Source organism: Lampetra planeri, chromosome 4, assembly GCF_965212315.1.
Source record: "Lampetra planeri chromosome 4, kcLamPlan1.2.h2, whole genome shotgun sequence".
In the NCBI taxonomy this organism is placed as follows: Eukaryota; Metazoa; Chordata; class Hyperoartia; order Petromyzontiformes; family Petromyzontidae; genus Lampetra; species Lampetra planeri.
Window position 1 is genome coordinate 6,991,487 of NC_136110.1, and position 60,948 is coordinate 7,052,434.

Consider the following 60,948-nt stretch of genomic DNA (forward strand, 5'->3'; position numbering starts at 1 on the left):
CCTCAGCAGCGCTGCGTGTCAGCCGCAACGTCGCGGTACGCTCTGTCGCCTTGTTCTGTCCTCGCGATAACGCCACGGCTGTGTGCAAACAACAATGACAACAACAACAAAAACCACGTGCGCGAACAGCGCTCAGTCGTCTTCTTGGTTCTTTCTGTAAAGTCACGTAGAAGGCAAATAATAAAATAATAAAAAATAAAACATAATGAAATAATTCTCACGACGTTTCGGCCACAACGCAAGCAGCCATCCTCAGGTGAAGAACAGGTCTGTCAGAAAGACAGCGTCGTGAGAATAATTTTATTATGTTTTATTTTTATTATTTTATTATTTCCATTCTACGTGACTTTACCGAAGGAACCAAGAAGATGAATTCCTGCAGTCACGAAAGCTTTAAATCGAAAGATAACCCACAGATTTCTCATTCCCCTCTCACTTCTTCTCGATCTGCGGTCGAGTCAAGATGGATGTGATCGCTCCCTATCTCACAGAGTCGAGTGTTAACATTTAACAAGCGCATTGATGTCGGTGGGAGACGAGGCTTGTAATCCTTTCTCGTTCATAACCGTCGCAAAACACCGACGAATTAAAATGCGATTCCATCATGGACATCGAACCAAATTGTGTTACTCGCTGGTCTCTCACGATAATTTAGCCTTACATTTCATGCATGTGCAGATTGATGGTGATGATGTTTTATTTATATTGATGATTAAAAGACTTGCCTGTGGAAGCAGTGTCGAGTCTCATTTATGTTACACCCACCAACATTTTTATCGTAATGCTGATAACTATCGATTGATTGATAATAGTGGTTAAGGAGAAATTCCACCCCAGTGGGAAATTCAACTCTCATCGAGTACAAATGTAATTGTTATTGTTTCCAAAAGCATTGATGATGTCTGTTGGGAATGATGATGATTATGGCGATGGTTCAAAAATTCCACTCCAATGACCCTGAAACTGGGGTTCAATGTATGCCTAATTTAATTTCCACCGAATATTTTCAAATTCTGGTTGAGCATTTTGATCAATAATGATCGATTATGATCAATTGAGCATGGTGATCAATCGATAATCATCTTGATGATGATGGTAACCGCGCTGATAATGAATCTCATGCGTTGTCTCACCCGCCAAGTTGCAGCAGCACTGTTCGCTCGACAACAACAACAACAGCAGCCACCATTCGCCACTAACCGCCACTCGGCAAGATGCACTGTGAGGCCACGTGAAGTGTCGAAGGCTTCCTGGCTGCATGAGGTCAGAGCCAGGTGCCATGGGTTGTGTGACCGAGGCGATCGGCAGCGGCATCAACTGCGCTCCCCGCTTTGCCAACTTTCTAAGTTCTAATCCGCCAGGCGCTCCTCTGACCATCGTTGGACGGTGGCTGCCTCCAACTGCCCAGGAGCGTCCTTCGCGAGCCTTATCGCCACACAAGCCAACAGACTGCCCGACAGAGCCTTGACACAACTGCCCCAATAAGTGCTGTTTTTGCGAGCACCTGTGAAGGCCGGCACGGCACACGAGGGGGTGGGTGGCCAGCGCCACGCTCGGCCGCCTTTGTCTCCCCAGTGGAAATGTTTACACCCCGCACCAGGTACTCATTTGAGGCTGAGTCGACCTAGGGGAGGCTCAGGATCGGTTCAGATAATAATCGTGACTGCTGTTGGTGGTGGCCGTGAGCAGGAATCGAACTCGGGTCGCCGGGTTAGCAGTGCAGCACGCTAACCGCTGCGCCACCGCTCCCCTATACAAAGACACACAGACACACATAATCACATGTCAACAAAACAATCAACATTTCTTGCAAACGAACAACAACAGCACTTGTGTTAAATAACTCACTCAACTCGATAGATTAATGATCAAGTAACTTATTCATTTCCTCTTCAAATCTACAACAGAATGTCTTGGTGGGTACAAGAGCCGTCTGGTATGATCCTCATTGTCGTTAAAAACCAACACCTCCCTCGCAATAGCACCCTCTACAAACCGCTCCAGCAAACAAACACCCTACCTGGCGTCTCAGCCCTGGGTTTAGGGTGGTCGCTCCTTCTCCTCTGCTTCTCCCGCTGCTTCTCGTACGGACCGACACGGTTCAGCCGCATGCTGATTTTATCTGTGGCAAGAAAACAAATGAGTCGTATATATATGTTTTAAATAACTCGACTAGCGCGATAAACTATAATCGTCAGGTCTGTTCTCATCTTCCTTTTGCACAATCGAAAGAGAACAAAAAACCTCCCACGTTCTAGATCTAAGTAACCCTCTCTCTTCGTTGTAAAAAAAATATATTGCGTTTGCTGGAAAAAAATATTGCGTTTTCTCTGTATTGCTTGTCGCAACACGCTGTTGCGTGCATCGCAAACACAAGTAATATATTTAATTATTATCATTATTATTAATTTCTCCACATCACGTGTTCTATAATAGATGTTATCCATAACCAAGGTCAAGAGGTCAATATTATTTTGATGCCACCACAAAATATATTTCTGCCAGATCGCGTTATTGCTGTTATTGCTGTTGTTGCTGTTGTTGCTGTTGTTGCTGTTGTTTCCAATTCGACACTCGACCTTCAAGGACCGCTCCTACAATGCCATCTTCACCATCGCCACCACCGCGACCAGCAGTGCCACTCTTCTGGCGTGAGCTCTTCCCCGTGGTCCCAGACCTCTGGGTGACACTCCAATACCAGTCTCGGTGACCTGGCCTCCTCCTCCTCCACCTCCTTCACCACGCACACGTGCCCCACCCATCACAACCGTGTTCAGCTTGTTGTCCAATTTGCACTGTTGGCTACGTGCGGTGCAAAATAAGTTTAACACACATACGTGCAACCTCCTCGCCCTGGTTGCAACAACAACAACAACGCTTTCCTAACCCACGTTCCATTCACAACTTCCAAGTTAACTACCTATATACTTGCTTGATACCACAAGCAGTGCCGGATTATCTTAGCAGCACAAGTAGCTAAACGGCACTGCACTTTCAAGGGCCCCGCGCTAAATGCTTTCAAGCAATCAGTTCCGGTTAAGTTATTCTGCACTTGCTCTATTACTATAGTACTATACCGCCTTCAACTTTTATGAACGACTGGGTGTTTAAGGTTCGCGATTTGTCGTATTATCTGGCTGTATAGCAAATAAAAAATACAATTACTTTATTATGCAAGTTAGAAATTTGTGTTTTAATATGTATGTGTTTTTTAGGGCCCCTTTATAACATATGCTACATGCCCCGTACTAGCTTAAACCGGCATTGACCACAAGCACCCTGTGCTGTATGCATGAATGACCGAAATATATTTAACACGGCTACCCACATCTAAAACCACCTGTTAATGCACCCAATCTCGCCAGATGTCAAAGTAAACCAAATCGACGAAGGTTTGAGCCTGATTAGTACCGGGATGGGAGACTTTCTGGGGCCACCACTTCTTGCCATGTGAAATTGAGAACTTCTCAGACGCTGACCGTGCAAACCGTCAACACACGAAGCAGAGGCCTCAGCAATGACACAACGACAAAAAGCGCCGTGTACTGCCGTGCATAAACAGACGTGAATAACGACGGGTATACACGCATTCTGTACACACTCTCCCCGAAAAATATACATATATAGAGTCTCAAATATAAGTCTCGACAACAGAGAATTCCGCGGATTGGCACCAAAAGGGAAGGAACGCGTCGCTGGAGGTCTCCCGCCGAGGAGACGGAGCGGTGGAATCAGCACGTGTGCAGCGGGTGCCTGTGGTGATTAACAACGTCGCAGGCTAAGGAAGAGATGGATTGAACAAAGCAGAAGCAAGATGACGAGTGCGATAATCACATACAATTAACAACTAGACTTGAACATGACGTTGACTGCACACATAACCAGGTAATGGGTACTTCGAAGGCTCGAGTCAAGGTACAAACAACGCAAACAGAACGGCTCCCGATACCGGCGGCCTGCAATTGAACAGGTCCCTTTAACGCTTATCCAGGAGAGAGAGAGAGAAACAGAGAGAGGGAGACACGCGTCTGTTTTCGTTCTCCCTTCGTTGTTTTTTTTGTATTCCCGCAAAAGGAGCAGTCAATCTCCCCTTCACGCCAGCCCCTAATGTGACGCCGAGCGCTTGTAAATAATATAATGGCGAGCTAATGACATAGGACCCCTCCTCTCCACCTTATACCATCCCTCTGCAGCCCCCCCCCCCTCCTCCACGTTCTACTGCCCCCCCCCCCCCTGCTCCCCCGCCCCCCAATCCAACTCGCCTGCCCGTGGCTCCTGTGGCAGCACGTCATCAATAACTCATGCGCGGAGCGCACGCGGCAGACGTGAATTATTGAAAGAGTGCGCGTGTCAGCGCCGCACACGAGAAACTACGCCCGCCCTTACCCACCCACCATCACCGCCTTCGTCACCAACATCAGCACCATCAGCACCACGAGCTATCATCATCACCACCGCCATCATCGTCACCAGCGTCATCATCACTACCACCACCAAAACCACCATACTTCTTGGATGTTCGCGTCCTACGTTTGTCTTTCTCTGTGCCTGCTTGTCTTCGCGTTTCTCTGTCTCTTCATGGGTTTGTAATTATTTCTGTCTGTCTCTTGTCTCCGTGCCTCTCTCTCTCTCTCTTCGTGTCTTTGTATCTCTGTGTCTCTGTGTGTGTCTCTCTCTGTGGCTGGATCTCTGTGGCTCCATGTCTGTCTGCTTGTTTACATTTCTCTCGCTGTCTCTCTTTTGGTCTCTCTATCCCCGTGTCTCTGTCTCTTTCCGCGTCCTGTTTATGTCGCTATGATCCTTCTCCCCGAGTTTAGTACGGGACCCAGGGTAGTATTGATACAATTCCGGTGGCTCGGTGTGCATGAGTGGTGTCTGGTTGATTGTTCTGTGTGGGTCCTTGTCGCTGGTTTGCTGAATGGACGAATGGTCGAGATGGATTGCTGGTAGGGGGTGGTTGTCGCAGCATAGCTGGTTGGTTTTCGGGTGGCCGAGTAGCTAGGTGGGGAACGTCCGGCCCGCGGGCCGTATAAGGCCCGCGAAATCATTTGGTCTGGCCCTGCCAAGGCAACCGCAGGCGGGACTCGAAATTCAATAAATCTAGGAGCAAACCTGGCAAAGCAGTTGCGAGTAGCAACATCATCAATACCAGCTAACATCACACGCCTCGCCAAAGAGAAGCAGTTCCAGCCATCACATTAGGGGTGAGTTAATGAAACGTTTGACCAAATATAACAGGCAAATTTTTAAGGTGATTATTTTGTATGGCCCGCGAATGATGTTATAAATATCCAAATGGCCCTAGGCAGAAGAAAGGTTCCCCACCACTGAGCTCGGCAGTTTGGGTTGCCTGGGTGCTTGAGTGGCTCGGTACTTCTATTCGCTGAGCGGTTGTGACTGGCCTGATGAAATTTTGGGGTAACTACACGGATTTGTGGTTGGGTTGCCCAGGTGGTTGGGTTTTTTTTATTTTCTGGATGATGAGTGCGGCTGAGTGGCTGAGTAGCTGCGTGATTGTTGGCCGGGCGCTTGGGATGGCTGAGTGGCTGTGTGGTTCTTGTGGCTGAGTGGCTGTGTGGTTCTTGTGGCGGAGTGGCTGTGTGGTCGGGGTAGGAGCTGATGGGTTGGTTTGGCTGGATGGTGGATGCGAGTGAGTATCGGGTGTATATTGGCTGGGTGGCTGGGGCAGGAGCTGGGTGGTTGGAACGGCTAAGTGGCTGGGTGGTTGGAGTGGGAGATGGATGGTTAGCTTGGCTAGATGGTGGATGTAACTGGGTAGCCTGGTGTATATTGGCTGTGGTAGGAGCTGGGTGGTTAGGATGGTTTGGGTGGTTGGTTTAGATCGGTGGTTGTGGTGGTAGCTGGGTAGCTGGGTGGGGTTAGGGTTTCCTGCGATGATGAACGAGCTCTCACGCACGCGCTCGGGTTTCGCCGATGTCGGGGTGTCGCGCGCACGGGTCGAGCGCGCGGGGGACATCCATTATTAACCATCCCCCCCCCACCATCTCCATCTTCTTAACCTCCATGCACCTCCCCTATCACCACCCCCTAGACCCCCGGCCCTACCACGAACCTCGCCACCACCGCCGCCGCAGCCGTCCCCATTCACCCCTCCTCCACCACACGTGACGACTTCATCTTGCGATATCAATGGCATGCGCAATGCGCTTCAATTAATCCACTCAACACGACACTCACTGTGATCAGACGCATTGTGGTTGCAGGGGCAGGCTGGGGGAGGGGGGCTCCTCAGCAGACGGATCTGTGTAAGCTTATTTCACATTATATAACTCACGCTGTGTGCGCATCTATGGCTCGTTTCGATTCAAAACTCCTCCTCCCCCCCCAACATCACCAGCATCATCATCGTCGTCAATCAACCTCGGTTAATCCACTGCTGGATGAAGGCCTTCCGGCCGCTACCTCCTCCGAACCTGCGATGTTACTGATCCACCCAGCGCCTGCACGCGAACTGATTCCATCGCTCCGTCTCTGTGGGCCACGTGCTCTCGGGCGCGTTCCATTCCTGCGCTGCCGCTCCGTTATTATTCTTCATCGGTGGCCACCATCATCATCATCATCATCCCTTCTGGCCTGCCCAAGCCCACATGGATTTTCCTTAACAATCAGGATGACACCAATCAGGATGACACCAATGAGGATGCTACGTTCTCCAATCCGCGTGCTCCTCTTTCTTTCTTTCAATTTCATTCCCTGCGTGTCTCTCTCGGTACCCAATTTTAAGATTCGAGAATCGATCGTTTATCATCGCCCGGCTCTTCTTAGTTACCCCCTCGTTTGTGCTGTTTGTCATATTCAGATTTTTTTGCTGGAGGAATCCGATGAGCTATAAAGCTATTTTGTCACAGACGTCCAGCAGTCTCGACGAATACAAACACAGAGACTCGTGTCCTTCCCATACCCGTGCACGCTGTCGGGGCAAGGGCTACTCGTGGGCACTCATGAAGGCCAGCACGGCATTACTACGTCTCCCCCAGTAACAATGACACATCATCCATCCAGATGCTCATTAAAGGCTGAGTCGACCTAAGAGAGGCTTTGGACCGGATCAGATATTCGCCACTGATAGCGGCTGTGGCTGAACATCGTAGTGGCGCAATGAGCTAACCACTGATCAACCGCCCACTCTTCATAGACAAAGACAAAGATGCCCCGTATAGCCCTGAACAGACAGTTTGGACAAGTGCTGTTAGCGATCACCAATGGCTCGAACAGCATACGAGTGGTGGGTGGCCAGCACCACGCTCGACCGCCTTTGTCTCGCCAGTGAGAATGTTGACACATCGCACCAGATACTCGCTCGGGGCTGAGCCGACCTAGAGGAGCCCCGTTTGCAGCGCTTCATTTTACCCGGACCAGTCCGGAACTATGAGGACCACGCTATGTCGATCTCGCTTCGTTTCATTCTCATGATACTGCGATGATGTGCGCCGTGGCGTAAATATGAGAGGACGCACTTTGCACTCTCGTGGTAGTGCCTTACGCCGATGATGATGATCCCTTCTGCGACACTCACGCGTGTCCACCCTCGCCGCGCTCTCAAACCACGCAGCAGCTGGATGTCAAACTCAAGGACACATCTATCCGTCCGCACATAGCTGCTGCTCGATTCATATCGACACGACAGACGCGAGGAGGAGGAGGTGGAGAGGCGTAATAATTCCGAGTGGGAAATGAAGCCGTGCGTGGCTTTGTAGCGGCGGTGGGGGGGAGGGGGGGGTCTGCGGAGTTGACTGTGATTAATAATTAAAGGGAGAAGGGGACACCTCTTTAAATGCCTAATGCACCGCCACACGAAGCTGACACCTCGCAGGACAATAGAGAAAATGAGCGTGTCTCTTTGTCCACGTAAGGCCTCTTTGCCACTGAACCCGCCGATGATTTTGACGATCGCGCGAGCGTACACACCCGAGAGGTTGTGCGCACGGATGAAACACCACGTTGGCGCTGCGTTCAGACGACGCGTGCGTTTCGAGAGCGGACGTTCCTTTGAGCTCGCGTAAAAAAAGAAAAAGTGCGGCACAATTTCGTCGACTGTTCAACGCCAGTCCGAGAGCACGTGGTTCGTTGCTTCATTTCGTCCTTAGTATTTGTGTCTAAGTAGCACTCAGAGGAAATTGCAAACCCCCGTCAATGATAATAATGATGCTTAACAATGAATGGCATCATATTTTGCCAGTCCACTGCTGGTTATTAAAGCCCTGCCATGCATGCCCTGTTGGTTATCGATGTTGTTCGGCCGTACTTCACCACGCTGGTCAGTGCGGGTTGTTGCGGGTGGGAAATAAATATGACCCGGTTTGGATGTCCACTCGCCACTGATGTTCGATATGGCCTGGAATCGAACTCGGGGATTGGGGGCTCTTGCAGTTCGTAGAACGCGCCACCCCTCAGCCTTACCCGCACGGCCTTGTCCCGGGGGCATTGAACGTCGACCCGAAATTCGTGAACCTTCCGCGCAGCGTTTTGGGGGGACCTACGGCCCGCGACTTTCTTTAAAACGGCGTTTTTGTGGTTAGTTTGTTCGTCCTTGCCCCGCACCTCCGATTGGCACGGTTGCCTGCGTACGGTGCGAACGAAGTTCAACGTACACACATTCATTCCACAAGGTCCGTGGCCGCGCGAGGCCCATCGCTTCCACTCGAGCCGAGAACAATATTCGTATCGGTCACTGCAAGCAGCTGAGCAGCACTAATCGGGTACTAGAGAGGAACAAAAAATAGTTGACCCGGACAAACAAAAAAAAACACTCCAATGTGTTTCTAATTGTATCGCGCCCGTCGCTTCTGTTGCCGCAAGTGCCCTCTAAAATTATTAAACAATTTTTTTTTACCAGGTAAGGCCCACCACTGACCTATGTAGTTCTTTTTCAGAAGCAACCTGGCCAATGACAGCTCAACGAAGTGGTGCATCGTGTGGAAATGTAGAGCAGCAAAGTGCTCGAAACGCGTGATGTTGATTCTAAACGTGGAGTGAAAAACCAGGATGACCCGGAGAAAAATCCACGCGACCGCGGGGAGAGAGACTCGCACACTCCACATTTACAGCAGGCAGGCGCCAGGGTTAGGAATCGAACCCACGAACCTCCTGCATACCAGGCGAGGTAGTTACCATCTCGCCACCGTGGCGCCCACCTACTCTGTCGACACGCACGTGTTGTGTTGATGCGTGGCCTTGCTTGGTATTTATTCATTTTATCCTCCGAAAAAAATACTAAATACATTCGGAAAAAGGTGCAGCTGTGCAATTTCTTGCTCACGTTACTGCTGGCAGAAGGAGATCCACTCGAGAAGGGAGCTCTATACGGTCCTTGTAGAGGGTACTTGGCCTACTCTTTCACTCTGGCCACTGCGGTGTACACATATAGACTTGGCCACTTGTTTCAACTGCTGCACAGGGGAGATACAATATAACGGGCGACCTCTGAATTGCCAACCATTGAGTCCAATGCGCCACAATTGTGGCAACATTCCGAATGCACGGATAGATAGATAGAGGGAAACACGAGGACACATATCCCCGTTATCGTCTTAACAGACTGCTGGGGCAAGTGCTGTGAGCGAGCGAGCAACCTATGAAAGCCGGCACGGCACACGAGCGTGTGGGTTCGCCGAGAACCACACCCGGTCGCCTTTGTCTCCCTCGTGGCAATGCTTACACATGTGTGGCTGAGTCGACCTAGGCGAGGAGCCGCACCGGCTCAAATAATCGTCGACTCGTGTCAACGGCCTTGAGCGGGAATGGAACTCGAGTCGCCGTGTTCATAGCGCAGCGCGCTCGCCGCTGCGCGCCATCCCGCACACACACACACAGAGGCGCGGGCACCCACCACTCGACCCAACCCCATCGTCCTCCTCCTCCTCCTGCGTTTTAATTTGCTAATGACGGGGAACCAGGCAGAGGCAGCGCGCCGGGGCGCACGGTCGCTTCTAATCCTTCGGCGGAATGTATTATTCATGGGGGCGGGTGGGCTAATGGGCCGCTGAAAGTATGGTAATTACTCATTAAGGCTCCAAATGATCGCGTCTCTCTTTTTTTTCTTCCCCGTGTAAGTGCAACTGCCCCCCCCCCCCCGCCCGCCCAGCCCGCTTGCGGTGTCGTCTCATTACCGCGATCATCCCCGGAAACGGAGCGAGTCGTGTCGGCGTCACGAGGGCCAGGGCCCCCGCGTGCCCCGTGCGCGTGCACGCGCTCGGGTTGCGTTACCGCGCCGCTCGCGGTGGGGGCGAGGCTGGGTGGCGGGGAGGGGGTGGGGTGGGCAGGCAGGCAGGCAGGTAGGCAGGTAGGGGTGTGTGTGTGGGCAGGTAGCGGTGTCTGTGTGGGTAGGTGTGGGGAGCGGTAGTGCAGTGGTTAGCGCGCTGCGCTACGAACCTGGCCACCCGGGTTAGATTCCCGCTCACGGCCAACACCAGTGACGATTATCTGAACCGGTCCTGGGCCTCCCCCTAGGTCGACTCAGCCTCAAATGAGTACCTGGTGCGGTGTGTAAACATCGCCACTAGGGAGACAAAGGCGGTCGGGCGTGGTGCTGGCCACCCACCCCCTCGTGTACCGTTCTGGCCTTCATAGGTGCTCGCTAACCGCACTTGCCCCTACAGTCTGTTAAGGCTATACGGGGGATTTTTGTCTTTGTCTTGTGTGTGTCGTGGGGAGCGGTAGTGCAACGGTTAGCGCGCTGAGCTAGGAACCTCGCGACCCGAGTTCGATTCCCGCTCACGGCCACCAGTGACGATTATCTGAACCGGTCCTGGGCCTCCTCCTAGGTCGACTCAGCCTCAAATGAGTACCTGGTGCGGTGTATAAACATCGCCTCTCGTGAGACAAAGGCGGCCGGGAGTGGTGTTGGCTACCCACCCCCTCGTGTGCCCTGCCAGACTTCATCGGTGCTCGCTAACAGCACTTTGTCCATGTGTGAGCGGGATATGCTTATATGCGAATGTAGGTGGAGGAGTGGTGCAATGGTTAGCGCACTGCGCTACGATCCCGGCAACCCGAGTTCGATTCCCGCTTCCGGTTAACACCTGTGACGATTATCTGAACAGCTTCTGTGCTTCCCCTAGGTCGATTCAGCATCAAACGAGTGCCTGTTGGAATGTGTAAAACTTCTCCGCTTGGGAGACATGGCCGGCCGGGAGTGGAGCTGGCCATGCACCCATCACATGTGAATCGCTAACGGCACTTGTCCCAAAGGTCTGTCGAGGCTATACGGTGTGTCTTTAACTTTGTGTCTGGGTGGAGGGGGCGGGTGGCTCTTGCCTGGTCGATGCGCCTATAAAGAGATCGTTCTTTGGCTGGCTGTCATTCCTGCAGGAGTCGAGCAAGACTCAGTCTCTCCGTCGTGGATCTTCTGAATGAATGTTGGACTTTAGCAGTTTTGTGCTGCTGTTGTTGTTATTGTCAACCTGCAACTTCCAACTGGTCACCAAAGTCCTCTCCCTCCATTCTCTTCGAGATTCTTCCCCCCAGTTGCCCCTTTCCCCACGAGTGACCTCCGAGCTGCTGCCAACTCTTCTGCTGTTGTCTTCTGCTACTTTTTTTTCCGCACTGCTCTTTCAGATTCCCGGCGACCTGAGTTCAAATCCCGGGGCCAAATTGGATGCGTAAACATAGTGGCGGCTGCAAGCGTCGTCCGAAGCTGTGCTGGGTATCGGTGTAGGTCGACTCGGCGTTAAACACGTGCAGCTTGCGCGGCTGTGGAAGCATCAGCACTGGGGAAAACAAAGACGACCCGGCGTGTTGCTGGCCACATCATTCTTGTTGTGCGACGGAGAAGCATCTCGCTAACATTTCGATTTAAAGCTTTAGTGACTGCAGGGATTCGTATTCTTGGTTCTTTCGGTAAAGTCACGTAGAAGGGAAATAAAAAAAATTAAAAATATTTTTTCTTTTTCGATTTAAAGCTTTCGTGATTGCAGGGATTCATCTTCTTGGTTCTTTCGGTAAAGTCACGTAGAAGGGAAATAAAAAAAATAAAACATAATAAAATCTTATATCATGTAATTATGTTTTATTTTTTATTATGATAACAAAATATTATATTTTTTTATGATGTTTTCTTTTTATTATTTTATTATTTCCCTTCTACGTGACTTTACCGAATATGTTTTATGTTTAATTTTTAATTATTATTATTTTTCCCTTCTACGTGACTTTACCGAAAGAACCAATAACATATATCTCGCTAGCAGTCTGTTTCCATCCAGACTACATGGATTATACCGAGATATTTTTGTCTCTGTTTTTGTTTATAACTGCGCTAACGCTGAGTAATTAAATACTAAGGAGTTAGCACAGTGTGTTTACCCGTGAATGGTTCTGAATATTATGAGAGTTTAAACAATGCAGCGATCTCTAATTAATGTTTTAAGAATATAATTTAACGTGTTTTATGTATCTAAAACTTTTGTCTAATTGTATACAAACAACGAGGCAATTAAATTCAACAATTACACCAATTGTGTCAGTTCGCAAGTGCAGGCGTTTCACCGTCAGTCGATCGTTACGGCTAAACGCATTCAAGTATATTATAGCACGCCGTTTTTAATTAGGTAACACATTGGCTACTGTTGCATTTGTTTCATTTCATTTTGTTTGGCGATGGGAAGAAAATCGACACCTTTGTTTGTTTATGAATTGCAGCATTGTGATTGCATAACATCTTGCAATGCAATGTGTATACACATGCAGCGCTAAACGGGACTAGTACGGTTGTGGTGGTGGGTTCATACTGTATATGGGTGCCACGGTGGCGAGATGTTATTTTATTATGTTTTATTTTTATCATTTTATTATTTCCCTTCTACGTCACTTTACCGAAAGAACCAAGAAGAGGAGGACGTGGGTTCGATCCCGATCCAGACCCTGACGATGCCTGCTGTATATTTGGAGTTTGTGTGTCTCTCTCCCAGTGGTCGCGTGGATTTTTCTCCGGGTCCTTCGGTTTTTTTCCAACACATTCAGAATCAACATCACGCGTTTAGAGTATTTGGCTGCTATACATTTCCACGTGATTATCCCCGTAGTTGAGATATCATTTGTGACCAGGTCGATTCTGAAAAACAGCTATATAGCTCAGTGAGCCTTACCTGGTAAAATAAAAAAAATAGTTTAATAGTTTACATATTGTATAGACATAATAACAGCCTAACGTTAAACGGGCCAAACACCGCTGATGAGACTCAGACGAGTCGAAACCGATGCAAGTTTTCCCAGCTTAAACCTTGTAAATGCTGCTGTCAAGTTGACACCGAAGCCTCTTTATTTAATTGGCTGATGGAACTACGTAGCATGCGTTTTAGCAATGACGATACTTCATTATCATCACTATCAGTCAAGATCTATCCTCCCTACAGCCGCGTCCATCTCCCACGGTCCGGCTGCACGCGAAGCGGCTTAATCGCTCCATCTCCGCGTTTGAACGTCCTCTCGGGCGAGTTGGTCTTATTTATAGTCTATAATTATTCATTTATGTTCATATCTTCTGTCAACTTAAAGCTGCGCATTTAACAGTCGTTCACGTTAGCTCGTCATTACGAAGCGATGTTAAATTATACTCTTTGGTTCTTTGGGGTAAAGTCACTTAGATATAAAATAATTAAATATCATTTATTAAATTATTAATTATTATTAATATTTTCATTATTATTAATTATTATTAAAACATTTCTATCTACGTGACTTTACCGAAAGAACCAAAGAGCATGGATTCCTGCAGTCACGAAAGCTTCAAATCAAGATCGATGTTAAAGTGTTCATATCCATGTGGGGGGGGGAGGAAGGTGGACAGGGGGGGCGGTGGCTTAGTGGTTAGGACACTGTGTCATGAACTCATCGACATGAGTTGGATTCTCGGCCAGGACTAACATCAGTGGCAAGTGATAGCCGAACCGGTTCAGGGGCCAAACTTATCCGACCAACTCTCACGACGAAGCCCTCCACACGCCGTTTTGGTGAAAGAGATTGTTTGACCATACTTCCCCACGCCGGTCAATGCAAGTTGGCGATGGAGTGGTGGCCACGACTGGTTTAGATATCACTCGTCACTCATGTTATACCGTGGCCCAGAATCGAACTCTGGTCGCTGGGTTCGCTAACCACTGCGCCACCGCTCCTCGCGATTTAAGTATAGTCATAATAGTGCCACGTGTTAATCCCGCAGGAAAGCCTCGCTGAGGTATTAACCCTGCTTCATGAGTCGTCCTACATCGGAATGTTTGGGCAACCCCAAACTCATGGGCGTTTGGGATTAATTGCTTGAATATAGCACCATTAACATCATTACCACTTTCCTTAATACATTCTCACCTGAGATTCAGGTATGCATGCGCTCATTACCGCTCTCCTCAATTCACAATCTGCTATGTATATCACCCTAACCCTCCCTATATTTGAGTACCTGGTGCGGTGTATAAACATCGACACTGGCGAGACAAAGGCGGCCGGGCGTGGTGTTGGCCACTCAACCGACTCGTGTCACTAACAGCACTTGTCTCCCACAGTCTGCATGTCTTATACGTGGGGAGCTTTGTCTGTTGCGTGTGTGTGTTGTGTTGTCTTTGGGGCGACGGTGGCGTCGTGGTTGAGCGCCGCACTGCGCCACCAACCCCCGAGACACGTGGGTCAGATTGCCGGCGACGGCTCACGTCGGCGGACGGTTGACGTCTGGCCCTTCCCCTAGGTCGGCTCAGCCTTAAATTGAGTACCTCGTGCGGTGTGTAAACAAACGGATCTGGACCACACCGTGCATATTCAGTGCCGTTCAATCGTTAATACGTTCTCGCTGACAGAACGTATCTCAGGAGTAAAATAAAAGGCTATACGGAGGAGATATTTGTCTTTGTATGAAGAAGCAGCGGTTCATTCAGTGGATCGCGCACCTGCTCGATTCCAGACCAACTCCGATTGGCACGGTTGGCTACGTACGGTGCGAATGAAGTTCAACATCCGTGGTACACGCGAACATATGAACTCATGATGAGCCTCGCCGTGCAGGTGGACTCAACGCCTTGGCGCCGGAGATGGAAGACAAAGACGGCCCGGCGTGGAAGCGACCACGCCACTCTGCCCCTGTGATGCCGTCTGTTTGAATCGGTGCTCGCTGACAGCACTTGCCTTGGGTTATATGTCTAACGACCTATAACCCAAGGCTAATCATACGAGGATGATCGCTGAGTTTTGACGTGTGATTCAAGTATGATGAATGTGTTCGCCCTGTACCCGACAGAACTAAATGGGCCTATAATTCCACGGAGGTGGCAAAGTTTCGTGTTTAGCTTCGGGCGCGATGTGGAGATGGCGCCGACGATGAGAACGCTATTACGTTTAGACAACATAGGTTCGACCCTTGTCTGGCAATAAAACAGGTGTGATGATGTTCAAACACCAAGTAGAAAAACTCTTTGCGATGAATCACGTCTGCATCAACCGCACGTACTCGTGGTGGACATGCAAACAAAAAAGACATGTTCTGATAATAATATTTGGCATTGCCTTTGAAACTTATGGGTCTACACCTGAGACAGCCTTCTTTAGGGCCTAGTCTCACCAGGGTCAGACGAGAAAAAGCCAAAAGGGGTTCTCTGTTCGCCTTTTGGCGTTCTCTGGTCTGACCCTGGTGAGACCAGGCCCTAAAGAAGGCTGAATCGGGCGTAGATCAATCAGTTTAAAAACAATGCCCTATATTTTTCAGAGCATGTTTTTTTGTTTGCATGTTCACCAAGAGTACGTGTGGTTAATGCAGACTTGATTACTTGCAAAATGTTTATATTTTGTGTTTGAACATCTTAACACCTATAATACAGGTTGTTTGGGTTAGATCGCGTAAATATATAAATGTGTCGTTAAACCCGCCACCACCCGACACAGCAAATTAGTATATTTGTTTGACACGTAAACAGAACGTGGCCAATTCGTCACTAGTACAGCACACCGGCGTGTTGGAGAGCAAAGCCACAAGATTTACAATCTGAGTGTACGACGTTTCGCCAGTAATTACAACCAGCTTCATCAGGCGACAGCCAGATTTGTGGATAAATCCTCCTGTTTCTTTCCTTAAATAGTGGGGTAGATGTGATGACGTCACTTATGGCCAAACAACTGACTGGACTCTTATTCTTGGTTCTTTCGGTAAAGTCACGTAGAAGGGAAATAATCAAAAATAATACAAAATACAAAACAATATAAAAAATATATAAAACAATATTTTTTATATTTTTTTATTATTTTTATTATTTCCCTTCTACGTGACTTTACCGAAAGAACCAAAAATATGAATCCCTGCAGTCACGAAAGCTTTAAATCAAAATTTGACTGGACTTTTGTTATTTTTTTGCACACCTGTTTAATTTCCAGAAAGCATAAACACGATTCTTACTTTTTCATACCTTGATACTGGCAAAAAACAAACAAGGTCTCGTGCTTCTTCTTGGTTCTTTCGGTAAAGTCACGTAGAAGGGAAGTAATAAAATAGTAAAAACATGCACATTTTTTTTTTATTTCCCTTGTACGTGACTTTACCGAAAGAACCAAGAAGATGAATCCCTGCACTCACGAAAGCATTGAATCCAAAAATAAAAAATGTTTTTTATTTTATTTTTTATTTCCCTTCTACGTGACTTTACCGAAAGAACCAAGAAGATGAATCCCTGCACTCACGAAAGCTTTAAATCCAAAAATAAAAAAATGTTTTTTATTTTTTTTCCCTTGTACGTGACTTTACCGAAAGAACCAAGAAGATGAATCCCTGCACTCACGAAAGCTTTAAATCCAAAAATAAAAAATGTTTTTTTTTTATTTCCCTTCTACGTGACTTTACCGAAAGAACCAAGAAGATGAATCCCTGCAGTCACGAAAGAAGCTTTAAATCGAAATTTAAGGTCCCGTGCTATTGACACTCCAGTTGCAGACTCGACGTGGCAAGAACGACGCCTGTCCTCGTCACGCCGATCCGAGGCATTCCCGTGGCCAGTCAGCTGTTGTGGCCGCACTGCGTCACCGCCCTGGTCGGTGCGGGTCGATACAAGTCGCGGTAGGCGGGAGCGGCTCGGATACCGATGATAGCCGTGGATGGGAATGCAACTCAGGTTCGCTGGGTTAGGGGCCGTCCATAAATGACGTCACGCGATTTTAGACGATTTTTTACCCACCCCCCCCCGTCCTTGGTCACACGGCGTCACAAAAAGTCAGACCCTCCCCTCCAATATGACGTTACAAAGCTTTGCCCCCCCCCCCCAAAAAAAAAAAACGTGTTTCAAATCGATTTAAATTATTGTCATTGTAGTGCGTATTTAACGTGGCGCTGCACTCTGATGTTGTCGGAGAAAACATTTATTAAAAAGTCTGTTTAATTAAGTAGAACGTGTTGTCTATATTTATTTAAAGTTGCGCATTTTGATGTGACGTCACATTTCTCACCCCCCCCCCTCGTCACACATCGTCACAAATGTCTGACCACCCCCCCCCCCCCCTAGGTGCGTGACGTCATTTATGGACGGCCCCTTATCGCGGCGCAGTGCGATCACCATTGCGCAATTACTCCCCCCCCGTGTCCCCCCCCGTGTCCCCCCCCCCCGTGTCCCCCCCCCCGTGCCCCCCCCCCCGTGTCCCCCCCCCCGTGCCCCCCCCCGTGTCCCCCCACTTGTTATGCCATTCGCGACTGACATCAGCCTTGGTGAAGTTTCGAACCCATAATGTTATCGACTCATAAACAATAACAGAGTCCAAGCCACACCGCTCTCTGTCTCTCTCCACGACCTCCATGCGCCTCATCATGCGAGCGCCTCGCCGCCTATAAAATGCCGCGTGGCTCCCCGCAAAGTGCCGTTAAAGTCCGGCGTCGTTGGCCAGTTGAATTCGTAATCTATTCATGCACTCGCGGAAGGCCGTGTGGCCGATGACGTGTAAAACTATATATAGATGTTTAAACGCCGAGAGACAAATACTGGCGGGAAGGATGGAGTATTGGTCCAAATGGTTTATTATTTCGATACCTACTTGTTTATCGTAAGTATAAATTTCAATTTAAAGCTTTCGTGACTGCAGGGATTCATCTTCTTGGTTCTTTCGGTAAAGTCACGTAGAGGGGAAATGATAAAATAACAAAAATAAAACATACTAAAATAATTCTCACGACGTTTCGGCCACAACTCAAGCAGCCGTCTTCAGGTGAAGAACAGGTCTGTCGGAAAGACAGCGTCGTAAGTATGTTGAACTTCTCTGGCCACCAAACGTGCTCATTGGAGGTGCGTTGTAAGGTGCGCCCATCGCCGATTGAGGTAACACTCGCCTCCAATGTCAGTCGCTGCCTCCAGGAATAGAATCATCGAGTTCTGCTCAGCGGAGTACTTAGCTCAGTGCGCTAACCACTGCGCCACCGCTCCCTGTTCAGCCCCCCCCCCCCCTCTCTCCCTCTCCACCGTAGTTAATGCTGCAATCCAAAAGCCACGGGCTGCGTATCCAGCGGCTCTCCCACGCGAGTTTGTTGAAGCTTCGTACAACGGAACGACGTCGAGATGCGCTCTGTTTGCGATCGGTGTTTTTGTTTTCGCGTGACACCCACGACACGGGACGCGTCGCCACTTGCAATCAGGCAATTAGTGTCGGCTAGATATATTTAAGTGTGCATTGAAAACCCCCATCTCTTTAAAGTGGCCTTCCCTCTTTAGTTTGGTCGATTGCCCCTGCGGTTTTGGTTTTTTTTATTCCTGCTTGCCATGCCTTGTGCATTGGGATCCCAGAATGGAATGCGCTTTCTAAATTCTAATTATTATAGTGACTGCATTACGAGCATATCGATTTTTTATGCTACATTTTCCCATCCCCGGTATAGAGATGTTTAGTTGATTATAGATCCCAAGTGCGTTTAATATACACGTCGGATCAATCGACGTATCTATTAAACGGACACTTTAAACGTCTAATATACATCTGTGTCTGAGCTAATCCAATTAAAAACACGGAAAAGTCAGCGCCACGCATACCAACAGATACAAACGAATATAAATACATTAAAAAAAACAAGTATAGTCTTTATTTTAAATTCGTTAGCCAATAGCCCATATAAATTATTGTGATGACAATCGATCGCGTCCACACAACTCATGAGGTCGCGAATCCAAACGGACGCCGAACACAAAAAAAAAGGTCGCGGAGTGTTTTTTTAAATCAAAAAAATCATCAAAAAATCAAGTCATCTGGGATTTCTCTAACCGAGGGGGCGGGGGCGGAGGGCAGGGGAGGGGGTGATGGGGGGAGGGGGGGAGGGAGTCGGGGCAGGGGGAGGGGGGATTTTGGGGGAGGGGGGAGGGAGTCGGGGCAGGGGGAGGGGGGATTTTGGGGGCGGGGGCGCGGGGGGTGGGGGTTGCTTTCATGCACAATATCATTTACTTTATTTTTTTTAACTTTTAATATTTGCACACATCACAGGCAAAAGTCGACATATATAATTAGATAGACCTAACTCTGACATGGAAACACAAGGTTCGTAAACAATCGATGCAAGTACAGTATAACGTATGTACAATTTATTCAAAACGGACTTAAATAATTTTATCTCGTGTTATCTTTACAATCCACTTGGAGCAAAACACCGATCTCGTCGCGCGTATGGCGGCGTCGATAACAATAATAATAATAACAACGATAAACGATTGCGTGGGGTTTCTTTTGGGAAGGGTGAGGAGTTGGGGGACATCATCGGCCGATATCCGCGCGCACAACTCTTGGACAACGTTGCTCACAGAACAGGTTGCAAGAGTATTATTATTATTTTTGTATTTTTGTATTCCTTCCCTTTCAACCCGTGTCGGTTTCTCCACATTTTCACGGGCCAGCAACGTTCCGCTTAATCGAGCAGCGCCTCACAAAGGTTTTCCTCCTTCGACGTGACCACGATTCCGTCGGGCAGGGGTGGGGAACGTCCGGCCCGCGGGCCGTTTAAGGCCCCGCGAAATCATTTGGTGTGGCCCTGCCAAGGCAACCGCAGGCGGGACTCGAAATTTAATAAATCTCTAGGAGCAAACCTGGAAAAGCAGTTGCGAGTAGCAACATCATCAATACCGGCTAACATCACACGCCTCACCAAAAAGAAGCAGTTCCAGCCATCACATTAGGGGTGAGTTAATGAAATGTTTGACCAAATAGAACGGGATAATTTTTAAGTTGATAATTTTGTATGGCCCGCGAATGATGTTATGAATATCCAAATGGCCCTTGGCAGAAAAAAGGTTCTCCCACCCCTGCCGTAGGGCAACCAAAAAAATAATAACCGCACACACGCTCGCGCGCGGTTCGACAGATCTCAGCCACGCGCGCTCGCTTTATAACGCTGTGACACATCGATCCCACGCACACAACAACAACAACCGTCGTTCGCCACTATAGCGGCGATGGCGTCACAACGGCGCTTGTGACGGGCTAGGTATTACACCTCGAGGCCACGTGGAGTGTGTCGAAGGCTCTCTGGCTGCAAGAGGTCACGGGAGAGACCCAGGTGCTATGGGGTGACTGATTGAGATGGCCGGCAGATGCGCCACCTGTGCGCTTGACACTGTGCCAACTTTCTGCCTTTTATCCGCCCGGCGCTCCGCTCGTTGTTGTCAGCGTCGCCCATCCGCCCTCCGTGATACATTGACCGATATTGACACCGCTGGCAGCAGTCGTCGGCAAGTCCAATCAGCTCCACATCCTTCTGTGCCACATCACTCCATATCTCTTCTCGAGCCCGTGCCGTGTCTGTTTAGCCGCCTCTATCCGGCCAAACGGAAGCTGCTGGGTCATGCGGTGCCAAGTTCTGTTTAGAGAGCGCCTATGAAGGCGAGGGGATAGGTGGCCAACCAGCAACCACGCCCGGCCGCCTTTGTCTCCCCCGTGGCGATATTTACACACCACACCAGGCTACTCATTCGAGGGCGAGTCGACCTGGACGAGACCCAGACCCGATTCGAATGTTCGCCACGGTTATTGGTCGTGAACGAGCGCAGCTAACCGCTACACGACCGCTCCCCACACACCCACACGTACATTACGCGCGTGTGTGCATTAACGGTGCGTATGTGATGCACGCGTGTTGCCTCCAACTGGCGCCTGGCGTCAACAAGGCAATTTAGCTCTCCCTCTTGACATCTCCCTAGTGGGTAATTGCAGGCGGACGGTGGCTGCTGCTGCTGCTGTTGTTGTTTTCTGTTCGCTGCATCGCGTATCACACACTGCCCCCATCTGCCCGACTCGGGAAATTGTTGCTTTGATCCTCCCTCTCCTCCTCCCCCCCCCCCACCACCACCACGCTCGCGGGACGCAAGCGTGTCTCGTGAATAAACAGTACCGGCTTTTTTTTTGTGTCTCGCAATAGCAAAACAACATCACCACGAATTGTCCACAGCCGCGCGGCTCACGAGCGACGAGAGTAATCGTGATGACGACGCCTCCGCAGAACTGCGAAATTGCCGGCAGGACGCGCTTCTTGCAAAATCCGTGTGGGCACGCGGCGCCGTCGATTCTGTCTCTCCCTCGCTCTGCACGCGCGGCGCTCCGCGTGAGCGTTCCGTCTCCTCCCGGGGGGTGCGGAGGAGGGGTGGGGGGGGACGTCACTGCTTGCGTTGTCAGTCATCCGACGTGACGTCTATCTCGTCGCCGCTGCCTTGGTTGGTCGCCTGCCTCCACCGGTTGATGTGATGGGAGCTCTTCTTCTTCTGTGGACTCTCCGGCCCTTCCTCCTCCAGCTTCTGCCTCTTGTACTTGGTTCGCCTGTTCTGGAACCATACCTTTACCTGCGGGCACAGCGGGCGGGCGGGCGGGTTTGCGTGGGGGTGGAGGGTGGGGTCAGGAGTTAGGAGTTAGACCGCAGACTTTTGAATGGATTCATCTCAGGCGTATGGGAGTTGCGCGGCCCGGGGCAAATCACCCCGTGTGGACCTCCGACGCCTTCAAACTAACCCCGAAGTGTTACATCTGACACCGTGACGTCGAGCGCGCCCCCCCCTCCCCCCATAGTGCGGGGCCCGGGGCGGTCGCCCACGTAATCGCCGTACCCTAGCGACGGCTTTAAGCCACGATGTTATCCACCGCTGGATGAAGGTCTCCCCATAACTCGAGCTGTGGGCGCGGTATTTGTGAGAGATGTTGCCAGTTTGTGGATCGATGAGGATTCGGGAGGGGCTAGGAGTGAGAGTAATCGTGACCACCCGAAGCTACGTCACGACGCATGTGCGTGATTGTGTTTCAGTCAAAATCAGCCACGATCTATCCACTGTAGAATGAAGGCCTTCCCATACCTGCACCTCGAGGGACAGCCTTGGAGTTATTATACAATTGCTTAATGATTTCCCATCAAAGCTACGCTAAGTTATAACACGTGTGATTGCGTAATCAGTCATCTCCATCATCAGCCATGATCTACACACTGCTGGATAAAGGCCTCCTCGCGCCGTGTTGGTCGAGAGAGTTATGCATTTGACCATACTTGACCACGTGGATCAAGAGCGGGGTGGGTGGGTGGGGGGCACTGATGGTGACCGCGGCCGCGAATAAAACTTAGACCGTCGAGTTCATAGCGCAGTGCGCTAACCACAGCGCCACCGCTCCGGGTGTTCACAGTACATGCGTGAACCATGTTTTAGGTAGAAGAAAGAGCGATTAAAATGTCCACGGACACGTTCACAGCGCACGCATTGCGGGAAGCAATGCCGTTCCTCGCTTGAGCGATGGCGTGCGATGATTTCGCATGGCCCCTGCCGTGCCACGAGAGGCGCTACCAAACATCTTCAAAGTTTAAACCTGTGCTGTGATTGCATTCTCTGGTTCTTTCGGTAAAGTCACGTAGACGGAAGAAGAATAAATAATAACAATAAAATAGTAAAAATAAAGTGAATAAAAATTATCACGACGTTTCGATCGCAACACAAGCGGTCGTCATCAGGAACAGGGAGGTTAGCCTCTGAGGGCAAGCTGGAATTATTTTACATGAGTAGCGACAATTAGGTTCATTGCCTGGAGACGCGGTGGGGGGTGGGGGGGGGATTGTCAATGACATCCATACGTGCGGCTGTTATCTAGCGCTTTGGAGGCAAGGGTTGGTGGACCATGCAGAGATTTTTCTGTATTATTAAACTACAAAACCCAACAGGATTCCAGATTGTCAGTAAAATTATGTTTCGGTCCATTGGCCTATGAGCCAATGGGCTTTCTGTAAACAAAAATCCTGCAAGACATTGATTGCAAACACCCATAATCCGAAAAAATGCCAAGTTATCGTCAACGTATTCTGTTTTAAGTTGTGAAACATACCTGTACTTATTGTTGTATTAATCATGCGTAGAGATATGCACGAGGATGTAGAGTTGATAACGTTATTAGGCCAACTATACTGTGAACCCGGCCACCTGAGTTCGATTCCAGCCCACGGCAAACCATCCTTGGCGAGTGATACCGAAACCTGGAGTCTCCCCATCCTCTTCAAACCCACACTGACCAGAATGGTGAAGTATGTTCCAACAAACCCCCACGACCGACACGGATTGGGGGGGGGGTGGGTTTGAGGAGGCGGGGAGGGGGGGGCACGCTCATCCAGCAGTGGATTGACAAAAAAGAGCTGTTGAATGTACACACCACGTGCACGCATTGACCAAGGTGCGCTCTGATACGAGCTCACTGTGGCTTCACCAGAGATGTATTCGGACGGTTGGTCCAATATTGCCTCTGCATAGGCATCCAACAGCAGCACAAAGCGCAGATTCCCAACTTCACATTCAAGTTCGCCGACGGCAATTTTCAACGGAGCGTTGCCGACTCCAACAGAGCCACGCACAAGCGCCCCGTTCGTTCGGGGGGAACGTTCGCAGATGACTGGCGACACGCCACTGACCATCATCATCATCATTCATTATCTAAATTTGTCAAGAGTAGAAAATTGCCCCCAATTGACCCCATTGGGACTCTCCATAGCAATCATGGTCCCGCTGCTGTCCGACTGACGCCCCATGATGCAGGTCACCCTTGCGATCGAGAATGCCCTGCAGGTGGTCGTGAACTCTCTGGCCCGGTTCAACAAGATGAACTCGAAACTTAAACAGCGGGACGAAGGCCTTCGCAGCTCGCTGCCGTGCCTCGTGGTCCCGCGAGAGAGCAATCCATCTGGGTCCCGCGCATGAGTTGCTTTCAGCGCTCCATCTCTGCGGTGGTGCCCTCCTCTCGGGCGCGTTTCTATTGAACGATCGACCGCTGTTGAGTCGCGACGTAGCCAACACGGAGGCGTGCGGCATCGTATCGACAAGGCTCGATTCTTGCAACTCACTATTCTACGGGACGTCTGACACAAAGACATTGCCAAGCTGCAGCGTGTCTAACATTCCTTGGGACGTGTCGTGACGGGTACTGGAATATCCGACCGCGTATGTCCGGTGCTCGTCACACTCATTACACATACAAGTGCTTGCCATAAAATCACAAATGAACCACAATACCTTGCTGATCTCGTCAAGGAGCATAAACCATCACGCAAACTCCGGTCATTCTCGCAGCAGCGGAGGCGTTTGGCTAACTGGCCGTCGAACAAAGACGGCCACCGCATTGATGCGCTCCTGCGGCCGTCTGGAACGCTCTTCCTTCCGATGTTAGGAAGCCACTGGAGCTATGCACTTTTAAACCCTGATTTCAAAATGCATTTCAATCGAAATGCTTTTTGTGTTTTGTTGGTTGCTCTTCCTCCGCACCTCCGCTTAGCAACGGTTTGGCTATGTACGGTGGAAAAGAAGTTCAACACACTGTACAACAATTCTTGGCCACGCGCAGAAGCGACAAGTTCCACCGTCTAGGCAATTATAACCGCACTGCGCAGTGAACCTGACAGTCCGAGTTCGATTCCCGACCACGGCTAACATCGCAAACTGCAGTTCTGTTTGTTTATGGTCGCTTGACGATTTGGACCTTTGGGTATGTGCCCAGCAACCTTGATGTCAAAAATATAAACTTGGCAATGATACGAATTATAATAATAATGTTAATGCCGTATATTGAATCAGGCAAGGCTCACCGGGCCTCGAGGGTGTCTCTCGAATGGTTCGGTCATCTTTAGTCAATAAATACATATTTTTGTGAAGGTTTGTTTTGACTGACAGTGACAAAGGCTGCTTTGGATTTCGTTCGGCTCTGTGCTGTTTGCCCAAGATGTAATGGAGCCAGAGTGAAGGGCACTAAGGGGTTAACTGTTCTTGTCCAAGTCACACAGCATCGGAGCATTATGACGTTACGACAACAATTTTAATGTATATGTCGTCTTCATGCATCTCAAGAATAAGCACATTTAGATTGTTGTTATCTCTTAACGATAATTCAGGAGGCTCATAGAGCCATAATAAGACACCTATACGATTCCCCGGGTTGGTCGTTAATGCTCAAGGCTCAGATGAACAGTATTGAGAATAGGTTTTCCCCTTTTTTCTGGCAACAAAACAGATGTTAAGATGTTAAATCACCAAACTGAAGCCTTTTGGCGTCCTCTGGTCTAACACCGTTTGAGACTAGGCTCGAAAGAAAGCTGTCTCTGGTGTGTTCTAATCAGTTTCAAAGACAATGCATATATTATCAGAGTGTGTTTTTTGTTTGCATTCTGACCACAAGTATTGTGGTTAATGCAGACATGATTCCTTATAAAAACGTTTCAGTTTGGTGTTTTAACATCTTAACACAACTGTTTTGTTGCCAGAAAAAAGGGGAAAACCTATTCTCATATTTTGGTACTGGCAAAGGAGGTCCCATGATATGAACAGTATTATCGAGAGGCATAATAATAATAATAACAATAAGAGTGGAAAGCCCAGGAACCAGTTTTCATAACACTTGCCACGATTGTTAGCTTTGGCCCGGAATCAAACTACAGTACTTACTGCAAGCGCGCCGGATTAATTGGGGCCATGCGCTAACCGTTGCGCCACCGCTCCACCCCAATCCCCGAGACGAGGGTGCATATACACACACCAATCAGTCTCCCCGTTTGCTCTTCGAGTTGTACAGCCCCCATTCAACCCTGTCACTTAAATAAACTCACAGCACGCGCAGCGAAACGTCGGACATCGTGCCGAACGACAAACGCAAATCGAGGAGTTTCCACCTTCGCACACCCCCCACCCCCCCTCCTCCTCGTCCTCCGCGTGCTGCCAAGTGGCATTGGCTCCTCGTTCGAGCGTCCTTATCTCCGTCGTGAATTATCTCGTTTCCCTTTCGCTGGGTTCGAGGTGAAGGTGAGAGTCGTGGCTATTACCATGATTACTAGAGGGTGCATTTACGAATACAAACAGAGCAGAGACTGTGCGAAGACCGGCACCTCTCACCCTTGCCTCTCGGCGAACGAGATAAAGCCCCGAGCCCTGATCACGTGAGACAACAGACACAAGACGGAGGCGCTATATTTTCTTCCCGGATCAGAGTTCGCCACGCCGTTCGGATTCATTTTTTTCTGACCGTGCTGCTGCCATCTTCCCCAATACGACTTTTAAAAACACGTCCGTTTCCTTAAACGGATATAGGGATACGCGTGAGATAGGATTGTTATGGATATGCGTGCCCTTGTACTCTTAGTTGTAGTGCCTTACGCCGATAATTCCGACTCCGAGTCAAGCCTAGCAGCGTTCCCCGTCCGAAATGTCGAGTGAGAAATTAAGATTTTATAAATCAGGGTTTCTCAACACTCCAGTCCTCGCTACCAGCCACCACTCCCACGCTCCGTCTTTTTTAACCGTTTACCAATGTACTCGTTCCACGCTGCACGCGTCCGATGATTATTAAACGCATGCCACGTGACGCGCTAACCAATTAGCGCTGTCTGCGTTAACAGAGCCCGATTCGAATTGAGATCTCAATGTGCGTGTGCACGCGTGTTCCACGTGACCCAGACAGCAGCGTTAATTGCTTAGAGGCACCACGTGGAACGTGTTTAGCAATCATCAGACGTGTGCACAGTGAAACGAGTTGATTCGTATTTGAATGGGGAGGAGTGAATTGGTAAACGCGGAAAGACGCAGCGTGGTGTTGGAGCCATGCGGACCGGAGTTTGGGAATCCCTGCCTCATATGAGATAGTGACGACGTTTTTGTTTTATATGGGAGAATATAATCTATTGCAGTATCGTCTGTCCGACAATATAGTTACATATCCAGCAATGGATTGACCCTGGCTCCTGATAATAACCATGATGATTACACAGCGAATATCATGGAGTTGTATACCCCGAAAGGTAGTTTAAACCAATTCACACTATTGATGAATACATCAAATAACCCCATTGGTCAACAAGGCTGCTTTAAGAAGCAACGAAGGTATAGATTAGGCGACGTTTCGGGTAATGGGCCCGTGATTACAGCGCGTAGAGAGGCCAGAGACACAGTGCGTTGATTGGTGTACCACTGCCAACGCAGTGTCACATACTAGTCTGTTTACACTGCTGTATACAAACGTCTTAATTGTAAACCAGAACAAGCAGTGCACAGTACTGTATACACATTGGCATGTCCGGTGATGCAGTGGACGTGTGACTTAGTGAAATACACATCAGTCGTGATTAGCACCGGTGGGATATGTACGGTGTGAAGGAAGTTCAACATCCAAATGTACGCGCCACGTCAAATAGAATTACACTATTTGAAGTCGGTAATACGCATTATTATGCATTCATTAGCAATATCATTGTTAACTACATGCAGAAAGAGTATTTTGCAATATTAAATATTTTTAAACGGAGTTTATAAATTGTTATCGTGTTTTTGAGGATATGTTTCCTGTATATCACGCGTATACATACATACATACAAACATACACACGCATATACTGTACTGCATTTACACACATGCACATACGTACGTATGGTGGTTAACATTCACGCAAATACACACAAGAAGCGAAGGTTCGTAGCTTCGTGCCCTAACCACTGCGCCACCGCTCCCCACTCACACATACGCAAACGCACACATATAGACATGAAAAAGACATGCATGCATATATACGTACATACACATACATAGGGCATAAAAAGTACGTGTAGTTTAATCTGTCATAATACGTTTACAAAGACAAGCACACAAACGTTCACACCTACATAAAGACAAAGATACCCCGTATAGCCCTTGACAGACTGTTGGTGCAAGTGCTGTTAGCGAGCACGTATGAAAGGCAAAACAAAGTATGCGAGGGGAGTGGGTGGCCCGCACCACGCCAGGCCGCCTTTGTCTCCCCAGTGCTGATGTTTACACACCGCACCAGGTACTCATTTAAGGCCGAGTCCACCTAGGGGAGGGCCCGGACCGGTTAAAATATTCGCTGTCACTTTTATCTGTCGCTAGCGAGAATCTAACTCACGTTACCGAGTCCGTAGCGCAGCGCGCTAACCACTACATTACCACTCCCCATTACAGGGTGCCACGGTGGAGAGATGTTGACTACCTCGCCTGGTATACAAGGAGTGCGTGGGTTCGATCCCGACCCTGACGCCTGCTGTAAATTTGGAGCTCGCATGTCGCTCTCCCCGTGGTCGCCTGGGATTGTTTTCACCCCCCTCCACATTGAGAAACATGCGTTTCAGAGTATTCGGGTGCCATGAATTTCCACGTGAAAAGCCACTTTCGTTGAGCTTTCACGCGTGGCCAGGTCACTTCTGCAATAGGCGCCATACAGCTCAGTGGGCCTTACCTGGTGAAATAAATAAATAAATAAATAAAGTCATCTAGATATAAACACAGGCGCACATACGTGGCGGTGAGCAATTGCGCACGGTGCTTTTAGACGCCACATCAAAGTTGTCCCCCGCAAAGTTGCTGTGCACGTCCACCGCCGAGCTTCGCATCGCTTTGCGCTGTCTCTTCTCCTCCTGCCTCTCGCCAACACGCGTCGTTCCGCGTGCTGGGCTGGGCTATACATTTCTCAAGCCCTCTACCCTCCCGCTGAGAGCGGATTTGAAGCCCCGAGTATGAGGTTGGGTTAGTGGGGGGGGGGGGTAGTTGGTGGTGGTGGTGGTGGAGGAGGAGGCGGAGGAGGAGGGGGGGGGGGACGGTGGTGGCATGAAAGGCGCCCCCCCGCCCCCCACACTGCCAGGGCTTTGTTTGCGAATTCTCTGCAACCCACCACCGCTCATCCCACGCGTCCCTCCAAACCCTCCCCTCCAAACCCTCCCCCCCCTCCTCCTCCTACCACTCCGCCCCTCTCGCCAATAATTCCAGTAATAAATGCAAATGCTCTCTCCGCCATACACAGCGGCGAGTTAAGCTGTTTGCGGAGGCAATGAACTTAGGCTAACCTCTGGGAGGCACTGAAAGCCCGCTTCTTATGGCGCGGTTCTTTGACAGGCGCCCGATCGGATTATTCTCCTGTGTGTGATATGTGTATGTGTGTGTGTGAATATACGTATCGATGTGTGCGTGTGTTGTGTGTAGTATATAGCGGGGTAGTGGGTAACAACAACAACAACAGTGAGTGGCAAATATTTCGACCGGTTCTTGGACCTCCCCGAGGTCAACTCAGCCACAAAATGGGTAACCTGGTGCCTTGTCTGCACATCGCCACACGGGAGACAAAGGCGGCCTGGGTCGTGGTGCTGCACCCTCCCCCTACCCCCCCCCCCTCGTATGCCGTGCCGACCTTCATAGGTGCTACTCGCGATCAGCACTTGCACTCCCCCCCAACCCCACAGTCTATTACCGTGGTGGATCTTTGTCTACGTGATTAGAGGAATGTTTGGGGAGTAGCCGAGCGGGACCTTTCGACTCAACACATGAAACTGCTGTGCCCGTGAGAACCCGTTGTGTGGATAATTATTAATGCATTCATTCGTCCGGCTGTGGAGTTTCAAATCGATGGCCTTTAAAATTTGGATTTTCGCGTAGCTTGCGGTTCGTATCTGCGCAAACGGTGTAATCTAAAAAGGTTACATTCAGCGCGAGTAAGAGTCGAGCCTGTGCCTATAACGAGAACGATCTGGCAATTCCAATGTGCGTGCCCACACAAACAAACAAAACATAAACCTCTCACGGCCAGGGTCAAACGTTGCACACAAACGTTGCGGTCCCAACTTCGCCGATGAAATCAACGTGGCCGGAGAGTGGAGTGTGACGCCGCAGCCGATAAATAGCGAGCACATCCCATCGCAGCTACTGCTGCTAACTCTGTACCGATGTGATGTTTGCCGCACGTGAAACGAGTTTCTAGACGCATTGACGAGCACGGATGGTCTCGTGCGTGTCTTTGTTTCGATGGACACCGGTTTGGAAAACAATATATGTACGTCAATTGGACGTGACGAACATGTGTTTTTTACCGTCACGTGCATCGTGTTATGGGTACACGTCCTGTTCATCTGCGCGTCGTTTAAATCGGCAGCAGCAATGTAATATGCGTAACACAAAAATGCTGTAAAAAAGGCTGTGCTTGCTTTATCTATGAGTACGCTCTGAAGTAGGGCAATTCCCCGAAACGTCGTCTCTGCGTTGCATCCTTCTCGCCCCTTCTGGAGCATCATTATGGCGTTTCTTCTTGGGAGCAATGCAGCTTGTCGAGTGGGTCTAGTTGTGTCTGTGCTTGTGTTCGTAGCCACGCAGAGCGTTTCGCTGAAGTGTAGCACTGCACTCGGGGTTGGTTGGTTGGTGGTGGTGGCGGGGCTGATGAGAGTAAGCGTGGTGAGCGGTGGCGCAGCAGTTGGCGCACTGCGCTACGGAGCCGACTTACCCGAAATTCGATTCGCGCTCGCGACCAATGACAGTTGGCCAATGTTTAAACCGGTCCGGGGCTTCCCCGAGTATCCGGTGCGTTGTGTAAACATCAGCACCGGGGGAGACAAAGGCGGCCGGGCGTGGTGCTGATGACTCACCCCCGTGAGGTGCTCGCTAACAGCACTTGCCCCAACGGTCTGTTGAAGGCTATAGGGGGGGATCTTTGTCTGTGCGGCAGAGAGAAGTGTGTGTGTGTCTGTGTGTGTGTCTGTATGTGTGTGTGTCTGTGTGTGTGTGTCTGTGTGTAAGTCTGTATGTGTGTGTGTCTGTGTGTGTGTCTGTATGTGTGTCTGTGTGTGTGTCTGTATATGTGTATCTGTATGTGTGTGTATGTGTGTGTGCGTCTGTGTGTGTGTCTGTCTGTGTATGTGTGTGTGTGTGTCTGTGTGTGTGTCTGTCTGTGTGTGTGTCTGTCTGTGTGTGTGTCTGTGTGTGTGTGTCTGTCTGTGTGTGTGTGTCTGTGTATGTGTGTGTGTCTGTGTGTGTGGTTCGTTTGTAAGTCTCTGTCTCTCTCTCTCCACCACCACCCCTACGCCCCCCCTCTCTCCCTTCCCTCGACTCTCAATCGCCCGTCGCTTGCTCCCTTTAACCCAAACGAGCGCTGATTAAATAACCCTCACCCCCTGCCCCCCTCCCCCGGCTACACGCGAATCGCCAGCATCGGCCCTCCATCTGTAGCAAGGCAGCCCCCCCTCCCAGCACCTCGCCCCCGCAAGCTGCACAATTAAGCCTGTGAGCGTTGCAGTGCGCGCAATTTGCGTGCCATCTCAACGGCCCATTGAACAGACCAATCCGAGACATCTTCCTTTGATCGGCCTGCTTTCCCCCCAAGCCAATGCCTCCGACTAAGAGCTTGGGGCCGATAGCGACACGGATGAGGCAGCTTGCGTGGTGGCTGTTTTTTGTTTGTTTGTTATGGACGGACGCGACCTCAAAACGTCATCGTCGTGTTTGATGATGCGCGCAATAAAGTCACGATTGGCCGGTATTCACGCGGTCCGTGCGTGTGTGGTGTGCGTGTCGTGTAGGTGTGTTGGTGTTGCCTGTTTGTGTGGATATGCGTGCGTGTGCGTGTGCATGGGGAGCCGTGGTGTAGCGGTTAGCGGTACGCTGCGACCCGAATTCGATTCCCACTCACGGCCAACACCGGTGACGATTATTTGAACCGGTCCTGGGCCTCCCCTAGGTCGACTCAGCCTGAAATGAGTATATGGCGGGATGTGTAAAAAAACATTGCCACTGGGGATACAAAGGCGGTCGGGCGTGGTGCTGCCCACCCACCCCCTCGTGTGCCGTGTCGGCCTTCATAGGCGCTCGCTAACAACAACGCTCGCTAACAACACTTGCCCCAAAACTATGTTATCAGTGTGTGCGTAAGATATCAGCCGTGTGAGCGAAGTTAATAAAAACTCGACAAAAGAAACCTCAACACACCCGTCAACAACACAACCCGCGACGGTTCGCGCGTGACACTGTGCGAAAGGGCCATTGTCCGAAACGTCGCCGATTGTGCACCAGTGTCAGCGGCGGCGGCGGCAGCAGCAGCGGCGGCGCTCGATATGTCGCGCCGGGTTACGCAAAGTACTGCGCCGAATGAGACTCAGGTGTCTCCCGTGTAGCGCCACGTGGCTTCACGCGACTCCATCCGAGAGATTTCTCTCCAACGATCATCATGGATGAGCGCGCGTGGTACTCCCCCCCCCGCCACCCACCCGGACCCCCACTTAGTTAGAACCTCGCACGTGGCTCAACGAGGCGACGGTCCTTTGAGAAGCGAAACTGCGCACGCGACTTATACCGCGCAGCCTCAACAGACTGTTGGGGCGAGCGCTGTTAGCGAGCACCTGTGAAGGCCGGAACGGCACGCGAGGAAGGGGTGGGTGGTCAGCACCGCGACTAAGTAGTGGCGGTGTTTACACTATTCCATCGGGTATTCGGTTAGCGCGCTAACCACTTACACTACCGCTCCGACATGTATACACACGCGCGCGTACGTTAAACAATGGGTAATTATATTACACGTGTTCCGATATAACCTACGAACGATTTGGCAATTCGCTCTCCGTTTAACGCGAAGCGAGTTCGAGCGGAGGGAGGTAATTGCCTTGCAAAAATTACATTGAAGAGGCTCCTATGTTAGTTATTAAGACTGCTAATACTGCTAATACTGCTAATCTCGATGTGCCGCGCGTAGTGGCGCGCGGTCGTGATTAGCGGGCAGATAAAATGAACGCCGCTTGGATACCGGCTTCGAACTGAAGGCAGTACATTTATAACATTATTTATGACATTATTTATAACAATATATTTATAACAAACACTACCGCGCCTGTTATAGCCATGATTTAACCACCCCCCCCCCCCCCCCAATAAAAGGGAATTACGGATTAACGCGAAATTGAAGAGGCAATCATGGTATGCGCATGAGTACGTTGCAGACCCCCTTCCCTGTGTGCAACGTCGCATTCTGTCGTCCGCAGAGGTAATTTATGGACACTGCCAAGTGGCTATCATCTTATCATCACGCGTTCAAGCAATTGTAGGTTGTTCAGCGGATTTTCTGGAGGGGGGGAGGCGGGGGTGACCGGGTTCCCAACTCGTATTGTTATTAATTTAACATTTGTACACACACACAGACAAAGATCACCCTCATAGCTCGAGCAGACTGTTGGGGCAAGTGCTGTTAGCGAGCACCTATGAAGGCCGGCACGGCACACGAGGGGGTGGGTGGGCAGCACCACGACCGGCCGCCTTTGTCTCCCTGCCGGATATGTTTACGCATCGCACCAGGTACTCAGTCGACGCTGAGTCTACCTAGGGGAGGCCCAAGACCTGTTCATATCGTCACTGGTGTTGGCCGTGAGCGCGAATCGAACTTGGATCGCTGGATTCGTCGTGTCGTGCGATAACGGCTACACTAGCGCCCCCCACCACACACACACGTGTATACAGCCCTACAGCCAACAAAGACAAAGATTCCCCGTATAGCCTTAACAGACTGTTGGGACAAGTGCTGTTAGCGAGTGGCACCAATATATGCATACATACAAACACACACACATATGCATGCATACACAAAAGTAATGTTATGCAATGCACGCGAAGGGATGCCACTCAATTTACGTGCGATAAGATCTGGTATACATGTCTATACTGCATGTAAAAAAAAAACATTACTCATCAAGCGACCTCATTTTTCACGTAATTTTAAAATGACCGATATCTCCACGTGCTACGAATTGCACGTCAATTGTATGCGCAATAGCAGAATATAAATGATTACTAAAACGAGTTCGGCACTTTGTCAATATCGCGCTGGATGACTGGATGAAGGCCTTCCCCAGGCCGTTGTTTTGTTGTTTGGGGGGGGGGGGGGGTTCTTCAACCATACTTCACCACCGCGCCACGGAAACACCCCTGCTAATGAACTTTGCATGACATACTAATGCAGATTGTAACCACTGAACCGGCTATACCGTTCATCCTGTTCGCTGTCTCGTATTTAACACGTGCATGCTTGCGCACGTATCAACACGTGCATATACGCACATGCTACATTCGCGTGGCAGTCCTTCGGATCGCTAAAAGCATCAGTTATTGCCCAGCTGTGGAGATTGAAACGAAACTTTGCTGCCAGCGCCAAAGACAGAGGGCGCGGGAGATGCATTGCGATAGCAACATCGTAATCGTCGATGGCGTAACACACCGTTATATTGACCCACACATCATCATACTGCGGCACAGTACACGAGACTATAAAACAAATGCAATGATGGATCGATCCTTCTAGAATGCATCCGTATGCCGACTCAAAGTAATACGTAATTACAAAGCACGTACGATGCGTACGTATATATATGTGCGTAGAGCAATTGTGTGAACGTGAATGTAGAACGCGGTGCATTCTACGCACACTCGTAATCGGGCGCGTGCCACGTGCACACAAAGACAAAGAACCCCCGTACAGCCTTAACAGACTGTAGGGGCAAGTGCTGCTAGCGAGCACCTACGAAGGCCGGAACAGTACACGAGAGGGTGGGTGGCCAGCACCACGCCCGACCGCCTTTGTCTCCCCAGTCGCGATGTTTATACACCACACCAGGTACTCATCTAAGACTGAGTCGACCTAGGGGAGGCCCAGGACCGGTTCAGATAATCGTCACCGGGTGTTGGTCGTGAGCGGGAATCGAACCCGGGTCGCCGGGTTCGTAGCACCGCCGCAGCGCGCCCTGTGCCACGCGTGACCCGCACCGCGGGTCACGCGTGGCAGAGCGATGCACGGAGTGGATCTTAACCTGGGGTGCACGCTCCGCCTGGGTGTGCCAAATGCCCTTCGTGGGGGGGAGGGGGGGGGGGTGCGAGACGTGGCCAGATTTTTTTTGTTCGAAGGTAAATCATCGAAAGACAAATTAAGCGCGGGCACCTAAGTACGACTACTTTGTTCCATCAAGACCCCGATGTAGTTATTGACGCTGTACGTTTGTGTAACGATTGAGAGAGCGCAGTAAAGATGAAGAACCACTGCGCTACACGGTCAACCTGGGCGTCGCGGTGATTACTTAATGCGTGATGTTGGTGGGTACATTGTGTTGCATGCGTATTAGGCACGCGTGTGTACTGTGCGTGTGTGTGTGTGAATGGTTGTTTGCACCGCGTTTGCACCTGAATGGGTTGTGGGACTCTTCACAGTCGAGTCAGCCTTAAATGAGTACCTGGTGTAGTGTGTAAACACCGGCGTTGTGGAAACAAAGGCGTGGTGCTGGCCAACTCACCCACTCGTGTGCCGTGCCGGCCGGCCTTCATAGGTGCTCGCAAACAGCACGAGGCTATACGGGGGATCTTTTTAATATGTTTGTCTTTTGTGTGTGCACGGGAACATACATAGACGCACATGCATCCAGATGCATAAGCATGCGTGTGGCACGTGTGCAGCGCTTGCACGCGTGTAGCCCACTGCTGCACATCTTGCACGTGGTGCTTCCAGTGCTGCAATGCCCCTAAGTGACGTCAGGTTCATGATGTTGGTTGCCTCCACCACCTGGGCTCTTTCTTTGCTTTGTACCCCGAGTCTCCCCTGAACAATAGAGACGTTTGTGGTCGCGGTGGCTTCTCGCCTGGTTTAAATACAATATCCGTGCAAGATGCGGGATGGAGCGGTGGAGTTCATGGTTTCGCGAACGGCGCTGTGGACCAGGGTACACATGAGTTCGAGTCCCAGCCCGGGCTAATCAGCAGCGGTGAGTGGTGATCTGAATAGGTCCTGCTTTTTCCCTCCAGCGTCATCAACCCGCACTAACCAGCCTGGTGAAGTATGGTCAAATCCGACAAGGTTAGGGAATAGCTTAATCCGACAGTGGATTAAACAAGGTAGTGGAAAGTGTTCGCTAACAGCACTTGCCCCTACAGTCTGTTAAGGCTATACGGGGGATCTTTGTGTGTGTGTGTGTGCACGTGTGTGTGTGCACGTGTGTGTGTGCACGTGTGTGTGTGCACGTGTGTGTGTGCACGTGTGTGTGTGCACGTGTGTGTGTGCACGTGTGTGTGTGCACGTGTGTGTGTGCACGTGTGTGGAGAGCGGTGGTGTAGCGGTTAGCGCGCTGCACTATGAACCCGGCGACACGGGTTCGATTCCCGCTCACGGCCAACACCAGTGACGATTATCTGAACTGGTCCCGGGCCTCCCCTAGGTCGACTTAGCCTCAAATGAGTACCTGGTGCAGTGTGTAAACATCGCCACTAGGGGGACAAAGGCGGTCGGGTGTGGTGCTGGCCAACCACCCCCTCGTGTACCGTTCCGGCCTTCATAGGTGCTCGCTAACTGCCCTTGCCCCTACAGTCTGTTAAGGCTATATGGGGGATCTTTGTACACGTGGCACAGGGGTTAGCGCATCACGCGACGAACCCGGCGACCCGAGTTCGATTCCCGCTCTCGGCCATTAAGAGTGGCGAATATTTAAATCGGTCCTGGGCCTCTCCTAGGTCAACTCAGCCTTGAGTTAATGCCTGGTGCGCTGTGTAAAGATTATCACTGGGGAGACAAAGGCGGCCGGGCGTTGTGTTGGCCGCCCACCCCCTCGTGTGCCGTACTGGCCTTCATAGGCGCTCGCTAACAGCACAGTCTGTTAAGGCTACACGGGAGGGTCTTTAGAAGTGCAAGTGGGGAGTGGTAGCCAAATAGGGAGTGGCAATCGCACACTGCGCTACGACCCGGGCTCTGATTCCCCGCTCACCGCCAACACCAGCAACGATTATTTTTATTATTTGAACCAGGACTGGCCCTCCCTTTCTTTGGTCGACTCGGTGATTCATTTTAAACGGAAAAATTCAAGATCACTATTCCACGAATTATTTTGGGACGCCACATCAATCTCGCCTTGTTGTGAGTCCACACGTCAATGTTTTTATTTTAAATATATATAAACTTCGATTATTGCTAGCCGTAACTCGCACTCTAGTGGTAGTGCCTTACGCCACTTCTACGTCAGCCTCAACGTGCACCTGCAGCCTGGCACAAGCGCTGCCATCACGGTGAGTGACGTTGTTGTTGTCGTTGTGTCACGGCTGTCAGCTTGGTGGTGGTGTTTGTTGTTGTTTGTGTTTGTTGTTGTTGGTGTTTGTTGTTGTTGTTGGTGTTTGTTGTTGTATGCGCGCGCGCACGAGCTCGCACCTGCGTCTCGCTGAGGCTGAGACTGCTGGCGAGCTGCTTGCGCTCGGCTCCCACCACGTAGTGGTTCTTCTCGAACGCGTGCTCCAGACGCAGCAGCTGCGAGGGCGAGAACGCAGTGCGGATGCGCTTCGGCTTGCGCGCGAACGGACTGTGCAGCAGAAGGCTCTCGGCGCTGCCGTCGGCACCTGCGGTTGAGGGGCGGGAGGGGGGTGGGGGGCGGGGGGGTGGGCAGCGTTTTAGAGAGAGAAGAGGGTCACACGGAGGAGGTGGAAGAGGAGAAGATGGGGGAGTGGATGGGGGGTGACACAGACGTTAAGCATGTGCGTGCATGTGCGTGCGTGTGATGTCGTGCGCTGCGCTGCAAACCCGGCGACCCGAGTTCGATTCCCAGCCACGGCCAACACACTCAGTCACGATTATCTGAACCGGTCCTGGGCCTCCCCTAGGTCCACTCAGCCTCAAATGAGTACCTGGTGCGGTGTGTAAACATCTGTGACGATTATCTAAACACGGTCGACTTAGTCTTAAATGAGTACCTGTGGCGGTGTGTATGTAGACACCAGCATTGGGGAGACAAAGGCGGCCTGGCGTGGCGTTGGCCACCTACCCCCTCCTGTGCTGTGTTGTCCTTCATTTAGTTGCTCGCTTACATCACGTACCCCTGCAGTCTGGTCAAGCCTATATACACGGGGCATCTTTGCGCTTTTGTGTGCTGTCGTGCACGAGTTATTCGCGCGTGTGCATTCGTTTCGAATGGAACGTCGTTTGCACATCAACAGTGGGGAGACAAAGACGGCCAAGGCGACAAACCACCTCCTGCCCTTGAGGGGTGGCGGTGAGTGGTTAGTCACTCTGTGTGGTGTGTTGAAACGTGCGCTTTTGTTTGGCACTTTAAGTATGTCGGCAGATCCATTGCAACATATCCCCGACAATATTTATATATATACAGTGCGCGCGCGCGCGTGTGTGCGTGTGTGTGTGTATATACGATTATACGCGTACACTTTGCGCGAGTTGAAATGAGAATTACAAGTGGGGGGCATTGTCTCAATGTGTCGCTTTCACGCACACGGTTCAACAACAGAGCACTCAAAGGCCGCGTGCCAAAGGGTCGTTAAAACGCCTGCGAATATTCATAATTATACACGGTTGTGGAAATTCCACATTCTGGTGACAAGGGCAGGTCCTATGCGTCCTCTGGAACAGACCACAGAACCACGTGTATCCCAACCGTCTGTTGGGTTATCTCCATGAATACCGCACTTGCTGTTTATACTGTGCGCACTTGTCCCGAAAGTGTGTTGAAGCTACCCGGGGGATATTTGTCTTTGTGAACGGAGAGCGGTGGCGCTGCGGTTGTTCGCGAACCGCGCCACGAACCCAGCAAACCCGAGTTCGATCCCCGCTCACGGCCACCATCAGTGGCGTGCATCTGAACCGCTGCCGTGCCTCGCTGGGGAAACAAAGACGACCCCGTGTGGGTGCTCGCCACACCGTGTTGGGGCCTGCAGACGTGAACTCGCCCCAACACTCTGTCGGAGGCGACACACACGGTGGGAGGGTGATGGTCTCTTGCATTAGTCTTTGATGCATTGTATAGACACGCGCGCTTTGCTGTTACTGCTATTGTTGTAGTAGCTGCTGCTGTTGTTGTTGTTGTTGTTGTCGTCGTGAATGCGGGCATACTTGTACTGGGTGTTACATCGCGGGCAGACGTCTAAGCGGTGCTTGGGGCCGGTGTTGACCACCACACCTGCACCACCACCACCACCACCACTTTGCTGAGCGCGATTGTAAAGAAACAAGGCGGTGAATATTACACAACAATAACTAACGCGACCGACAGAGTGACTGATGCATGCGGAGATTTGAACCGACGTGCTTCAAACAATAGGAAGCCGACGTGTTTTTTTTGCGTGTCTGTGTGTGTCACAGACGTATTCGTCGATTCTGATATTGTCTCAATGTGGGCCACGGAAATAAACAAATCATTATTTGCCCCCCCCACCCCACCCCACGCATTCATCGATTTCAGTCGCAGGGCAGACCCAGCCTATCGCGGCCCTCAATCGCCTTATCTTTTTATAGTCTCGTGCTAAACACACACACACACACCACACACCACTCGAGCAATCCACCAGTCTCATCATCGGTGGACCGAGTAGTTTGCCCCGCTCCCCCTCCCCTCGGTGAGTGTGACGCTACAGCCGGCAGCGAGCGGCTGGAGCCATCTCTGCCTGCTGCCCGATCACCGGCTGCGTGGAGAACAGCGCGTACACGCGCACGACCTTGCTGCAGCGTGCAACAGCGAACATTGACAACAACAGCAGCATCTACAACAACAACAACAGCAGCTACAACAACAACAACAGCAGCTACAACAACAACAGCAACAGCGAACATTGACAACAACAACAGCAGCTACTACGATAACAACAACAGCAGCTACTAAGACAACAACAACAACAGCAGTAGCAGCTACTACGACAACAACAACAGCAGCTACTACGACAACAACAACAGCAGCAGTAGCAGCTACTACGACAACAACAACAGCAGCTACTACGACAACAACAACAGCAGCAGTAGCAGCTACTACGATAACAACAACAGCAGCTACTACGACAACAACAACAGCAGCAGTAGCAGCTACTACGATAACAACAACAGCAGCTACTAAGACAACAACAACAGCAGCAGTAGCAGCTACTACGACAACAACAACAGCAGCTACTACGACAACAACAACAGCAGCAGTAGCAGCTACTACGATAACAACAACAGCAGCTACTACGACAACAACAACAGCAGCAGTAGCAGCTACTACGATAGCAACAACAGCAGCTACTAAGACAACAACAACAGCAGCAGTAGCAGCTACTAAGACAACAACAACAGCAGCAGTAGCAGCTACTACGATAACAACAACAGCAGCTACTAAGACAACAACAACAACAGCAGTAGCAGCTACTAAGACAACAACAGCAGCAGTAGCAGCTACTACGATAACAACAACAGCAGCTACTAAGACAACAACAACAGCAGCAGTAGCAGCTACTACGACAACAACAACAGCAACAGCAGCTATTACGACAACAACAACAGCAGCTACTACAACAACAACAACAACAGCTACTACAATAACAACAATAACAGCAGCTACTACAACAACAACAACAGCTACTACAACAACAACAGCAGCTACTACAACAACAACAACAGCTACTACAACAACAACAGCAGCTACTACAATAACAACAACAGCAGCTACTACAACAACATCAGCAGCAGCTACAACAACAACAACAGCAGCTACAACAACAGCAGCAGCTACTACAACAACAACAACAACAGCAGCTACTACAACAACAACAGCAGCTACTACAACAACAGCAGCTACTACAATAACAACAATAACAGCAGCTACTACAACAACAACAGCAGCTACTACAACAACAACAGCAGCTACTACAACAACAACAGCAGCTACTACAACAACAACAACAGCTACTACGACAACAACAACAGCAGCAGCTACTACAACAACAACAGCAGCTACTACAACAATAACAATAACAGCAGCAGCTACTACAACAACAGCTACTACAACAACAACAACAATAACAGCAGCAGCTACTACTACAACAGCTACTACAACAACAACAATAACAGCAGCAGCTACTACAACAACAGCTACTATGACAACAACAACAACAACAGCAGCTACTACAACAACAACAATAACAGCAGCAGCTACTACAACAATAGCATCAACAGCAAAGCGAATGAGATCGAACAGAGATGTATTCCCCATTCTCGATTAACAACAAACCCAGATCTGTGTCTTGGACACCATTCATTTACATAATTTTGAAAACTGGAATGACTAGTTACAGTGATTATAAAACACAAGTATCGCTCTTCGCGTGAGAAGCGTGTCTCTCTGTGCAAGTGTGAAATTAAACTTACATGCAAATTATCTACGTGTGTGTGTCCTGTGTGTTTGTTTGTGCTGTGTGCTGTGTGTGTGCTGTGTGTGTGCTGTGTGTGTCTCCTGTGTGTGCTGTGTCCTATGTGTGTGTCCTGTTGTGTCCTGTCTTTGTGTCGTGTGTGTGTCATGTGTGTGTGTGTGTCCTGTGTGTGTGTTTCCTGTGTATGTGTGCTGTGTGTGTCCTGTGTGTGTGTCATGTGTGTGTGTTTCCTGTGTGTGTGTGCTGTGTGTGTCCTGTGTGTGTGTCATGTGTGTATGTGTGCTGTGTGTTTCCTGTGTGTGTGCTGTGTGTGCTGTGTGTGTCCTGTGTGTGTGTCATGTGTGTATGTGTGCTGTGTGTTTCCTGTGTGTGTGCTGTGTGTGCTGTGTGTGTCCTGTGTGTGTGTCATGTGTGTATGTGTGCTGTATGTGTGCTGTGTGCTGTGTGTGTGCTGTGTGTGTGCTGTGTGCTGTGTGTGTGCTGTGTGTGCTGTGTGTGCGTGTGTGCTCTGTGTGTGTGCTGTGTGTGTGCTGTGTGTGCTGTGTGTGTATGTGCTGTGTGTGTGTCCTGTGTGTGTCGTGTATGTGCTGTGTGTGTGTGCTGTGTGTGTGTGTGTGCTGTGTGTGTGTGCTGTGTGTGTGCTGTGTGTGTGCTGTGTGTGTCGTGTATGTGCTGTGTGCTGTGTGCTGTGTGCTGTGTGCTGTGTGCTGTGTGCTGTGTGCTGTGTGCTGTGTGCTGTGTGCTGTGTGCTGTGTGCTGTGTGCTGTGTGCTGTGTGCTGTGTGCTGTGTGCTGTGTGCTGTGTGCTGTGTGCTGTGTGCTGTGTGCTGTGTGCTGTGTGCTGTGTGCTGTGTGCTGTGTGCTGTGTGCTGTGTGCTGTGTGCTGTGTGCTGTGTGCTGTGTGCTGTGTGTGTGCTGTGTGTGTGCTGTGTGTGTGCTGTGTGTGTGCTGTGTGTGTGCTGTGTGTGTGCTGTGTGTGTGCTGTGTGTGTGCTGTGTGTGTGCTGTGTGTGTGCTGTGTGTGTGCTGTGTGTGTGCTGTGTGTGTGCTGTGTGTGTGCTGTGTGTGTGCTGTGTGTGTGCTGTGTGTGTGCTGTGTGTGTGCTGTGTGTGTGCTGTGTGTGTGCTGTGTGTGTGCTGTGTGTGTGCTGTGTGTGTGCTGTGTGTGTGCTGTGTGTGTGCTGTGTGTGTGCTGTGTGTGTGCTGTGTGTGTGCTGTGTGTGTGCTGTGTGTGTGCTGTGTGTGTGCTGTGTGTGTGCTGTGTGTGTGCTGTGTGTGTGCTGTGTGTGTGCTGTGTGTGTGCTGTGTGTGTGCTGTGTGTGTGCTGTGTGTGTGCTGTGTGTGTGCTGTGTGTGTGCTGTGTGTGTGCTGTGTGTGTGCTGTGTGTGTGCTGTGTGTGTGCTGTGTGTGTGCTGTGTGTGTGCTGTGTGTGTGCTGTGTGCTGTGTGCTGTGTGCTGTGTGCTGTGTGCTGTGTGCTGTGTGTGTGCTGTGTGTGTGCTGTGTGTGTGCTGTGTGTGTGCTGTGTGTGTGCTGTGTGTGTGCTGTGTGTGTGCTGTGTGTGTGCTGTGTGTGTGCTGTGTGTGTGCTGTGTGTGTGCTGTGTGTGTGCTGTGTGTGTGCTGTGTGTGTGCTGTGTGTGTGCTGTGTGTGTGCTGTGTGTGTGCTGTGTGTGTGCTGTGTGTGTGCTGTGTGTGTCGTGTATGTGCTGTGTGCTGTGTGCTGTGTGCTGTGTGCTGTGTGCTGTGTGCTGTGTGCTGTGTGCTGTGTGCTGTGTGCTGTGTGCTGTGTGCTGTGTGCTGTGTGCTGTGTGCTGTGTGCTGTGTGCTGTGTGCTGTGTGCTGTGTGCTGTGTGCTGTGTGCTGTGTGCTGTGTGCTGTGTGCTGTGTGCTGTGTGCTGTGTGCTGTGTGCTGTGTGCTGTGTGCTGTGTGCTGTGTGCTGTGTGCTGTGTGCTGTGTGTGTGCTGTGTGTGTGCTGTGTGTGTGCTGTGTGTGTGCTGTGTGTGTGCTGTGTGTGTGCTGTGTGTGTGCTGTGTGTGTGCTGTGTGTGTGCTGTGTGTGTGCTGTGTGTGTGCTGTGTGTGTGCTGTGTGTGTGCTGTGTGTGTGCTGTGTGTGTGCTGTGTGTGTGCTGTGTGTGTGCTGTGTGTGTGCTGTGTGTGTGCTGTGTGTGTGCTGTGTGTGTGCTGTGTGTGTGCTGTGTGTGTGCTGTGTGTGTGCTGTGTGTGTGCTGTGTGTGTGCTGTGTGTGTGCTGTGTGTGTGCTGTGTGTGTGCTGTGTGTGTGCTGTGTGTGTGCTGTGTGTGTGCTGTGTGTGTGCTGTGTGTGTGCTGTGTGTGTGCTGTGTGTGTGCTGTGTGTGTGCTGTGTGTGTGCTGTGTGTGTGCTGTGTGTGTGCTGTGTGTGTGCTGTGTGTGTGCTGTGTGTGTGCTGTGTGTGTGCTGTGTGTGTGCTGTGTGTGTGCTGTGTGTGTGCTGTGTGCTGTGTGCTGTGTGCTGTGTTGTGCTGTGTGTGTGCTGTGTGTGTGCTGTGTGTGTGCTGTGTGTGTGCTGTGTGTGTGCTGTGTGTGTGCTGTGTGTGTGCTGTGTGTGTGCTGTGTGTGTGCTGTGTGTGTGCTGTGTGTGTGCTGTGTGTGTGCTGTGTGTGTGCTGTGTGTGTGCTGTGTGTGTGCTGTGTGTGTGCTGTGTGTGTGCTGTGTGTGTGCTGTGTGTGTGCTGTGTGTGTGCTGTGTGTGTGCTGTGTGTGTGCTGTGTGTGTGCTGTGTGTGTGCTGTGTGTGTGCTGTGTGTGTGCTGTGTGTGTGCTGTGTGTGTGCTGTGTGTGTGCTGTGTGTGTGCTGTGTGTGTGCTGTGTGTGTGCTGTGTGTGTGCTGTGTGTGTGCTGTGTGTGTGCTGTGTGTGTGCTGTGTGTGTGCTGTGTGTGTGCTGTGTGTGTGCTGTGTGTGTGCTGTGTGTGTGCTGTGTGTGTGCTGTGTGTGTGCTGTGTGTGTGCTGTGTGTGTGCTGTGTGTGTGCTGTGTGTGTGCTGTGTGTGTGCTGTGTGTGTGCTGTGTGTGTGCTGTGTGTGTGCTGTGTGTGTGCTGTGTGTGTGCTGTGTGTGTGCTGTGTGTGTGCTGTGTGTGTGCTGTGTGTGTGCTGTGTGTGTGCTGTGTGTGTGCTGTGTGTGTGCTGTGTGTGTGCTGTGTGTGTGCTGTGTGTGTGCTGTGTGTGTGCTGTGTGTGTGCTGTGTGTGTGCTGTGTGTGTGCTGTGTGTGTGCTGTGTGTGTGCTGTGTGTGTGCTGTGTGTGTGCTGTGTGTGTGCTGTGTGTGTGCTGTGTGTGTGCTGTGTGTGTGCTGTGTGTGTGCTGTGTGTGTGCTGTGTGTGTGCTGTGTGTGTGCTGTGTGTGTGCTGTGTGTGTGCTGTGTGTGTGCTGTGTGTGTGCTGTGTGTGTGCTGTGTGTGTGCTGTGTGTGTGCTGTGTGTGTGCGTGTGCGTGTGCGTGTGCGTGTGCGTGTGCGTGCGCTGTGTGCTGTGTGTGTGCTGTGTGTGTGCTGTGTGTGTGCTGTGTGTGTGCTGTGTGTGTGTGCGTGTGCTGTGTGCGTGTGCTGTGTGCGTGTGCTGTGTGCTGTGTGCTGTGTGTGTGCTGTGTGTGTGCTGTGTGTGTGTGTGCTGTGTGTGTGATGTGTGTGTGATGTGTGTGTGATGTGTGTGTGTGCTGTGTGTGTGCTGTGTGTGTGCTGTGTGTGTGCTGTGTGTGTGCTGTGTGTGTGCTGTGTGTGTGCTGTGTGTGTGCTGTGTGCGTGCTGTGTGCGTGCTGTGTGTGTGCTGTGTGTGTGTGTGTGTGCTGTGTGTGTGTGTGTGCTGTGTGTGTGTGCTGTGTGTGTGCTGTGTGTGTGTGCTGTGTGTGTGTGCTGTGTGTGTGCTGTGTGTGTGCTGTGTGTGTGCTGTGTGTGTGTGTGTCAGTGCTTGACAAACTGAGCCCACTGAACTCGACAACCTCAGTTCGATTTGTCGCTCACGGGGCAACTTCCCTAGGTCGACTCAGCCTCAAGTGAGTACCCCGAACGATGTGAAATACATCCGCCACTAGGGAGACAAAGGCGGTCGATCTTCATAGGTGCTCGATCACAGCACTTGGCCTGACAGTCTGCTAGAGGCTATACGGGTGATCTTTGTCTCTTGTGTGCGAACTTGAAGGCTTCGGCATCGTTGTCGCGATTTCCGTATCTATCTCAAACATCCCTGGACGTGCGGCTAGGGTCGACTGGCTCACTCTTAAACGGGAGCGTGAACATCAGGAATCGGGGAGACAAAGGTGGTCAGGGATGGTGCGCTGACCACATCACCCCCCCCATCCCGCCTCACAACGTGCGCTGCGCTGCCCTTAACAGGAGCTCGCAAACTGCACTCGGCCCGACAGCCGCGGACAAACAAAGACAACGATCCCCATATAGCCTGGAACAGACTGTTGGGGCAAGTGCTGTTAGCGAGCACCTATGAAGGCCGGAACGGCACACGAGGGGGGTGGGTGGCCAGCACCACGCCCGACCGCCTTTGTCTCCCTAGCGGCGATGTTTACTACACACCGCACCAGGTACTCATTTGAGGCTGAGTCGACCTAGGGGAGGCCCGGGACCGGTTCAGATAATCGTCACTGGTGTTGGCCGTAAAGCGGGAATCGAACCTGTGTCGCCGGGTTCATAGCGCAGCGCGCTAACCGCTACAGCCGCGGACACGCACACACACGCACACAGGCACACGTACTACATTCTATCGAATGTGCGAGTTTGCAATCGAAAATAATTCGAGTCGTCTCATCTGCTGGACGAGTAACGAGCAAATGAACGGGTGTAATAGCGTTGATGCCACGCCTGTGTGTTTTCGTTCGTTTACTGATGAGTAACTAATTGGCTGAACACTTTCCGTGTAAATCCATCGGCCGTATTCTTTGAGTATGTACCGCGGTGCAATTGATTGACCCACGCTGTATAGAGAACTGTTGTTCGTGAACGAACCCGGATCGTTTAGCGTCCGGTCGATGTCAGCAAAGCCACGGGAGGGAGGGCTCCCATATTATACACGGGGAGCGCTCGCCAATGATACCTGGAGAAATCCAGCAGCATTTGTTTAACACGATGCAGATTGAGACTGCCTGCTGAAAGAAAAAGGAAAACGAATCGGGTCCAGGGTTTGATTGGCTTAAATAGTCACCGCTTGGTAATATTCGGTCTGGAAAGCCATTAGCAATAGGCAGGCGGGCGGACTCGAAACAAAAGAAGAAATCCCCGTCTCGATACGTGGAGAGACGGAATGTAAGGCTCTGTGGTGTGGATGTTAACTACCTCGCCTGGTATACAAGACATCATAGGTTCGATCACGATGCTGACGCCTGTATATTTGGAGTTTGTCTATGCTCCCCGTGGTCGCGTGGATTTTTCTCCGGGTCCTCCGATTTTTTTTTCCCCCTCCACGTTTAGAAATATTCCTTTAGACTATTGCGGCTGCTACACAACATGTGCTCGCGTTACGCCGATCTCGTTGAGCGGTGTCATTTGTGATGGGCAGGTCGCGTCTGCAAAAACACAGTGGGCCTTACCTGGTTAAAATGTAATTATTATTAAAAAGTTCTCCATATATTAGCTGAAAGCAAAGGGGTCCTTTAGTTAAATATATATACTATGAATATTCGCTCACGTGCATACACACAGAGAGAGAGAGAGCGATGCGACGTGTTCGCTCTTGTCCAATCGCCCAGAGCGCGGATCAATTACGCCGGCGCTACGCTTACTGGCAAAAAAACGAATTAAATAAAAATCGCCACTTCTGCAAGCAGCCCGCCTGTCTGTGCGTCTGCATGGGTTAGAAGCCACAGATGTATTGCCCCCGAGGCAGCGAGTCTGGCACGATGTCGCGAGGCGTTTTAAATAATACTGCTATCGTGATGATGATTCGTATACCACGAGCCGTATTCTTTCCGTGCGTGTGTGTGTGTGCGCGCCGCGTATTTCACATTCAGTCTGAGTGACTGCATCTATTTACATTATTATGAAAGCCCTTGAATGCCTGTTCACACGCCTGCCCGCCACACACCGTCGTGTGTCTGAGGGTCATCCCATTTCTCAAAAGGCCAAGCATTATTTGCCTTAACGTCTTTTGTGCCCTGGGCGCTTGTATTGTCGTTTAAAGGGGGTGTTAAGTGTTCTTTGTGTGCATTATGTGGATAATAGTGATTCGTATGTGTGTGTGTCTGTTTATATATATGTGTGTGTAGGGCAACATTTAGAACGTTGCTCTACGAACCCGGCCACCCGAGTTCGATTCCTGCTCATGGCCAACACCAGTGACGATTTATCTTATCCGGTCCCAACCCTCCCCTAGGTCGACTCAGGATCAAATGAGTACCTGGTGCGGTGTGTAAACATCGCCACTGGGGAGACAAAGGCGGCCGGGCGTGGTGCTGGCCACTCACCCCCCGTTTGCCGTGCCGGCCTTCATTAGGTGTTACTCGTTAACAGCACTTGCCCCAACAGTCTGTTAAGGATATGAGGAGGGTTGTTTTCTTTTGTATGCATATATGTAAATACGTAGCCACTGATGAACGTGAGAAAACGAGGAAAGCGGTAGTGCAGTGGACAGCGGCACGTCAACGCCTTGAAACTCGGCAGCAAACTGGGGTTCGATTCTCGGTCACGGCTAACATCAGTATCGAGTGATATCTGAACCGGTCCTGCCCCCTCCCCCGCGCCCATTCCTCTCCCCCTGTTCCCGTCACCCTTCAGCAACCCGCACTGGCCAGCCGGGTGGTGAAGTATGGTCAAACAATCCACACGATGTCCGACGCGGCGTGGCGGAGGCCTTTATCCGACAGTGGACTGACAACTGGGGCTACAAAGTCGAGCAGACAATACCAAACACAAAGAAAGATCTTTGTCTAATGAATACCAGACAAAAAGACACAGATCCCCCGTATAGCCTTAACAGACTGTTGGGGCAAGTGCTGTTAGCAAGCACCTATGAAGGCCGGGACGATATACGAGGGGGTGGGTGGCCAGCACCACGCCCGACCGCCTTTGTCTCCCAAGTGGCGATGTTTACACACCGCACCAGGTACTCATTTGATGCTGAGTCGACTTAATCGTCACTGGTGTTTGCCGTGAGCGGGAAATCGAACTCGGCTCGCCGGGTTCATAGCGGAGCGTGCTAACCACTACACCACCGCTCCCCACACACACACATATATGTAAACACACATTAATGCCGCAGCTGAGATCGCCTCTGTTACAAACGAACTCTCTCTCTCTCTGTGCATTCTTCGTGTGGCACACGAAGAGGGACGGGCAACAGATTCTCGCCGCTCGTTCAATTTGGCGTAGGGGAACTCAAACACCGGCACGGACGATCGGACGTAATCCAAATCGCCAAGTGTCAAGGTCCCCAGACAGCGTTTAAAGGGCGACGTTTCGGGCAATAGGCTTTCTTCATAGCACCTGGCTAACACGCATTATATACGTGTATCCTTGTAAGGCCACATACTATTTATTGACACATGCGTTAGGCTGTAGCGTTGTTGTTATTATTTTACTTGTGCATTTGCACCATTGTCAACGCAGCAGAAGCAGCAGTAGCGTCACCAAATAATTCGTTTAATAGCAATCGTTTAGGATTCTCGTCTACATAGGTGATGTGTGTGTGTGTAGAGACACAAACAAACAAAAAACACACGACAAAAAACGTCTGCGTTACAATATGTGGAGGGGTTGAAATCTCGACGCGGCTTGAGAAACGCGGTATTGTATATCGCGAATTCCATTCACGCATGCCGAGTGTGCGCTAAAGCATTAACAAGGCAATTAAGTCCCGACTACCTTCTCGGCTATTCGCGTTCGCTTATAGCTGATATCGTCAGCGAGAGTTGTATCGAACGCTCCGCTCTGTGCGTCAACCATACCGATGAAATTAACGCAAATTAATCATATGCACACACACGCGCACACACGCGCACACACGCACACACACACGCACACACACACACGCACACACGCACACACACACGCACACACGCACGCACACGCGCACACACACACGCACACACGCACACACACACGCACACACGCACACGCGCGCATCCAAAAGTGTGATACGGCGTTGAACAGCGGTACATACGCACAAATAGCTATACAACTCAACACATCTGTCAATAACACTGCCCTAATATGACTATATACTATACTAATACGCAAGATGTATCGTGTAATGGCTATTTTTTTTCACTGTAGACAGATTGACCATTGACCTTGTATACACTACGCTACAGACGACGTTATACACAACGTGGAAGATTCCCTAACGAGGGTGTTTAGCGAAGAGCAACCACGCGCATTCTCTATCCGCACAAGAGGAAAGTTCCGTGGTGAGAACACACTGCACTGTATGTGCCAAGTGCGTTCACTTCCCGGTTAGGTGTGTTTTGAATATATAAAATGAAGTCGCACGTAGGTAATTTTGCTTTCAAATTCGTAGTTTAAAACATTAGTTTTATTAACTTGCCCGAACAATGTACAAAGACAACGATCCCCCATATAGCCTTAACAGACTGTTGGGGCAAGTGCTGTTAGAAAGCACCTCTTAAGGCCGTCACGGCAAACGGGGGGTGAGTGGCCAGCACCACGCCCGACCGCCTTTGTCTCCCCAGCGGCGATGTTTACACACCGCACCAGGTACTCATTTGAACTCGGGGAGGCCCAGGACCAGTTCAGATAATTGTCACTGGGGTTGGTGGCCGTGAGCGGGAATCGAACTCGGGTGGCAAGGTTCGTAGCGCAGCGCGCTAACCGCTACACCACCGCGCACGAACGCGATAACAATTGACACTATACATACTCGTTAAGGTCAGTCTAGGTTACACCATTTTTCGATGCAACAATCATGCGACCAAAGGCCAGATGCACCAGACAAAGTTCCCCCGTGAAGGCTTCACATCTTTTTGGAACAACAACAACAACAAGTGCTGTAAGCGAGCACCGATGAAGATGGTGAGGGTTACACGGGGAAGGTGGATGGCCAGCACCATGCCGGGCCGCCTTTGTCTCCCAAGTGACGAAGTTTACACACCGCACACAGGTACTCATTTGAGGCTGAGTCGACCTCAGGGAAGCCCATGACCGGTTCAGATAATCGTCACTGGGGTTGGTGGCCGTGAGCGGGAATCGAACTCGGGTCGCCGGGTTCGTTGCACGCGACGCACTAACCGCCACGCTACCGCATATCCACACACACACACACGTGGAACAATCATGCACGTGTACACACATGATTGTATGTGTGCGTGTACGTGCGTTGCACGCAATCTTGCCACAGAGACCCACTCTGATCGTCTACCCGACCCCGTCTGACTTTGGCGTCGCTTCGCCCCCCACGACCTCCAACAAACCGTTGCAGCGCGCGTTGTTAGCGAGCGCCCATTGAGACCAGCGTGGCCAAATCGCGCCAGGTGTGCTCACATTTAAGGCCGGGTCGACCTAGTGGAGGCGCCGAACCGGTCCACTATCACCCGTGAGAACCCGGTGGCTCATTCGTCGATTGAGCACACAGAGACGGCAGAGTCCCGTGCATATATCCTGCACAGACTCGTTGATGCAAGCGCTTCAATAGTTACATCGCTAGCACAAACCGCACGCGCGGTCTAAGCAAAGCGCACGTACCTGGGTATCTGTGCCCAAGATACCGCGGCCGATGCAATAGCCACGGGTAGAGACTGATGGCATCCCTCCCCTGCGGACCTCCGAACAGGGGCAGCGACGGAGGCGGGTGGGACAAGTGGTGGTGGTGGTGGTGGCCGGACGGGTGCATGGCGGGCACGGCGAGCAGTGGCTGCAGGTGATGGGCGTCGTGGAAAAACAGCTCCGGGTGCATCCCCGCCCGGCTGGCAGCCGCGGCCGCCGCCGCCGCCGCCGCCGCTGCCGCGAATGGATGCGGTGGCTGGGCACCGCAAGTCAACGGATTCGCACCTCCTGGTATCGGGTAAGCCGGCTGTTGTTGCTGCTGTTGCTGCTGCTGCTGCTGCTGTTGTTGTTGCAAAGTTGCGGCCGCGGATACAGAGTCGCCACCATCCTTAGCCACGAGAGATTCGATGGTGAAGCAGCGCTTGGTGGGTGGCTGGAACATCGTACTCCCTACTCGACTCGCGGACGCGCGGATTTTGGTGGGTTTTTTTTGTTGTCGTCGCCAGCCTTCGGAGATAAGAGAGTGAGAAAGAATCTGGTGCGCGCCAGGTGCGAGCGCGCTGCGATTGAATCCGCGTCTTTAAGCGACGGTGAGCGGTATTCGTGTGTGTCTCTCTCTTTGTGCGTGTGTGTGTCTCTGTGTGTGTGTCTCTCTCTCTGTGTATGTGCGTGTCTCTCTCTCCGTGTGTGCGTGTATCTCTCTCTCTCTGTGGCTCTGTGTGTGTGTCTCTGTGTGTGTGTCTCTGTGTGTGTGTCTGTGTGTGTGTCTCTCTGTGTGTGTGTGTGTCTCTCTCTGTCTCCGTGTGTGCGTGTGTCTCTGTGTGTCCCTCTCTCTCTCGCTCTGTATTCGCGTGCTTGTCCTTAGCGATTTGTAGATCTTCTCGTCGCTCCGTCGTTTCTCTCTCTCTCTCAATATTCGTTGCTCCTCCAAACACCCCCCCACCCACCCCACTTATGATGAGCAGGTCACTGTGAGGCTATTGGCTCCACGCCGTCCGTCAGTCCGTGAAGCTGGGAACGCAGCCGGCTTTGACTTCGCACTCGACGCATGTAGAGGGGGGGGGGAAGCGCGCCTCCGTCTCTGTTTTTTTCCTATCTCTCGCACCCACCCCACCCTCCGCCCCCCACACACACACACACCACTTCTCCCTTTAACTACGAGACAACACCGATGTGGCCTAGTTGGCTTTTGTTTGTGTCCGCTTCGTTTCTCCCGCCGGCGAGTTTGACAGCGCGCTCGAGAGCCAAGCTATTCATTCACTCGCTTCACGAAGACCACTCGACTCGTGCCATTGTATCTTTCGCCGGGGCTCCCGGCCACGAGACGTGTACACTTGCTTGGTCGTGGACTAGGGCTGGTCAGCAACACCGCCGCCACCACCACCACCACACCGACACAGCTGGACAATTCCAAACAGGTGACTGCCACGGAAACAGGGGGAGAGAAAGAGAAAGAGAGAAAATACACCACACACGTTGCCTCTCTTAGTCAAGCGATGCAAATCACGACGCATTCGTTTGGTGTCGGCCGCGCTTTCCATCGCGAAAGCAAAAATAATGGGCGGCCGCAGCGCTTTCGATGGCAATCAAATAGATCGTCCACATTTGTACTAACGAATTAGCTGATAGCGCCTGCACAAAACACGCAATAACAATAATAACAACAACACATGCCGCTTGACGCCTTTCGTCATTTTTTACCGGTAAGGGCCGTGCCAAAACCATCACCCCCACCCTCCCCCCAACTTATTTATATTTATATATATACATACATAAATATAAACTCTCTGTGTACGACTTAAATAGAGTTAACGCAATTCGGGGCCCGCGTTCGTCGTGATCTTCTCTCACTCCTTCCGTGGCAAATCGCACGGAGGAGCCGGTGCGAGTGAAACTCGTGCCCGACTTACTTGGCCCCGATTCGCTCCCTTCCTCCACGCTCCCTTCTTCAAACGAGGCCGCTCAAATGTTCGTTCGTGTGTTCGTGCGTTCCTCCCTCTTGATCGCCGCCAGTGCGCGCGTGTTGATGTTGTTGTTGCCGCTGCCGCTGCTGTTGTTGTTGATGTATTAACACCGCAGTCGTTGAGCAGCGTTTACGGAGTGATCCCGGAGCGGGCAGGAGGAGGAGGAGGGGGAGTTACCGGCCAGCGCGCTAAGTCGACGCAGCTCGCAAATCTGCGTTGGTTGTTGGCCCGCGTGCTTTCGATCACTGGCTCCACTTCCCCAACCTACTATTACCCTCCCCTCTTCTCCTCCTCCTCCTCCCTCTCTCCCTCCCATCTCCCCTACCCCACCCAACTCCTCCCCACACGCACACACACACGCGCACACACGCGCGCACGCACGCACACAACTCACATCTCTTGGGCGTCATGCATACATAGCCTTAGGGAGAAGCGGGTGGAGCGGACGACTTTGCCTCTAAAAGTGATTGGCCGTGCAAATTGAAGCGTGTGTGTGGGGGGAGGTGGGGGGTTTGCGGTGGCGAAGCTGTGTGGGGAGGTTATAGGAGACAGTCGAGAGAGATATAAACACGCGCGCGCAAAGGCAAAGGTCCCCCGTGTAGCCTTCGTGGATTTGTTGAGGGCAAGTACAGTTGTCCAACACACCTCCCGTAGGCCGTTAGGGCCGCGCGGTGCGGAGATAATTCATTTGAGGCCGTGTCAATGCAGCAGATGTACAGGCTCGGCTCTGATTATAATCGCTGTCGTTTGATGGCCGTGGCCGAGAATCGAACTCGAGCCGCCGGGTGCATAGCGCAATGGGCTTTCACGACACCCCCCCCAACACACGCGCCAAACAAACGTGGCCTCAAAGTGCACCTAGCCTGGCACAAGAAGCTGTGTGGTGATGTTGCCGTCACACAGCGGCGAATCACAGCTATTGCTGTTGTTAAACCTGTTATTACATCCCTCCCATAGCTCGACTCGGCCGTAAAATAATAAGTTCCGCCTTTGCGGTGTGTGAACATCGGCAGCGGGGAGACAAAGACGGCCTCGCACTTGCCCCAACAGTCTCGTAAGGCTACACGGGGGATCTTTGTCTAAGTGACATGTGTGTGTGTGTGTGTTGTAAACCCCACCCTCCACACTCTTCTAAAACATATTCCTCACCTCCCCTCGTATGTCCTCCCCTAAAGTGTAGCCAAGGATGACCGTGCAAATCTCCCGACATCTACACACGCATCGATAACCCACACACACACACATATATATATATGGCAATCTGTTTACACATTTGTGTATATATGTGCACATAAAGAGGTAAAAGATGGGAATATTTCTACGGGATCTGTGTGTTTCATTCGGTTCCTTTATTTCGTTCACGACGGAAGACGGGAGCGGTGGGCGCGCGGTGGTTGTGAGCGCACTGCGCTCTGATGCCAGCGTGCCGGGTTCGATCGCGGTACCCACGGCGAACATCAGTGGCGAGTGAAAGCTGAACCGGTCCTGGGCGCTCTACCCCCCCACCCCCACTGTACCACCCCCCTCCCCAAATTTGCTAAACCCGCACTGACCAGCGTGGTGAAGTATGGATGAAAAAGCCCCGAACGTAACAGGACGTGGGGATCCCCTTCGACGAAGTTCCTGAGATCTTGGGATCGCCTTCTTCTGAGTACTCCGAGGGCAAGGTTTAATTTCCTGGGGTGTGTTGAACTTCGTTCGCACCGTACGTAGCCGGCTAATCGGAGGGGCGGGCTTTTTCCATTGTGAAGCTCCCAGTCTATGGAACAACGCTTTGCCTTTGATAATACGACAACCAGGATTGTTAGAGCTACTTCATTCTGCCTTTAAAAAAAGACTCACCTCTTTAAATTGGCATTTAGCCCCAAGTTCTGGCCGTTTACCCTGCATGGTTCTGTCAATTGCATGCTTTGCATACACGGCGCTTTGCGATCTACGGATGAAATGCGTCTTACAAATGAACATAATTATGATGATTCATCCGGAAACGGATTGACCAAGACGCGTGAAAATATCACCAGCAGCACAATCCCACACCACGTGTCCGCAGTGTGTGTGTGTGGTGTATGTATGTGGGATAAACAACCCCATTAACAAATGTGTGGGGAGCGGTGGTGTAGCGGTTAGCGCGCTGCGCTACGAACCCGGCGACCCGAGTTCTATTCCCGCTCACGGCCGACCCCAGTGACGATTATCTAAACCGATCCTGGGCTTCCCCGAGGTCGACTCAGCCTCAAATGAGTACTTGGTGCGGTGTGTAAACATCGCTACTGGGGAGACAAAGGCGGCCGGGCGTGGTGTTGGTTACCCACCCCCTCGTGTGCCGTGCTGGCCTTCATAGTTGCTCGCTAACAGCACTTGCCTCAACAGTCTGTTGAGGCTATACGGGGAATGCTTGTTTTTGTGGTGAACAACCCCATTAACAAACGCGCCGTTCAAGTGTCGTTCAATCGTGCTCAATCGAACCTTGACAGATCTTCATTCATCTCTCTTGGGCAGCTGTGGTGACAGTTCCACGTTGCTATGGCGAGGACAAGGTCATCCAAAGAACGTCCCCTTCTTTACAGAGCAATAGCGACATCCTGCAACGAACGATCTATAGCTGCCAGATATCCAGGTAGACGTGTGGTCGGTTTATAGATACGATTTCAAGCTCCGAATCAAAGCTCGCGCTACACCCCAGTCCTGGCGCATCAGCCAAAGGCCACGTGATTATATCGGACTCGCTGTGTGACCGAGACACGGAACATGTATATATAAAGTCGGGTCGGATGTGCGACGTTGCACTGCATGGGGGTAGCCATTGCTCGCACGCGTTCACATCGCGAGCGCGCCCGCTGTTCTAACTCGCGGCGTCTGTACGAACGTGGCTCTGGAGGCTAATAAACGACTTCTCAGTCGGGGCGAGCCTTCCTTAATTTGATTTATCGGCCACGTGTTAATGCGATTTTAACGTGTTTAATTCACACCTGGCAGCCGCGCCAGCCAAACTCGGCGCACTCGCCTTGCGTGGCTTAGACCGCCGTCGCCTGGCGCGCGACTCTGCACTCGGGCAATGATTGGAAACTTTCCACCCCCCCCCCCCCCCCCGATTGCGCAGCGAGCGACACATTTTTAATGCCGCTCCTACTTAAGGGAAACAACTGATTACTTGGAGGGAGCGGCGGGCGCGGTGGTTAGCGCCCTGCGCTTTGCGCCGCGAGAAGCCGGGCGATGAAATTGAACCCAGAGTTCAATCCCCCACCTCACCCCCACCACCCCCGCCCCCCAGGTCAAGGGTGACGGCAGTGGCGAGGGATGTCTGAACCCACCCCTGGACTCAACCCTTACTGACCATCGTGGCGAAGTATGGTCACACAAACGTCCATGTACGACAGGACGTGGGGAGGAGGTGTTTTTGTGTTTGTGTTGTTTTACCAGGCAGTACATTGACGAAAGGCGGCGCATTGCAGGCTATGCACACGTGCTTTGAAGATGGAAAACACATGGCCCGACGCGGCTGTTTGTGTTTTTGTTGTTGTTGTGGATTGGGTTGTTCGACCATACTTCACCACGCTAGTCAATGCGGGCTGGTGAAGAGAGAAGCCACGACCGGTTCGGATGTCACTCGCCACGGCAGAGTCGTCGCCGGCAATCGATGTTCTTGGTGGCCGAGTGCGTAGCCCCAGTGCGCTAACGATTGCGCCACCGCTCCACTGGCATTGTCGAGCATGTTGTGTCTACGCTGACTTCGGTGTCAAAATCGTTCGCTAGTTACCATCCGTGAGTTACTATCCGTGAGTTACCATCCGTGAGTTACCATCCGCACGCGGCTATTTCGTGCATCTCTTCAACAAATTATCAATTAATTTCTGCAGTTTTCGGGCGACACGTAAACATCGCATTGCGACGCCAGGTTCCCACAGCTGATGCACCCGGAGATTGGCGCGACCTCCGAAGATCTGCCCCTGACAGTGCCCCCCCCCATCACCCTTAGCTCTTCGCCTTTTGTGGTCACCGGACTCGTGTAGACTCGTGGAGACTCACGGATACTCGTTGAGACTCATGGAGAACATTCAAACTCCTGTTTGGGTAACGGAGCACTCATCGATCCCGTACCCGTATTCTATAACCAGCGCGCACGCATTGGTCAACATATGAGTCAAGCACGCTCGTGCATCCACAATAATACTGTCGTAATAATACTGCAGTCTAAACTCACGGCGGGTTTCTTTGGCCATTCCTCCCCACGCTGGTCAAAACCGTTCGGTGAAATGTAGACGGGGAGGGTTGGGCTGGCTTGCTCACGATCGCGTTCAAATCTTCCTCGCCACCGATGTCAGTGTGCTGGCGCTGGTGGTGGCGGTGACGACCTGGAATCGAACTCGGGTGTCCGTCCGGCGATTCGACCGCGCACAGCGCGTGGAAGTGAAATGTCAGCAGAGAACACGGCGCGCCTTGCAGTGCCCTGGCACGTGACGCGCCCGTCATTACCGGCGGTCGTTAGGCTACTTATGAGTTCACACCACAGGCTTATGCTCGGTAGCGTATGCAGCGTGAACGACATGCGTGTCTAATTAGCGTACCTGTGAGCAGTGCATATAAAAACAAAGATAACAAAGATCCCCCGTGTAGCCTTAACAGACTGTAGGGGCAAGTGCTGTTAGCGAGCACCTATGAAGGCCGGAACGGTACACGAGGGGGTGTGGTGGCCAGCACCACGCCCGACCGCCTTTGTCTCCCCAGTGGCGATGTTTACACACCGCACCAGGTACTCATTTAAGGCTGAGTCGACCTAGGGGAGGCCCAGGACCGGTTCAGATAATCGTCACTGGTGTTAGCCGTGAGCGGGAATCGAACCCGGGTTGCCAGGTTCATAGCGCAGCGCGCTAACCGCTACACTACCGCTGTGCATATAACACACACACACACACGTGTGCGTTGTGTAACGCCATAAATAACGCCTCCTTCTCATCGCATCTCTCTCCACACGTAAAACAAAAACCAAAACGTCGTTTTTATTACACGAACCATCCGCCACACGCCATTCCTGCGAGTTCACATTATTCATGTCCTCGGCGGCAACGGGTCAATGCGCCGGTTTCGACGTTGCAGTCTCTCATCAGCGGAGTGAGGCTCGCTTCACGCAATGCTGCTGAACTTCCCCGACGTTCGCTGTGTCGGCAGGGACCCCCTTCCGCAGATCGACGCAGCGCGCGGGCGCGCAGTGACTGCGACAATTGTACAGACAGACAGAGACCCCCACCCCCCATAGACTTGAACGGGCTGTAGGCGGTATGGGATGCTATTAGGATGAATGGCGCTATATAAAATGAAAGTATTATATGGGGCGAATAGTCAGTATATTATAGATATAGGGGCAATACGCATCAGTATATGCTGTATACGGAGCCGATAATCAGTGTATGATATCTGTATATGGGGGGTGGAGCGTTGCGATCATGGTTTTCACACCACGCCATGAACCAGACCATCTGAGTTCGAGTCCCGACTACATCTACCATCAGTGGCGGGCGATATCTGAACCGGTCCTATTACCGACCTCCCATTTCGCCAACCGCGCAACGCTTATCGTACCAGCGCGGTGAAGTATGGTCAGACAAGAACCCCAATAACAAGACGTGACGGAGGTCTTCATCCAGCGGTGGATTGACAAAAGGGACTGCATTAAGGATAAAATATTCCACTGCATATATATGCGTGCAATGACTGATTATCATGTGCACTTGCATCCACGCACAAACACATATTTGTGCCGATATATTACACAATATGCCGTGCAGCGTACGTCGCGTTATCGATGTAACACCGCCCTTCTCAAAGCCGTTAATTAATGAACCCGTTAATTGGTGAATTACACCGATACTATTAATACATTGCGCGTGTGTCCAAGCGGGCGGGCGGTCGTGCCGCGCGCGCGCATGCCACCCAGCGCGTTCCAGCGCAAGGGTTGGTGGATCGCGCGTGGATGGGTCACGCGATGCTTGCGAGATACCCACTTTGCTGGACCAGCGGGTGGTCCCGTGTGTATAAGGCAGCACAGCAAGCGGGTCGTTGTCCCATCCGTACCGATCTCTGTAAAGACACACACACACACATATATGTATATATAACAGAAATGCATTATTTCCGTGTGCATGCATCTTTCAAAAGCAACATCATCATCACTCGCAATACTGAACTTTGCACAACCCAAGACATTCCCAAAGCAAACATCCCAAACAGTATCCGCGCCTCATCCAAATCGAGTCCCGAGATTCGACTGAGCCTTTTGGCTGGGCAAATACGAGTGCCCCCCCCTCTCGTGAGTCCGTGCGCCGTTGCATTCGCCGGGTCCACGGGCACGTCACGAGCCCACGCAAACGCGGTTCGATGCCGAGAGGCGGCAGTGCCCATCCGATCGTGTGCCACGGCGCGCTCTTTGTCCACACGCCGGGCGCAAGGCGACCGTGCGATTTTTTGCGATGATCGGGAACTAGGCGCCAATGCCCAGGTCTTGTTGCTGGCCACAACAAGAGGGGGCAGAGAGAGAGAGAGTTCGTTGGCGTCGTTTTGCTACCACGCCTCCCTCCTACTCCGTTGAAGGAGCGCAGACTGGAGAGGGTGGTTTGGGTTGGGTGGTCGCAATCGCACGCCCCTGGCTGCTCTTTAACGTGGTTATGAATGTCGTATTCATGAACGAAGTTTCCGCAGCAGCAGCAGCAGCCATCCTCGTTCTACTGCTTGATGAAGGTCGCTCTACAACAACCAAACCAATTTCGATATATCATGCCGAGCGTCTTGTTTGTTAGATATGTACATGAACACCTGCTCTATTGTGTAGGTTCACATATATATTCGTATAGACATGCGTGCACACACAAACAAGGTCAAAGATGCGATGCGCGGTGCAGACACATTGCAGGGAGTGTTTGGCATCTTTGTTACGCTGAATATTTATGGTACAATAGTTACAATAGTTGGTCATTCACGGCCACGGCTAGCATCAGTGGCGAGTGAGCAATATCAGAATCAGTCCGAGTGCTCACCCACGATTCACAATTCTGGCGAGGCATGGCTAAACAATTATGGCCAACACGGCACGGGGAAACCCAGCTTCCATCCAGCAGTGGATCGATACAGGTGTGTAGATTGTAACGCTATTCCTAATGAGATGGCATTTAAAAAAAACGCTCGTACAAGATAGGGGGAGCATGCGCATCTCGGGAGTTGCAAGACGGTGAGTATATATTTTTAGACGGACGAAGATAACATTGGAGGGATACTTTTCCCATGTTCCATTCCTAAAGGCAACGAATTGTAGAGTTTTCGAGGCGAGAGGAGAGACCGGATTATTGTCGCACGAGTCCGGAGTGAGCCTTTGAGTTGGCGGTGTTGCGCGACCACATGCTGCTGCTTCACAGAAATCAACACATTCGTCAACAACACGCGCATCCGATTATATAGTAGAAATCGATGGCATGACGGGGTTCGATCTGCGGAATTTCGCTTCACCGACAACTTCTCAGGATATTTATCCGTTCCGTACACGGAGTGGACGCCCGTACCTTGAAAAGAATAGCATGTACATTTTCTTCTTCTTGGTTCTTTCGGTAAAGTCACGTAGAAAGGAAGTAATAAAATAATAAAAATAAAACATAATAAAATGATTATCACGACGTTTCGGCCACAACGCAAGCAGCCGTCATCAGGTGAAGACCATGTCTGTCGGGGAGACGTTATTATTATTATTATTTTTTATTATTCTATTACTTCCCTTCTACGTGACTTTACCGAAAGAACCAAGAAGATGAATCCCTGCAGTCACGAAAGCTTTAAATCGAGCATGTGCATTGGCAATGGGCCTTCTTCACAGCACATAGAAAGGCCAGAGGGGTAGAGCGGCCTCTCTGT

At 51.1% G+C, this 60,948-nt stretch overlaps 1 protein-coding gene across 1 annotated transcript; it reads right to left on the minus strand.

The window, feature by feature from the left end:
• Positions 1-21,195: 21,195 nt before the first annotated feature.
• LOC144717629 (homeobox protein EMX1-like) lies at positions 21,196-51,647 on the minus strand. Its single transcript, XM_078593142.1, has 3 exons — positions 51,071-51,647; positions 37,433-37,617; positions 21,196-21,785 (listed from the first exon to the last, which is right to left on the minus strand). The coding sequence occupies exons 1-3, from the start codon at positions 51,531-51,533 to the stop codon at positions 21,618-21,620; spliced, it is 816 nt and encodes a 271-aa protein (XP_078449268.1). The 5' UTR covers positions 51,534-51,647; the 3' UTR covers positions 21,196-21,617.
• Between the last annotated feature and the right edge of the window lie 9,301 nt (positions 51,648-60,948).

Coding starts and splice junctions, on each gene's coding strand:
- LOC144717629 (XM_078593142.1), bottom strand. CDS start 51,533: ATGTTCCAGCCACCCACCAAGCGCTGCTTCACCATCGAATCTCTCGTG. Junction 37,618..51,070: donor TCTTGGGCACAGATACCCAG/GTACGTGCGCTT, acceptor CCTCAACCGCAG/GTGCCGACGGCAGCGCCGAG. Junction 21,786..37,432: donor TCAGCCTCAGCGAGACGCAG/GTGCGAGCTCGT, acceptor CTGTGCCCGCAG/GTAAAGGTATGGTTCCAGAA.